The 72089-nt window shown below is 38.1% G+C and overlaps 2 pseudogenes; one reads left to right on the top strand and one right to left on the bottom strand.

The window, feature by feature from the left end:
* The first annotated feature begins 25011 nt into the window (after positions 1-25011).
* On the top strand, positions 25012-45408 carry LOC124527139 (phospholipid scramblase 4-like; annotated as a pseudogene).
* Positions 45409-45912: 504 nt separating this feature from the next.
* Positions 45913-54807, bottom strand: LOC124527138 (uncharacterized; annotated as a pseudogene).
* Between the last annotated feature and the right edge of the window lie 17282 nt (positions 54808-72089).

Here is a 72089-nt window from a genome sequence, read left to right as displayed (position 1 = left end):
CAAAAACCTAAAAGTTTTCCCCTTAAGATCAGGAACAAGACGAGGATGCCCACTCTTGTCACTTTTATTTAACAGAGTAGTGGAAGTCCTTGACAGAGCAATTATACAAGAACAAAAATAAATGTCATCCATATTAGAAAGAAGAAGCAAACTATCACTATTTGTGGATGAATGATCATATATACAGGGAACCCTAAAAACTCCACCAAAAAAAACCCTGAGCTAAAAAAACAAATTCAGAAAAATTGCAGGGTATAAAATCAATAAACAAAAATCTATCACATTTTTTAAAAATTTTTAACGTTTATTTATTATTGAGAGACAGAGCATGAGCATGGGAGGGGAAGAGAGAGACACACACACACACACAGAATCTGCAGCAGGGTCCAGGCTCCAGCCGTCACCACAGAGAGCCCGATGTGGGGCTCGAATTCGCAAACTGCGAGATCACGACGTGAGCTGAAGTCGGACGCTCAACCAACTGAGCAAACCAGGCACCCCAAAATCTATTGCATTTTTATACACTAACAACAAACTATCAGAAAGAGAAATTAAGGAAAGAATCCCATTTATAGTTGCATCAAAAAGAATAGAATATCTTATTATAAATCTAACCAAGAAGGTGAAAGATCTATAATCTGAAAACTATAAGATATTGATGAAAGAAACTGAAGACTCAAATCAATGAAAACATATACAGTACTCATGGATTGGAAGAATTAATACTGCTAAAATGTCCATACAACTATAAGCAGTATACAGGTTCAGTGCAATCCCTACCAAAATTCCAGTGTCATTTTTCATAGAAATAGAACAAACAATAGTAAAATGTGTTTGGAACCAAAAAAAATTCCAAACAGCCAAAGCAATTTTGAGAAAGAAGACCACAGCTGGAGGCACCACATTTGCTGATGTAAATTATATTACAAAGCTATCTGTATTGACACAGACCAATACACCAGAAGAGAAAGTCCAGAAATCAACCCAAGTATAAATGGTCAATTAATTTAAAACAAAGAGGCAAGAATATATAATGGGAGAAGAGACAGTCTCTTCAAAAAATGATGTACAGAAAGCTGGGCATCCACATGCAAAAGAATGAAACTGGATCACTATCTTACACCATACACAAAAATTAACCTAAAATGGATTAAAGGATATAAAACCAGAAACCATGAAACTCCTGGAAGAAAATATCTCTTGACATCTCTCTTGGTGATTTATATATTTTGGCTCTGACATCAAAGGCAATGACAACAAAAGCAAAATAAGCAAATGGGACTACATCAAACTCAAAAGCTTCTGCACAGCAAAGGAAACCATTGACAAATTTAAAAGGCAACTTACTAAACAGGAGAAGATATTTACAAATCATATAACTGTTAAGGTATTAATATCCAAAATATATAAAGAGCTTATACAACTCAGTAATAACAAAAACTCCAGTTAAAAAAAAAATGGGCAGAGGATGTAAATAGACATTTTCCCACCAAAGAGGTACATGAAAAGATGCTCATCACTAACCATCATGAAAATAGCAAATCAACACCACAATGTAGTATCACCTCACACCTGTCCGAATGGTGGTTATCAAAAAACAAAAAATGACAAATGTTGACAAGGATATAGAGAAAAGGGAACCCTTGCGCACTGCTGGTGGGAATGTAAATAGGTGCAGCCACTATGAAAAATAGTAACGAGGTTCCTCAAAAAATTAAAAATAGAACTACCATACAACCCAGCGATTCCACTTCTAGGCAACAATCTGAAGAAAGTGAAAACACTAATTTGAAAAGATATATGCACCCCATGTTCATTGCAGCATTACTTACAACCTAAGCATCCACTGATAGATGAACGGATAAAGATGTGGTCTATGTACACAATGGATTATTCAGTCACATAAAAAATGAATTTTTGCCATTTGTGACAACACGGATAGACCTTATGGGTATTATGCTAAATGAAATAGGTCAGAGAAAGACAAATACCACATGATTTCACTTATACGTGGAGTCTAAAGGAAGAAAACAAATGAACAAACAAAGCAAAGCAAAACATAGATACAAAAAAAAAATAGGCTGGTGTTTGCCAGAAGGGAAGGGGTTGAGGGGTAGGCCAAATGGTGGGAAGTGATCAAGAGGTATAAACTTCTAGTTATAAAATAAATGAGTCCTGCAGGTGTAATGTAAAGCATGGCAACTACAGTCAATCAAACTGTATTACAAATTTGGGGGAGAAAATGACCAAATAGAAATACCAGAACTAAAAAATATAACATCTGAAATGGAAAAACCATGGGGCAGGCTTAATAGCAGATTGATTTAAAGGTCAATAACTTGAAGACAGAACCATAGAAATTATCCAATTCTAACAAAAGAATAAAAGAATGAAAACATAAGCAAACCTCAGTGATCTGTTGGGCAATACCGAGAGTTCTAGCACACATACAGTCGGATTCCTTAGAAAGAAGGGAAAAAATGGAGAAGAAATTTAATAGAAAAACGGTTGAGATATAAACAAATCCATGAATCTCAGAGAACCCCAGTCTAGAAAAATACAAAGGGAACCAAATAATATAGACTGCACAAAACCAAACAGAAAAAGATACCTTAAGGCAGTGATACCCTACTGCCATCAGATAAAAATGGAGATAAAACGTATGATGTCTTTAAGCGTGGTAGGAATTAAAATATTGCCAATCTACAGTTCTATATTCAGTAAAGATGACCTTTAAAAATGAAGGCAGGGGCGCCTGGGTGGCTCAGTCGGTTAAGCGTCCGACTTCAGCTCAGGTCACGATCTCACGGTCCCTGAGTTCGAGCCCCGCGTCGGGCTCTGGGCTGACGGCTCAGAGCCTGGTACCTGCTTCCGATTCTGTGTCTCCCTCTCTCTCTGCCCCTCCCCTGTTCATGCTCTGTCTCTCTCTGTCTCAAAAATAAAATGAATGTTAAAAAAATTTTTTAAATAAATAAATAAATAAATAAATAAATAAATAAATAAAAATGAAGGCAAGGGGCACCTGGGTGGCTCGGTCAGTTAAGCTCTGATTTTTGGCTTCGGCCCAAGGAATTGATCTCATGGCTCCTGGGATTGAGCCCTAGTTCCTGCTCTGTGCTGGCAGCAAGGAGCCCGCTCAGGATTCTCTTTCCGGCCCTTCCCTGCTCATACTCACCCTCTCTCTCAAAATAAATAAATAAACATGTAAAAAAAAAAAAGAAAGAAAAGAAAAATGAAGGCAAAATAAATATATTTTCAGACTAATAAAAGCTGAATCTATTGCCAGCAGACCTGCACTCTACGATCTCCAAAAGGAAATTCTTCACCCCAAAGGGAAATGACACTATATAAAACTCAAATGTCCAAGAAAGAATGAAGCACACGTGGAATTGTGCACATAGGGGTAAATATATTTTATTATTTTTCTTTATTTTTTAATTTTAATTTATATCCAAATTGGTTAGCATATAGTGCAACAATGATTTCAGGAATAGATTCCTTAATGCCCCTTACCCATTTAGCCTATACCCCCTCCCACAACCCTGTTTGTTCTCTATTTTTTTTTTAATTTTAAAAATCATTTTATTTATTTTTGAGAGAGCGTGTGAGCAGGGACGGAGCAGAGAGAGACACACACAGAATGCGAAGCAGGCTCCAGGCTGTCAGCACAGAATCCTATTGGGGGCTTGAACCCACGAACTATATCATGACCTGAGCCAAAGTAGGATACCCAACCCACTATGCCACCCAGGTGCCCCTGTTTGTTCTCCATATTTAAGAGTCTCTTATGTTTTGTCCCCCTCCCTGTTTTTATATTATTTTTGTTTCCCTTCACATAGGGGTAAATATAAAAGCTATCCTTTTTTCCCCTTCCCTTAATATCTGTAAAGACTACTCACTCTGAAAGCCAAATTTTAACAATGTACATGGAGTTTATATCTTATGTATAAATAAAATATGTGAACAGTGACACAAAGGATTGAAGAAATGAAATGCACTGTTGCAAATCTCTATTTTTTTTACTAAGTGATATTAACTTTAAGTGGATTGTGGCAACATAAAAGCAACCAGTTAAAAATAACAACAAATATGAAAAGATGTACCTAAAAAGCATCAAGTAAAATAAAATAGTTTTTAAAAAGTAATGCAGTTATCACCTGACTTATTCAAGTAGGAACATCATCGTATCATGTCCTTAAGACTTGACGTTGGCTCGCCAAAGCTTTGGTGCTTATTTTTTAGTTTTATACATTAACATGCCATCTCTACATTTGAGAAATGTCCTGTGCTAACGACATATACAACAGGATTTTAAAAATTTATTCTCACACGCATACTAACAAATAGCATACATACAAAGGAAAATTCCAGAACTCCACTCCCATATATGCCTTCCCCTTTCCAAACTTCTCCCGTAGTGGAGCACCGCCAAGTACGCCTCAGTGCCTAATCTAATTTACTTCTGTCCAGTTCTGATTTTTTGTATAATGTCAGGGGCGTTAGACTCCTCTAGCTCCAATCGGTGGATTGTGCTCCTCCCCAATGACCACCACAGACCTGAAACCCAGGAGTTAGAAAAAAAGCATTTGTGCTGAAGGGTGGTAATTAACCAATGGCATTCCCCAATCCCCCCTCCACCCCAGTGTCAGGAAACACTGGCAACCCTACTTCTTCCTTTTTCACCCACGGAGTCCCTCCCTTCCTGCCTCTTAAATCAAGTTGGCCTCCTCCAACCCTTTGGGGGAAGAAAACAAAATGCCTGGGCCCGCGCCAAGGGTCTGGTGGTGGGAACAGAGGCAAATTAACAGGGCTCGGGCGAAGTGGGTGTTTTTTGTTTTTTTTTTTTTCTTTTCCTTTCCGTGCTCTGTAATCTCGGTCAGCAAAACTCTTCCTCACAGGCTGTGGAACCTGCGTCTCTGATTAGATGCAATCGTCGACTTGCCCTTACCTTTCTCTTCCCCTCACACTAGAGCTGCGACAACCTTTCTCCCCGGCTCCCCCTCCCGCTCCTTTCTCATTCGGAAGCCCACGCCTCCCGGGACCACCGACCCGAGGCGCCTGAGCGCGGAGCGCGGAGCGCGGAGCGCGGGGGGCGGGGTCGGAGGCCCGCGCGGCCGCGCGCCCCGGGGGAGGGTCCGGGCGAACCGGGACCACGCCCCCGAGCCCCGCACCGCCCCCTCCCCTCCAGGCTTTAGTTTGTTTTTAATTTGGAAAGCCCTCCTCTTCCTGCCCCCTTCCTCCGCTCCTCCTCTTTTCTCGGCTCCGCTAGGAAAGTTAGACCCCGGCCCGGCGTCGCGGGTGCCGAGCGGACGGCGGGCCCGGTGGTGAGTGGGCCTGCAGGGCGGGCGAAGAGCGGGGTCCCGGCGGTGGGCGCCGAGCTGCGTGGCGGGGGGTGGCGGGGCCTGCGGGGGTCCTGGGCTGGCCCTCGGCGGCCAGCTGCGCGGCGCGCTGCTCCCGCAGGTGGCGCGGGATTGCGAAGCGCGTCTTCCCCGAGAGGAGGCGGGACCGGCGGGGAGGTGTGCGCCCTGGGAGAACCGGTTGCGCTTCCCAGTGCTTTCGGCCCGGCTTTCTTGCGCCCCCAGTCGGAAGAAGTCGCGTGGCCGGGCTACTCTCGCCACCCCTGCGTCTCTGTCGCCTGGCAGGTTTCCACCTGACCGACTCCTCTTGCATGCCGTAATGAAAACTTAGCTCGATAGTTCTCATTCTTCAGGATGAGGGAACACGTGATAAGAACAAAAATACCTAAAATGTGACTGCATAAAATAAAAAAATGCGTGGCAGATTCCAATAATAAAGGCCAATGAGACATTTCAAAAATATTTCAACATATAGTAAAGTTCTCATAATCTTTCTATAAAGAACTCAAATCGAAAACAAGAAAAACTAAGATAAAAATGGACAAATGGCAGCTTGTAAAAAAGGAGATACAGATGACTTTCAAACAACAAAAATTAGTCAACCTCATTATTGTAAGAAACCGATCCAGCTATTCTGCTCCCAGGTATATGCCCAAAATTTCCATTAAATTATTAAATTTCCATTAAGTAGCCAGTTAATTGCAGTCATTAAGAACAAGGTTTGTATGAATTGAAATGTGATCAATATGAAGACTTTAGTAAGTTTAAAAACAAACACACAAGACTGTCATGTGTATTATAAGGTACTATAAATATTTGTGTCCCTTCAGAATTGCTATATTGAGTCCTAATACCCAGTGTGATAGTGTAGAACCTTTGGGAAATGCTGAGTTTACAAGGATGCCACCCTCATGAATGGCCTCTTACAAAAATATGAGGCAAGGAAAGATCTCTCTCCCTTCCACTTTGTGAGGTTACAGTAAGTCTGCATCTGGGAAGAGGGACTTCACCAAATCAGGCTGGCCCCCTGATCTTGGACTTCCAGCCTCCAGAACTGTGAAAAAAAAAAACATTTGTGGTTTATAAGCCTCCCAGTTTATGGTATTTTTGTTATAGCAGCACAGATGGACTAAGATGCAAGGTGTACATATTAGTTTGGTTCTTAGAATATCTCCCAAAAGACAAAGTATCTGGTATCTCTAAAGAGTAGCTTTAAAGATAAGAAATGGGGATTGGGGCAGAATGAATTTGTATTTTTCATGATATAAGTACTCCATGACTGCTTGAATTTTATGTTGTGTTTGTCTACAGATAACACCTATTCCAGAGAGTCTATTTTTAGATATTTATTTAAATGTATTTATTTAAATTCAAGTTAGTTGACATACCGGTTTCAGGAGTAGAGCCCAGTGATTCATCATTTGCATATAACACCCAGTGCTCATGCCAACAAGTGCCCTCCTTCATGCCCATCACCCCCCACCCACCTCCCCTCCAGCAACCCTCAATTTTCTCTCTGTCTTTAAGAGTCTCTTATGGTTTGCCTCCGTTTTTATTTTTCCTTCCCTTCCCCTAAATTCATCTTTTGAGTTTCTCAAATGAGTTTCCACATATGAGTGAAATCATTTCTCTTTCTCAGACTTATTTTTCTGAACATAATACACTCTAGTTCCATCCACATTGTTGCAGATGGCAAGATTTCATTCTTTTGATCGCCAAGTAATATTCCATTGTGTATGTGTGTGTATGTATATAGATAATACACACACATGCACACACACACATATCTTTATCCAGTCCATTAGTTGATGGACTTTTGGGCTCTTTCTACAATTTGGCCAGAAGGAATCCTTATTTTTCATGATATGAGTACTCCATGACTGCTTGAATTTTTTGTTATTGTTTGTCTGCAGATAACACCTATTCAAAACGAGTCCATTTTTATAAATGTAAGATTTCTTGTCAAAGTGATTCAGTCTCATAGGCCGCATGATCTCCTGCTTTGTTACAGTTTTCAATACTAGAAGACTAGATGGGTAATAATACAATAAGACATTATCTGTTAATCCAGATATAATTAACATGGTAAGTCTGTTATACATCTTATATAAACCTCGTGAGAACATTGTTCTTCCAATATTTTTATACTTCATAATGGCAAAAACTATTCCTTGAAAGCTAAGATTGAGAGAGACCTAATCGTCTCTAAAGCATTTAAACTAATTTAATATACTTAATAAAATTTATCCAGGAACTGTAGTTATAGGCTTGCTTCCATTCAGTCTCATGCTTTTATTTTAAAATAAAGCCACAAACTGACCTTTACAATCCTTAACATTTACCAAAAAGAAAAGAAGGAAATACTCTATCATACACCGTTTGTTTGGACAGTCATAGCATGAATAAAATAAGGAATATATTCATGTAGATTACAAAAATGGTAATATAAAATTGATTAGATTTTGCCAAATGTCATTTAGTCATAGTGAAAAGCATTCACTTCTCAAGTTTTTTTTTTAATGATCGATTCCATGATAATACGTAATTAAATGAATACATTACATTTACAGTTCTAATAATAAAAGATACCGTGAAATTACGGATATCTGTATATTTTTGTTATCTCATAGTAATAGATGTTTATTTATCTTATTAGTGCAAAGCCTGTATAGTGACTTTTAGGTTTTTCTATTCCCAGCATATGTGACAGGAAACTAGTAAGGTGCCAACACCCAACGTGCTGAATAGGAGTGACTGAATTCTTCATAGTCGTTGGATTTGACTTCTTATTGAGCCCACACAGCTATCTAGATCTTTCTCTTTTTTAACATTTATTTATTTTTTGAGAGAGTATGAGCGGTAGAGGGGCAGAGAGAGAGGGAGTGACAGATTTGGAAGCAAGCTCCAGGCTCTGAGCTGTCAGCACAGAGCCCGATGCAGGGCTCCAACTCAGGAACGTGAGATCATGACCTGAGCCAAAGTTGGATGCTTAACCAACTGAACCACCCAGGCGCCCCCCCCCCTTTTTTTTTTTAATTTTTGATTTTTAATTTTTGTTTTTTTTTAACAACAGCTATCTAGATCTTAAGTAACCAAGAAACTGATGAAACTCATCAACACAGTATACTGCAAGAGCCAAGATTAAAAACCTATTAAGAGAATTGAACTTGAAAGAGTGTGCATAAACTATGCCTCTGGTGAACTCAGAAGGTCTTTTTACTTACAGATTCACTACAGAGACTACTTTGTCAGTTCTGGGGTTTTCAATAGATTAACTTTTATTTAATTTTTCAAGGTCATCACAACAAATACATGTTACTTTTATATTTTTAATTTAGTGGTATTGGGCATTCTAAATGTAAATAGGCGTTTTTGCTGCTACTATAGATGACTTCAAATTACAGTGATTCTTGCCTTTTTTTCTTTGCTTTGCTATAAAATATACATATAAAATCTGTTATAAAATATAATATATACATATATAAAATATACCATTTTAACCATTTTTAAGTGTATGGTGCAGTGGCAGTTCTATTTTTATTATTTTTTCAACTTATTCAGATTATTACAATCTATTATACATTGCTTACATTTTATTTCCTCTAGGTTTTTCAGACTTTTTAAAAACAAAATTATCCACATTATAATTACTCATATTATAAACATTTTATGATTTTTGCAAAAGGAACCATACCTTTTATAGTTGGCAATAAGATTGTACCAGGGGGGTTCACTATAATTTATTTACTTAACCATTATGAAATATGTGCATTATTTTTCTTGAGTTTCAACATGATGAAAAATATGCAGTGTTTACACTGTCCAGAACAAATTCAAGTATAACTGTTTAAAAATATATTTGGGGCGCCTGGGTGGCTCAGTCGGTTAAGCATCTGACTTTGGCTTAGGTCATGATCTCATGGTTTGTGAGTTCAAGCCCTGCGTCAGTCTCTGTGGTGACAGCTCGGAGCCTGGAGCCTGCTTCGGATTCTCTGTCTCCGTCTCTCTCTGCCCCTCCCCCACTTGTGCTGTCTCTCTCTATCAAAAATAAATAAAATATTAAAAAAATATATATTTAGCCATTTTCTTTTTCTGAAGCATTTTGGATAATATTTAAATGCTTGAGAAGGTAGGAAGATGACTAAACGTTTTGGAGATATTTTCATTAAATTGACAAAAAGTTTGGGAGATAAGCCAGTTGTTTGTAGGAACAGTATATATCCTATTAATCATCCATTTTTAAAATATTTACTATTTTAGATACTCCAGAATAGTATTTTAACTGATTTAATAAATGATTAATGTTACAATATAAAAATATATATTTACTTAAAAAAATTTTCAGCAACTTGACCTAATACAAAAATCACAACAAAATGCCTCTTTTAAAGTTTGCTATAGAAGGTTTCAATTTGTATTTCAATTTTATTCTCAATTATTTTTGTATTATTTTAATATCAAAGGTTTATATAGTTGCAAGTTTTTCAGAAAGTACCCAAGAGAAAAGAAATAATCTGTAAATTTGATCATGTCTTAGGTTCTTGGGATCATTCCCCTAGGTCATAATTACTTACCTTTAGTAATTCTATAATTCTGTAATTGAATAAGTACATGCATACAATAAAAAAGACACTAATTCCTTTTTTAAAAAGCAGAAGTTATTTTTTTTTTTTTATCTTGGATTGGATTTTGGTAGCAGAGACAGACTGCTGTCCCAGGAATGAATAGTAATAGGTATGTTTGAACAAATGATGACTTGAGAGATGACAGAAGTGAAATCTGGGGTGCCCGCCATGGTTCATGACACAGTTTGTCATACCTGTGCACAGTCCTTCATTAAGACCCATCTATGTAGCGTTTTTTTTTGCAGCAAATTTCATCATCTTGAGATTGGATGCCAATATGACCTAATAGATGATCATTGCCCATAGCTAAGTTTTATCCCAGCTAGCGATTCAGTCTTGAATTCGATAAATTTACAGCGGTGTAATCACATTTTTAAGAAGAAAAGGAAAGCTTCTGTTTAAATTTTAAGGGTTCTCTAAATGTACATGAGAAATGTAAATCAGTCAGGTTGCAGGTAGAGAATAGAGTGTTATCAGTAAATATTTCAGTGGTACCAGGAAGTTATGCTTATTTGTAGACAATCCCAAGTTGTATTTGGGAGTAAACCCAGTATAATATGAGGTCAGTTTCAGGGATACTGCTGCATGATTGCCTTTGAGTTGAGCAGATCCTTGAAAAATAAACAGTCCCAGAGAGTTCACCATAGTTAAGACCTATTATTTTTATTAATTTAAAAACATTTTCTAATTTCCCATGGATTATTGAGAAATATTTCATTTCTAAGTTTTGTAGGTTTTTCTCTTATCCATGAGTTAGTGGTCCCTAGTTTAATTCCATTATGGTCAGATCAGAGAACAAACTTCATGTAATATAACATATATATTTAGTAATTAATATTCAAAAATTAAAACCCCATAAACATATTTCTGATCATTGGGGTCTTCAATTATCGGTATATAAATGCCGCATTTTTCTTTATACATCTAACCACTCCTTATAAACATACTTTAAACTTCTGAAAAAAAAAAATTTCAATCTTTCTCTTTAAAACATTCTAATTTCTTTGTTCTTGTCATTGAAGTTAGTTTTAACTTTACATTTAACAAGAGTTATCTGTTCAGGAATTTTGAAATATGGCTATTTAACCTATCTTTTCCAGCCTTGTGGTTTGATATTGTAAATAATTTAACATAATAATCCTAGAAGAAAACAAAGGTAGTAAGCTTTTTGACATTAGTCTTAGTGATACTTTTGCATCTGTCTCATCAAACAAGTACAGCAAAAGCTAAAATAAGCAAGTGGGACTAAATCAAACTGAAAAACTTTTGCATAGTTGCGGAAACCATCATCAAAATGAAAAGGCAAACTACTGAATGGGAGAAGATATTTATAATGATATATCTGATAAGGGATGAATGTCCAAAACATATAAAGAGCTCCTATAACTCAATATGAAAAAAAAAAGTTCGGCTAAAAATGGGCAGAGAATATGAACAGTCATTTTTCTAAAGAAGACATACAGACTTCCAACCAGCCCACGAAAAGATGTACCGCCTCATTAACCATCAGGAAAATGCAAATCAAAACCACAATGAGATATCACACTGTCAGAATGGCTGTTACCAAAAGACAAGAAATAACAAGTGTTGGTGAGGATGTGACAAAAAGGGAACCCTTGTGCACTGTTGGAAATATAAATTATTTCAGTCACTATTAAAATAGTATGGAGTTCTCAAAAAATTAAAAAATTACCGTACAATCCAGCAATCCCACTTCTAGGTAGGAGAATGGACTACATAGGTGAAGAGGATTAAGAAATACAGTTTTCCAGTTATAAAAAATAGATAAATATGATGGGGCTATAATGTACAACAAAGGGAACATAGTCAATGTTACAACTTTGTATGGTGACAAATGGGAACTAGACTTAATGTGACCTTTTAGCAATGTATGTAAATATTGAATAATTGTGCTGTATACCTGAAACCAATACAATATTATATGCCAAATATTCTTCAAGAAAAAAGAAATTAACCAAATACCATCACTTCAAAATAGCTCAAAGACCAGGCCTACCTGATTATGAAATGAACTTCAAATCCAAAGAAACGTATGTTTGAACGGGTCATTTCCACTTTTGATTCTACCAAATCTGTCACCAGAACTGCTAGGTTTTGTAGAGACACTAAAAAGTGGCTCATTAAAATATATTTACTTTTCTAGTCGGTTTTCCCTCCCCGCCCTACCTCCGAGGCAAGTACCAAAGGGATCTGGTGTGGCTGAAAGGCAAGCATCTGCAGCCTTTGAGGCACATGCGGAGCTGTGGCTTTGAGGGAGCTAGGTTGCCTGTGCTTGGGTCCTGGAGAGATGCCTTTGAGCTTCTCTGTGCTACTGTTTCCCTCTCTGTTATGCTACCTGTTCTCTAGAACTTTTTACAAAATGAAATGGATTGATATTTCTAAACTGTCTTCGAAGGTGCGGGGGAAGTGACAGTTTAAAGATAGAGATGGTCAATAATGATGGGATCAAATTCTGATTCAATAGATTGGCCATAAAAATAATAATCAGTTTTGGATATCTCAGGTATCTTAGCCTTCCCCATACGCTGATGTAAGCTTAAGAAGTTTCAGAAATGTTCAGAAAAGAAGGTAAGCAAAAGAATGCTTATTAAGTTTAGGGAATTCACCACAAGAATCTAGTTACACCCTCAATGTGTAAGCTTGGGAAGGAGCAGAGTCCATATTTCTGGGTCTCCCTGCCAAATCTGATTTGAATCATTCCTTATTAACAATTTCACTGTGCCTATACTGGAAAATATGTGTTAATTTTGGTTTATTCACTTACAGAATGCTAGCAACTCAACTATGTTGATGTTCAATACAGAATCCACAGGCAAGCTAAATGGAGATACGTTGCATTTGTTATTTTATTTTATTATTATTATTATTATTATTATTATTATTATTTTGCATTTGTTATTTTAAACTTCCTGTTGGGGAGGCTGCTTGCCTAAGTACCCATTACATTTGTATTTGTCCTTATCTTGCTTCATTTGAAGAAATTAATTATATAGTTTTGAACTAGCAATAGATGATTTGAAGTGTCTCTTACAAAAGGAGGAATCAGATCCTTTTGAATGTGAGGTTAAAACTGCATAACAGTACTGTATCTGCTATTCTGCACTATGTCTTGCATTTTTTAAAAATCTATTAAGCCAGTATAAGTTAAATTTTGTTTTGAGCAGTGCATTACTAGTATTTTCAAGTACTAGAAGGAATTAATTCTATTTAATGGTATTATAAAACAATAGCCATAATTTTCATGTAGTAATTTGACAACGATTAAAGGAAATGAATATTCAGTGCTAAGATGTTCATTCATATGTGATATGGGCTTAAACAGAAGGACCCTTACTAAAAAGAAAATATCTGGGCATAATGTTCCCAAATTCACCTATAGACCCAAAATCTTAACATAAATTATTTTATACCAAGGCAATAGACAATAACCATATGTACATAAAAACATTTATGTGAAAGGCTATTTTATAGTATTAATCATAATACCAAGAAAAATTAAAGCAATAACAAAATAATTTGAATGAGTTAAGGTAAAGCCATTAATAGATTGCTTTGTAGTTACTAAAGTTGTGGTTTGAGAAATATTTGTTACATCCAAAATATATTCATTAATGTATGACTATAATTATAGCCTAATTTTATTGTAAGATGTATTGTAACGCACTCTGCATGCATACACACAGAAATTCACATACACACAAATGGATTATGCCAACATTTTAGGGATGATTACTTTGGGAAGGTGAGAACAATGATGTAGCTCATTTCTTCTTTATGACTTTTTGCGTTTCTTGATTTTCTGTAGATACTTGTTACTTTGATAATAAAAACAATGTTTTATTGTATGTGTATGTTATTGTAATAATTTTCTAAAATTTCCAGCATGCTGGGGTGCCTGGGTAGCTCAGTCCGTTAAGCACCCGATTTTGGCTCAGGTAATGGTCTCACAGTTAGTGAGTTCAAGCCCCGCAACAGGCTCTGTGGTGACAGCTTGGAGCCTGGAGCCTGCTTTGGATTCTGTGTCTCCCTCACTCCCTGCCCCTCCCTCACTCACACTCTGTCTCTCTCTGTCTGTCTCTCTCAAAAATAAAAAAAATAAATAAACATTAAAAAAAAATTGAAATTTTCAGCATGCTAATGCTGGAGGAGGTCATCGAGAGGATGTGACCACCAATTGACCTGTGAGCTGGACCTGGGCATTTGTGACTCATCCCCTCTCCTGTCCTTGGAATGTGTACTCTACGTGCTTTCACCAGCTGCCTCAGGACACAGCATTGAGATAGTAATGTGGTGTTGAGACCTCGTGGATGGTGTACATGACAACCCAGGTAAGTCCTCCATATGAACTTATAGATTCTGGTGGTGGGTGTAAAGATCTACTCACAGCCTGCAGCCATCCAAGACCAGCCTTGTGTGTAAGGTCCCTTGTTTATTAAACTTGCTACCTGCCAATCTGGAGTGGTCTGCCTTTTTGTCCCCCCCCCCCAGCTGCCTGTGGAGACTGGTTTCAGATTACATTCCAGAAGCTACCAAGGTTGTGAACTAAGCTTTAATCTACCTGTAACAATTAAATTGGAACAGCCATCTATGGATATAGAAAAATAAATAACGTATTAACCTTTTACTGCAAAGACTACTAAATGATTCATTTTTAAGCACAGCATACTTACGTAGGATTATTGGCACATTAACATATATGAACCCAGCCTATATCCCTACTGTGAAATATGAGTTATGAAATTTGAACACTTTAAAAGTATTGTTCCTATTTACTAAGAGCTTTATCAAGGCTCTCACATAAACAAGCATAATTGTATAAATAGTCTCTCATTTTATATCGTAAAGCCTACTATAGTAACATAGAGTAAAAATACTCTATTTTTCGTATTGCAGGGTTGCAAAAAAAGACCTCTATGTTAAAGATTTAATGGATATTATATTTTCCTAATTTTCAGGTGTTTTTGACACTTTGTATCACCTGCTCTTTTAAGTCTATTGCTGTTGCTATCTAAATCCATTCATCTGAATGATACGACATGATGAAGCTATACTCAACTAACAGCAAACCCTGCAGACACTTAAAATGCACTCTCTTTTGTCTTCCAGTTAGCTAGGAATAGAAAAGACCCCTTCCACAATGTCTCCATTTTATTTTAGTCCATTCCAGTATTATGCTTCGTGTAAAACAATGCTCCTGAAACTTTACCTGCTAGAATTATAAACAGTGGAGGTGAGGAGGAAGCTAGTGGAGACAGCAGGAAGCCCAGCATAAAATCTTATGCATGGGTGCTCAATACTTGTTAAAAGGCTAACAGCTTTTTTATAGGCTATTCTTGAATATAGATATTTATTCTTGGTCTTTTCATTAGTTTATATATATTATCTATTGAAATAATAGTAATAATGAAACTTTACTGAGGGCTTGCCTGTGCCAGGCACCGTTTTAAATGCTTTCTACACAGGGTAGTTTTCATCTTTTTTTTTTTAAATTTTTTTTTCAACGTTTTTTATTTATTTTTGGGACAGAGAGAGACAGAGCATGAACAGGGGAGGGGCAGAGAGAGAGGGAGACACAGAACCGGAAACAGGCTCCAGGCTCTGAGCCATCAGCCCAGAGCCCGACGCGGGGCTCGAACCCACGGACCGCGAGATCGTGACCTGGCTGAAGTCGGACGCTTAACCGACTGCGCCACCCAGGCGCCCCTAGTTTTCATCTTTACAACAAGAGTTCTGTACGTGGATCTAGCTATGATCACACCGTGTTATATAGGATAACCCCACAACAAGGAGATTGCCTGATTCACCCCCCATTAAGGACATCTCTGGAACTTGAACCCACACTCTGGACCACTGTCCACACCATCTGAAGTGTGCCAGCAGTGGCTGTTGGTCAGCCACCAGCTCCTCTGTCCTCCTCCATGTATCCCATCTTCTTTTCAAAGGATATCCTCTTCTAACAGTTCTGTGTTAAACCCATAGAGGAAGATGGAGTGTAGTAGCTGCAGAAGATTTACAGAAACCATTTTCCCTGCTCCTGGGGAGTAAGAATCAGAAGGAATTGTCCAGACGGTGACCCCCTGGCTTTCTTTTCTCCCCACTCACAGTTGAAGGCACTGGAGACAGGCAGGACCCAGGGTTTTAGATTGCATGTGCAGGTTCCCACGTCTCATGCCTCAAGAATTGCAAGATGACGTATCCAGCAGCTCCTTTGCCTAGTGGATAGGACACCTTCCAATATATACACGGCTGCAAAGGGCTGACCATTCTGGTTTTGTGATTGAGGTTTCAGATGTCCATGGTGTGGGCTTGAGAGTTTGTGTTTTCATTGAGCTTTGTTAGCCCATCACTGTTGACAAAGTTGGAATTGAAAAGCAAGATACTGAGCAGCTGCAGTGTTGGATGCAGCAAGGGGTCCATGTTGATGCTCTCATAGAAGGGATGCCTTCTATGCCATCAGAGCTGCCTTGCAAAAGCAGCAAACCATAACTTCACCAACCTCGTCCTGTCCAGCCTCATGGCTCCTTCCTTCTTCCCTCCTGCTGTCACCACTAACTTCCTCCTCACCTCTGCTGTTTATAATTCTAGCAGGTAAATTTTCAGGAGCATTGTTTTACACTAAACATAATACTGGAATGGGCTAAAATAAAATGGAGACATTGTAGAAGTGGTCTTTACTATTACTAACCCAGCTCATATCCTTATGGTTGTTACTTTAAATTCTGATTCAGGCATATTACTTATGTCTGTTTCAGTTAGATTCCCAGCTGTGACCTCTTCTTGGTTTTTCTTTTGGCATCAATACCTCCTTCTTGGCATTTTCTCTAGCTCTCTTTTTCTATGTAGTAGGAAAGCCTTTTATATTTCCTGCTACTGAGAGTAATGGCTTTATGAAGCAGAGGTCATACACTGTCCAGGGCCCGGTGCCTTCAGAAAGTGTCTCCAGTGTATGCAGTGTGCACTCTGCTGCTGTGTTTTGGCTACTCTTTCCCTTAGGTCACTCCTCTCCAGAATTTCCCCTTGCCTGCAGTGGGGAGTGTTTGGACCTTGGCCAGAGTGTGGCAGGATTTAATTAAGTGTTCTCTGGTCCGCTTGCTCTTTCCACTAAAGCTGAAGCTTTGCAGCACTCTGTGGTCAGTGGACATGGTGCATGCAAGGGCTTGTATTGGTCTTCTGGGGGAGGGACCCGCTGCTCTGTTTGTCAGACACCTGAGAAAAGCAGCATGAGCAGAGCATAGGGGGCAGGGCTTGGTGTAGGTAGTTCAGACCACCATTGTTGGCACTGTGCTGCTTACTGAAGTTAGTTTATGCTAAGGGGCAGTGAGGAAAATGGCTCCAGCCAACTCTCTAGTCCGCACAGAGGGGAGTGCACACCTGCTGCTGCCTGGGAAGCCTTCCCAGAAGAGCTAATAATCTCCCCTGTTTGTGTCCCAGGCGTTTCCGTAGATCACTGCCTTCACCATGACTGTGTGGGCCATCTGCCGGCCTGGTAGCACAGTGCACCTGTGTTCTATCCCAGGCAGGCCGACTGAGTTTTAAAATTCCAAACTTTAGAGATTTGGCGTGGCAGGGACCCTCGCTTCGTTCTTGGTTCTTTGGGGGAGGGTCTCATTACTCTGGGACTGATGCAGGTTTGTCCCAGAAGGGCAGTCCCACCAAAGCACAGGGGCATGGAGTTTGGAGTAAAGCACAGCAAAGAGCCAGTGTCCCGGCTAGCTGCCCTTAGCAGGTGTCTCTGCACCTGTGCTGAGGGTAAGGGAGTGAAATGGCAATACCGCCTCTCCCAGATGTGCCCCAGATGTGTTTGTTCTGTTAGTCCTTAGATTGGTTTCTTGGGTATTCAGAATGATTTGATATTTATCTAGCTGTGCTTGAGGTGTGGGGCAAGTCTAGGGTCCTCCTGCTACTCTGCCATCTTAGCTCCCCCCCCCCCTTTCAACCTGTGGCACTTTTTGCTCTTGCTGAGAGATGGAGAAGTCTGAAAAAAATCCGCTGAATGTTAAGGAACAATTATGTTGACAATATGTATGCTTATGTCAACTGGAAATTATTCTGCCTCATGTAACATGCTAAGTAAATAGAGACATGTTGTTATAATAACAGGTAGTATGCAAATTCTGAGATTGTAAAAGAAAGAAATATTGTATAAGAAGGAATTGAGAACACTAGGTGGTGGGGAAAAATTGGCATCTCGAAGGAGAGGGAAGGTTAAACCATAAGCATTTGCAGCATACGAGGCAGTGTGCAGGTCTATTTTACTTTCTTTAAATTCATTGATACTAGTTGATTTTTAGAACATCTTTATAGATTGGTTTAGTTTTTACTTGAATCAGGTTTAAATTCTAATTTCTGACTGATTTAATTGAGAGCTGTTAATTTATGAGAACTGTTAAATTTCTTTATCAATTTCAGGCATGCTTGATTATAAGAACTACGTGCTGTCTCTTGATAAAAATACAGATTTTTACCTAAGACTTAGAGTACAGAATTCTGCATTTTTTCTCAATAATACTTATTTTTTAAAAAATTCAAATCTGTACTTTTATCTAGATTCATTGGTCATTAAAATTATGGTAAGTTACTGGATATATGAATGGATGGATGGATAGATAGAAATAGGCCCCTTAAAATCTATTCTAATAAATTTCATTATGAATCCCTAGAAGTTAGAAATTCCTAAACTTAACCTCGAAGGTAACAACAAACCTTTAGTTAGAAAAACATTACTCTCAACATGTAGCTGTCAAATGGTTCTTGTTTAATGTGAAGTAAAGTCATACATCTGAAAACATGTATTTAAACATATATGTATCTTTTACAGAATAACAACCCATCTTCCCTGTCCTTAAGAATGTGAACAATTCTTTTAATGTACTGTTGGATTCGATTTGCTAATATCTTGCTAAGAATTTTTGTGTTCTTACTCATCCGGGATATTGGTCTGTAATTCTCCTTTTTAATAGGGTCTTTGTCTAGTTTGTCTAGTTTTGGAATCAAAGTAATGCTGGCCTCATAGAAGGATTTGTAAGTTTTCCTTCCCTTTCTATTTTTTGGAACAGTTTTAGAAGAATAGGTATTAACTCTTCTGTAAATGTTCAGTAGAATTCCCCTGGGAAGCCATCTGGCCCTGGACTGTTACTTGTTTGGAGATTTTTGATTACTGATTCAATTTCTTGGGTGATTATGGGTCTATTCAATTTTCTATTTTTTCCTGGTTCAGTTTTCGTAGTTTATGTGTTTCTAGGAATTTATCCATTTCTTCCATATTGCCCAATTTGGTGGTATATCGTTGCTCATAATATTCTCTTATAATGATTTGTATTTCTGTGGTATTGGTTGTGAACTCTCTTCTTGCATTCTTGATTTTATTTATTTGGGTCCTTTCTCTTTTCTTTTTGGTAAGTCTGGCTAGGGGTTTATCAATTTTGTTACTTCTCTCAAAGATACAGCTCCTAGTTTCATTGATCTGTAATTTTTGGTTTCTGTATCATTTATTTCTGCTCTATATTATTTCCCTTCTGTGGATGGAACTACAGTGTATTATGCTAAGTGAAAAAAGTCAGTCAGAGAAAGACAAATATATGATTTCACTCACATGTGGAATTTAAGAAACAAAACAGATGAACATATGGGAAGGGAAGGAAAAATAAACTAAGATAAACACAGAGAGGGAGGCAAGCCATAAGAGACTGTTAACTAGAGAGAACAAACTGAGGATTTCTGGAAGGGAGGGAGGTGGGGGATGTGCTAAATGGGTGATGGGCATTAAGGAGGGCACTTGTTGGGATGAGTACTGGGTGTTATATGTAAGTGATGAATCACTAAATTCTTCTGAAACCAATACTACACTATATGCTATATGTTAACTAACTTTAAATAAAATCTTGGAAGAAAAAAAAGTTTTTAAAAAACCAGTGTGTCCAAAAAAAAAAAAAAAAAAAAAGATTTAGTACATTAGCAGGAAACTAGAGTCCCTTTTTCCTCATCACTCCCCCACAGGTAAACATTGACTGGTTATTGTGTTATGTCACTAGCTTTTCTTTATAAAGTTTTACCTTCATGTATATATCTGAAAAACATATTTAGTTTTCTGCCTTTAAACGTAAAAGTAAAATCATACATGCTGTTTAGTGCCTTACTTTTTTTGCTCAATGTTATATTTTTGAGATTCATCCATGATGATAGGTGTGGTTCTAATTTGTTTCCACTGCAGTGTAGTATTTACATGATTAGACTAAAATTTATTTAGTCTGTCATTGATGGACAATAAAAATGTTTTCAGTTTATCTTCATATGCACAGTGGTGTCAAGAACATTCTTATATATATCCTCTGTGTACCACATACAAGAGTTGCTCAAAAGTATGTACCTAGGGATGTCCAGGAATGAAGGTTCTAGAAGGATATGATTGTTTTTCTAAATCCCAGGGATTCCTATCATTGAAGGGTAGGACCAATGTCCTGAATTCCTTTGGCTGAATCCTTTTATACCTCTTGAGACACCGTATTAGTAACTTAGGCTTAAGGGACAGAGCGGAGATGGTCCAAGCCTAGTGGGTCTCTTTGTTCCATACTTAGGGGACAACATCGGGACTGAGAATCTGTATACTAGCTTACCTCATGACAACATTCTTGAGTCAACTCAGTGTTCATAATGATCACTCACATGCTCTTCCTTGACCTGTTCTACATTAGTGACTTTCCACTTTGCTTGAACAGCACAAATGACCACATTCTAAATTCTGATCCACAAGATGGCATAGTGGAAAGAATATAGGCTTTGGATTGAGAAGGAATTGACTTTAGTGAGCTTGATCACTTAATAAGCACATCGTTAATTTGTTTCATTGCTCTGAGTCTGTTTTGTCATCTATAAAACTGGGATAATAGTTTGTACCTTACAGACATGTTATAATTAGAGATAATATGCAAATTGCTTGGCCATTTACCTGACCCTTGCTGTGCATTCACTAAACTGTAGCCTTGGTTAGTATTGTTCTAGTTATTTGTCATCATCTTCAGAAATCTGGAAATACTATTAATTCATTTTTTTGATGATAACCTCACTTTCTTTCCTTGCCTGATTGAATTAACTAAATCTGCACACTCCCCCTCTTAAAAATTTCATCTCAACTTCTAGTTTCCTACCCTGAGTTATTCTCATAATGTTCACTTATAAATATGTTTTGTGCTTTGGTCTTAATTTTTTTTTGGAGAACAGGATTATATATAGGCATACTTCATTTTATTGGTTTGCAGATACTGTTTTTTTTCCCCTAACAAATTAAAGGTTTGTGGCAACCCTGTATTGTTGAGCAAGTTTATTTGTGCCATTTTCCCAACAGTATTTGCTCATTTTATGTCTCTGTGTCACATTTTGGTAATTCTCATAATGTTTCATTTTTTTAATTATTATATTTGAATTACATTCAAATAAATTATTAGATTTGAGTTAACATTCAAATAAATTATTGTATTTGAATTACATTATTATATTTGAATTTAAATTATTACTATAGTTGAATTAAAATTTTAACACATGAGTTACTTCTTATGAAAGAGCTTCTTTGCTTTTTTGCTTGAGAAGGAATCTACTGGTGAAGATGCCATGAAACTGCCGAAATGACAAAGGATTTAAAATATTACGTAGGGGTGCCTGGCTGGCTCAGTGGACCATACAGTGTTTGGTTTCGGGGTCGTGAGTTTGAGCCCCATGTTGGATTTTTTAGATTTTTAGATTACTAAAAAAAATAAATGGACTTAAAAAAATATATTACATAAACTTAGTTGGTAAAGCAGTGGCAGGATTTGAGAGGAATGACTAATTTTGAAAGAAGTTCTGCTGTGGGTAAAATGCTATCAAACAGCATCACATGTTGCAGAGAAATCATTCGTGAAAGAAAAAGTCAGTTGATGGGTCACACTTCATGATCTTAAGAAATTGCCACAGCCACCCCAACTTCAGCAGTGACCACCCTGATCAGTCAGCAGCCATCAACAGTGACACAAATGCTCCACGAGCAAAAAGATTATGTTCGTCTTAATTTATAAAGATGACTGACAACATAGGTTAATGCCTTTGAAAGAAAAGTAGTGGTGCAGTTTCCTTAGAAATGAGAGGCATGGGACACAATGCAGAGCCACAGAAGGAACACCACTTGTGATCAGGAAGAAGCAGAAGAAGCTAGAAGAGCCAGCCCTTAGATTATGGCCTTTATTGGTGTTTGGCAGGACCATGGTGGAGGGGTGAGGGCAAGGCAATGCAGGGCAAACAACTGAGGAATGGCTGGTTTGAATAATTCTGGCAAACTCTAAGCCAAAGAATAGCTTCTAGTTACCTGGTCCTGGCCCCGGGAAGATTAAAGTGAGGGAATGTTATCTCCTGGGGTGGACAGGCCGGATAAAGGAAGTAGGTAGAGCTCTGGGGCAGTTAGCTTGTATCAAAGGCATGTTCTGTCAGAGCCCTTTGCTATTTCTAAGAATTGGCTAGCCCTGAGAGGGTCAGTCTCTCCCCAGCCAGAACATTTATATTTTTAAGATGTAAAAACATCTTTCATAATAGAAAAATATGTACACTTGCAAACATACACAACATTTTCTGTTATTTATCTTCTTTTGGCCTTTTCTTAAGCATGTCTTAATTTAAACTTTTGATTCCTACCCTCCCCAGTCCCCGCCATTTTCCCTACCATCTTCCTCTCTAGTTCAGTTAATGGCATTGTCATCAACTCAGGTACCCTGGCCTGAACACTGACACCCAGTCTTGACTCCTCTTAGTGCGTCAGAAACTCCTGCAGGTTCTGCTTCTGACCACATTTCACCCTCTCCAGTGTTACCTGCCTGTCTAAGCCAGCATCGGGCTCACCTGGATTACTGCTGCCATCCCGTCTTCACTGCGTACTTCCACTCTTGCCCCCTCAAGATAAAGTGTAATCAGATCTCATCACTCCAGTGATAAAAGTCCTCCGAAGATTTCCCAGCTGCAGTTACAACAAATCACAAATGTTTTGCCTCAGCCTTCAGGTGTGATCAGGCTTGTCTCCATCTCTTCCCTCCATTCTCCTCATTCCTTGTGTCCCAGTCATACCTGACCTCTTTGTCACCCTTGAGTATTCCGAACTCAGTGCCACCTCAGGGCCTTTGCACATATTTCCTGTTGTCCTACAACTCTCTTCTTCCTACATTTTTAGTGTAATACCTCCTTTTGTAGTTCAAATAGTTCAAAGTTACCTCCTGGGAGAGGCTTTCCCTGAACTTCCTGGGACTGCCATCCATGTTTTTCTTAAACTGTTTACTTTGTTTCTTTATAATTGTGCTACCTGAACTGAAATATTTGTTAGTGTGTTTTTAATCTCATGGCACTAAATTAGAATCTCCAGCATGATGGGCAACTGTTTCTCTGGTTTATTACTGTATTTTCAACGTCTATAGTAGTGCCTACACAATAGGTACCCAGTAAATATTTGTTGGATTAATGAAAAAATGTATGAAATGTAACTGGAGACAAAAAAAAAATCATAAAACTTGTTACATGTATCATGAAATAATAGTAGTATATACATAATATATAAATTTGTATAAATATCTTAGAGCATTAAAGCATTTTATTTTTTTAGTATTCATTAGAATTCTTCAAAAATATCAGCATGTCTTTTGTGAACAAACTTTATTACGCCTTGTTAAAAACTATTTTTTGAATGCTTATTTATTTTTGAGAGACAGAGACAGAGCAGGAACCAGGGAGGACAGAGAGAGAGGGAGACACAGAATCCAAAGCAGGCTCCGGGCTCTGAGCTGTCAGCACAGAGCCTGACGCGGGGCTCAAACCCATGAACTGCGAGATCATGAGCCGCAGTCAGGCACTTGACAAACTGAGCCACCCAGGCACCCCTATTATGCCTTGTTTTAAATGTGAATTATAGGATTGTTTTCCTTAATAGCACTTTCAGTTTGTTTCATTTAGAAATTGCTTTTATTGTTTAACATTTGGATAATGTAAATATGTCCATTCATTTATAAATATGAACATTCCTATCTTCCTATATTTGGCATAGAAAGGACTAAAGGAGACTTATATTGGTTGTGTCTAAAGAAAGATACTTAAAATACTTGAGAAAAATGAGGTAGGAAAATTAAGGGTAGGGAAAAAAAGTCTAACACAAGAGGTGATAGTAATAAAAAGCTTTCCTTGATGGAAGAGGTCTGAAAAGTGGGCCCTGAGTTTTCTAGCAAATGATGTAAGGTGAGAAATATTACATTTATGGTACTTATGTTTTCTAGGAGTTAAAAGTCAACCAGTTCTTTCAGAGAAACTGAGCCGTTCCTCACACTGAGGTCAGGGAGCAGTGTCTCCAATCTCAATGAAAGGACAGGGTGTAACATGAAACGTGACCTCAACACCTTCCTTTCAGTAATTACAGTGACATAGGTTGTTTTAGGAAGAATAAGTCAAAATAGGAGTCACTGGGGAAGTGATCTAAATCACCTCTAAGTGAGTTATGAATGGCAAACCGCTTTTAAAACCGTTAAGTATTTGTGTTGTTTTGTTTTGGATTTACTCTGACACAGCCACTTTTCAAAGAGGATGTGGGGAAAAAATCAGATTCACTCCACATATGGCATGCTCTCAGTACTACATCATAGGACAACAATTTCTGCTATGTTGGAAGGAATTTGTCTATGTAAATAAAAGTCAGTATCAGGGCAGCCGAACTGCCAGCCTGAGAGTTCATTGCTTTAATCACAAGCACAGTATAATTACTCAGCCATAGTTTTTTACTCTGTGTTCAGCCTAACAATTTACCATATATGTGAATTCATGCCTAGTATATCATATGCATGTGTCGTGTATGTTGTAAGAAATAGAGTAGTATATTTAACAATGATCACGTACGCTGATGTTTTAGCAAACCAATAAGAAAAAAATAGTATTTTCAATAATACATCATTCCATTTCTCAGTTGGGCATGACCTCTTCCTCCAAGGCTGGTCTTCACAAACACTGATGAACCGATGGATGACATTGACAATAAAACAAAGTCCTTGGATCCAGTACCTCATGCTGCTCCTAACCACAGATGCCGTTTGAATTCACCAGTTATAATACCTGATGACCCTCCAGAATAGAATTCCCATTTTATACCTGGTAAGTTAAATCTCCAGAAAGAATCTCTTCACCCTGTAGAAAATGACACTAAGAGTTAAGTTGCTCATTTAGCTAATTACTTTATTGTTTCAATAAATAAATATTGAGTACCTACTGGATACCAAATACTTTACTAGATGTCAAGTAGAACATTCCTGCCTTTACATCGCTTGGAGTAGGAAGTTGTACAAACATTAATGGTATTCTGCATGCCGTTATGGAAATGTGAAGAGAATGTTGTAGGGACCCAGAAGACAGAGTAACTGACTGTGGGGTTAAAGGGAAGGCCTACCTGAGGAAGTCAAGTTTTATTGGCATGGTAGGGAGTTTCTCAATAAAAAAATAGGTGGGGAAGGGAGAATGTCTGGGAGAAAGAAAAAGGTCATGAAGCCCTAGTGGTGTGGTTGGGGCTTGAGGAAGGCCGACTGGATCAAAAGGCAGAAGTGCGCAGGTGGGGGTGACCGGTTTCCAGTGCTGATTAAGTAGTTTGGATCTTATCCTGGAGCCTTTGAGAGCCTGTAGATGCTTTTTAACAGGACATCAAGACTTTTTTTTTTTTTTTTTTTTTGGTGGGGAGAGAGGGCACAAGTGAGCGAGGGGCAGAGAGAGAAAGAGAATCCCACAAGGAGCAGAGAGAGAGGGAGAAGCAGAGCTCACCCGAAGTGGGGCTTGTGTTCACCCAATGTGGGACTCAAACTCAGGAACCGTGAAATCACAGCCTGAGCTGAAGTAGGTGCTTAACTGAGCCACCAAAGTGGGACATCAAGATTTTAGGGGCGCCTGGGTGGCTCAGTCAGTGAAGTGTTGGACTTCTGCTCAGGTCATGATCTCTTGGTTTGTGGGATCGAGCCCTGCATCAGGCTTCTGTGCTGACAGTGCGGAGCCTACTTGGGATGTGCTCTCTCTCCCTCTCTCTCTCTGCCCCTTCTGTGCGCACACACTCTCTCAAAATAAATAAATAGACTTTTAAAAGAAAGCTTTAAAGCAGATACTTGAGTTTGTTTTTTCATCATTTTCTTCCCACCTTCTGGCACATGGTCTGGTGCCTAAAGGGCACTCAATAAATGTCCAGTGAGTAAGTGATTGGATGTTTGATAAGATAGCTCTTGGGGCCAGTGTGAAGGAAACACTGGAACAGAGAGAAAGCAAGAAAAGGGAAACTAGTTGAGAAGTTACTACAGTAAACCCAACTGGATGAGGCTTCGTACCAGTAAGTATAAAGAAGAGGCAAAAGTTCACAGTTTGAAAAAAAAAAAAAAAAAAAAAAACGAGATGATTGCAGAGATGTTATTTCATTCTAGAAATAAGATCCTTGTCACTGCTGGGCAGGGGATCAGCCTCCTTACTAGGCCTGCACTGATCCATCCTGGCTGAGGGAGGGGTGTGGTATTATTGCTTCTTTTAAGAGACATTTAATAAAAGAAGCAAAATCTAAAGTCCTACCTTGATGGAACCCTCCTGCCAATTCATGATTTCGAGTGCTTCTCTTCTTAAGTATTGTGACTCTTCAAAGAAATCTGGTTTCCTTGACTGTGACCTTACTTACATTGACCAAGTTAGAATTTAACAGACCCCCCGTTGGGAGGAAATCAGTGTGAGAACCAGATGGTGAGGATATAAAGAAGTGACGGGGTCAGCAGCAATGTAGCATAGTCTTCAGATCACCATTTTGAAGTCAAGATGTGATTTCAAATCGCAGTGTTACCACTTGCTTTATCTATGTAAACTTAACAATAGTATGAAGAGTATAAAAATAGAACTTTGTGCAGAGCTCACTTTAAGCCACGTCCTGTGCTAACCCTGCAGCAGCCTTATGAGATGGGCCTAGAGAGGCTATCAAATTACCTCCTCTCTTCAACCTTAGTTTTTGCACTTGTGAAGTGAGCATGACTATCTCGTAAAGCTTAAGAGGATTCAATGAGTTAGTAATCTGGAAATCCCCTTACTACGTTTTTGGGATGTGGTATTCCTTTCCCTCAGAAAATAGAAGCTCTGACTCTTTCTAGGAAGCCTCCATGTGACCCATGTAACATCCGTGTAAAAATTTATGCTAAGTTCCAATATATTGTAGTTACAGTCATGTAATTTTTTCATTTGTTTTTGAACACAGGGCCCCCAGCACCTACCGTCCCTCCTCTCGCATACTACCCAGGAGGCTTGCTAATGGGATACTGCTGTCTACATCAGCGCAGTGCCTTCCCCTTGTACCAGCCAACTGGTGGCATCCATTCTATACAGCACCAGCCTGGCAGATGTCCAGTGTGAAATGAGTCTGCTCCAACAGCATGGATGCCAGAGCCAGTTCCTGTGCCAAACTGCCCTCCTGGTCTGGAAGACTTAGTAGCTCAGGTACTCCACACAAATCCCAAATATCTTCCTGTGAAATATGACCTTGAGGATCCAACAGAAAAGAGACACAAGGCCGGATAGAGTGGACAAAGGTGGTGGGTCAGTGATGACAGAGGCCCAGTTTGTGAGGCTGTAGGAGCAGTGGTCCTGATTTCAGATTTGTGAAGGGGAAGCGTAAGTATAGGAATATTTTTCGTGGGAAGACTGTGTATGGTTTTCATAAGGGATTAATGTTGAGTGGTAAGATATTTCAGATGTCTTCTTGAAGGAAATTAGAAAAGTAGGAATAGAAAAAGTCGACATAGATCCTAACTGGAGTGTCATTTAATTGGAAGACTAAACATCAAGAAAGGCAACATGAAGGAACAGAACATTTAGTGACAAACTCATCAGGTGCCTTGGCCCCTTGCTTTCCCTCACCACCCATAATTTTATCACCTGCTCTAGCCCTCATAAAAATCTATTATTACCAAGTAAACATAAGGTGCCTACCAAGCATACATAGCTTCAAGCCAAGTCCATGAGGCCCTCTACCGTAAAGTGGTGATCCCCTACACTCTGTTTAAAAATTGTGAACCCACTCTGAAACCCAGGTCCTAAAGTCAAGGGATAAGCAGATTTGGTTATAAACTCAAATAGCATAAACTCAAAAAATGTATCTAGTGAAACTGAGATACAGCTAGTATTGGAAACTCTTCTGTTATCCTGGCTCTTTTTGTTTTGGAAACAGGAGGTATTGAAGTTCATTATAAGCAAGGAACTCTAATTCAATGCTTCTCTTCCCATGTGATCAATAAAATATTCCTTGAGGTTGACAAGTTCCTCTTTGCAGTTCTATATATTTAATCTTGTACACTGAAAACTATTGATACAGTGCTATGGAGATGATGTGCGAAATGCAGTAAAATTGGATCGAGAAATTGGAATTTGTAGGAGCCAAGAATTTTATTAAACTATCCCTTTATAAAATAGCTATAAAATATACATGAAGTCATTAAAGTGCTAGAGTAAACCCCTTAACTATGTTAGAAGCTTATTGGATGCCTATAGTTAATAAATTTTAGAAAATCTTTTTTATGCTTGTACAATAATATAAGAATTTGACCTTGTAAGTCTGTGGTCTCCTAGACCATTTCCCCTTTTTTTAAAATTGCACAGCATTAAAATTGTTTATTAAAGTTAAAAAAAGGTGTTCAGCTTCTTCCATTACCCTCACAAAGGTTAAATGATAGATATGATGGATTCACTTATCCCTTTCAGAAATGCGTGAGTTAAAAAACAAAACCAGAAACAAATAAAAAAGAAAACAAGGTTTAGGGCCAGATAATGTAGTGTTTGATTCTGTAGTTTTATCACCTCCTAGTTCTATAAACTTGAACAAATTTCATAACTAGGTGATGTTTCAGTTTCTTCTACAAAATACTACTAATTCTCCCTACTCTATTGGGTGGTTCTGGGAACTGTTAATGTGTGACAGAGTTCCTGGAACCGCTGAATGGATGAGGCAGTAATGATGCTATTTAGTTGAAATACCTCCTTGGGTGTGAATGCAAGGTACATACCCAGTCATTTTGCTCTATTTTCCCTAGACTCTCGAGATCTCATGAAATTACCAGGACTCCTCACAGGAATTCTGTCTAACACAGCAGGATTACATGGTTTCTGAGCCTGGAATTTGCCAGTGACTCCACTAGCTCCTAAAAGAATGGATCCTTAATAGCCACAGTGTTTTATTAGTAAACTTCTCCCATGTTAAAGGGCTTCATTTCATTAGGCTTTTTTGCCTACCAGTGGACATTTTATTAAAGAGTGAATATTTTTTATCTTTTAGCCCTAGATTTTAAGATCCTGGAGTTTTTTTAAATAGGACTGTAAATCATTTTGGTGGCCACTGTTGAAAAATCATGAGACATGTTTGGATCCCCTCACCTGGCTATGCTTTCATACAGGAAAAGTCTTGAATGAAAAATAGATTATTTACTCTCTTGTAATTAAGTATACTATTAAACATTTATGTCCAGTTAAGTCACTTTCAATTTTGTTCATTTCAAAACCATTCATAACTCATTCAAAAAATATTTAAGGCAATAGGGCATTTCAGTCCACGTCCTGTGCCCAGAAGTTAGGAATGACAGAAAATTGTGTAAGATAGGATCAGTCTGTCCTCAAGGAGATTTCTTCCGCTAGAAGGATTCAAGAATCTTGGGAGTAATCCCTAAGTAAGACTAAGGTGAGAAATCTGTCTAATGATAGTCTGAATTTCCCTTTTCAGGAGAACACAGTCCAGAAAGTTTCTTGTCCTGTCCTCTCATCCTGTTTATAAGCCTCTTGCCCTCCTGGACCCTCCTCTTATTACAAGGGAACACGTAGGGAAGAGCTTGGTGTGTAGTAACTCAAGAGAACAGAAAAATCAGAATGTTAATCTATCAGAGGCACCTTGAAAATTTGATACTCCTGTGTGAGGTTCACCCTGGCTGATTCCTCTCCCTAAGCCACTGAGAAAATAGCATCGTATGTGGCTGGTCCGTGTTAAACCATCCTGAACTTCCTGAGCAACTCATCTGTAGGTGACATGTTAATGAGACCAGTGAATAGGAACTGAGCTAGATACAATCTGTGTAAACACAGCTTTTTCTAGATGCTGTTAGTGTAGCAGGAAGATGATTTTCTGAAATTTTATTAGAAACATTATTAAATATTTTAGTCTTCTAGAGTAGAAGAAGTAGTAGAGTGGAAGAAAGCACCTTTCCTATCTAGACAGCTCTCCTTATATGTGGTCAGGTGCAAATAGGCTAATTTCACTTGACAAAATATATTTGTAAGTAATTAACATTGAAGATATGTTAAAAATTGATTGCTACGTTGTAATATATCATCAGTTTTTTCTCTAAGCCTAATTGTTTTAATGCTATTGTTTCTAACTTTCCTAATTAACTTTTTTCTATCACATTAGTTGACAACATACCCATTCTTCCACATTTTGAACACCTGGAAAATATGTATACTTCAGTGGTGATCAGCAATATTTGAATCAGCATTATTGAATATCCAGTTAGTTCTTCATATTGGCCATTTCTTAGTGGTTCAAAGAGAAAAGACTGTCCTAGAAACTAAAAAAGGGAATTTTTGTGTATAATTTTATTTATTTATAAATCATTTATTATTAGATCTAGATTGAAAAAGATCTTACATATTATCTGGTCACCCCCACTACACTTTTTCCCTCTTTCTGCCCCCATCATAGATATTATAGACAAGGGGGGAAAAGAATAGAGAAACTAAGGAACTTAGTGAGGGACAAGTGAATCTAGATTCACTGGAAGGGGGAAGAAATGAGCACAATAAACATGAAATCTGTCCTCTATTCATCAGTAAAGTGTTCCTGACCCTTAAAGCAACAACTTTACACATTCATTTGGCTATGACATAAGGCCTTCTTGGTTCTTTTTTCTATCTGCAGTTTGTGATGACCTTGATCATCTTACCACATTTCATGTGCTGAATGATTTGTGATGCAGTGTATAATTTTATTAAAATATTTTTAAAATTTATTTATTTAAATTCAAGTTAGTTGACATACAGGGTAGTAATAGTGGTTCATCACTTATTATTATAACAACCATTGCTCATCCCAACAAGTGCCTAATACCCATCAACCCATTTAGCCCATCCCTCCCATCTCTCCTCCAGCAAACCCCAGTATGTTCATTGTATTTAAGAGGCTGTTATGGTCTGCCTCTCACTCTGTTTTGATCTTAGTTTTTCCCTTACCCTATGTTCATCTATTTTGTTTCTTAAATTCCACATATGAGCGAAATCATTTGATATTTGTCTTTCTCTGCCTGACTTATTTCGCTTAGCATAATATACTCTAGTTCCATCCAGGTGGTTGCAAATGGCAAGATTTCATTCTTTTTGATCACCAAGTAACGTTCCAGTGTGTGTGTGTGTGTGTGTGTGTGTGTGTGTAACATATCATCTTTATCCACTCATCAGTTGATAGACACTTGGGCTCTTTCCATACTTTGGCTATCGTTGATAGTGCTGCTATAAAAACATTCAGGTGCATGTGCCCCTTCGAATCAGCACTCCTGTATCCTTTGCATAAATACCTGGCAGTACATTTGCTGGGTCATAGCATAGTTCTATTTTTAACTTTTGAGGAACCTCCATACTGTTTTCCAGAGTTTGCATTGCTACCAACAGTGCAAAAGGGTTCTCCTTTCTCTGCATCTTTGCCAACATCTGTTGTTTCCTGAGGTGTTAATTTTAGCCATTCTGACAGGGGTGAGGTGGTATCTCATTGTAGTTTTGATTTGTATTTCCTGATGATGAATGATAGGGAGCATCTTTTTGTGTGTCTGTTAGCCATCCAGATGTCTTCTTTGGAAAGTGTCTATCATGTCTTTTGTCTATTTCTTTATTAGGTTATTATTTTTTGGGTGTTGAGTTTGATAAGTTCTTTATAGATTTTGGATACTAACCCATTATAAGATATGTCATTTGCAAATATCTTCTTCCATTCATTCAGTTGCCTTTTAGTTTTGCTGATTGTTTCCTTTGCTGTGCAGAAGGCGTTTATCTTGAAGAGGTCCTAATAGTTCATTTTTGCTTTTATTTCCCTTGCCTCCAGAGATGTGTCAAGTAAGAAGTTGCTGTGGCCAAGGTCAAAGAGGTTGTTGTCTGTTTTCTCCTCTAGGATTTTGATGGCTTCCTGACTTACATTTAAGTCCTGTATCCATTTTGAATTTATTTTTGTGAATGGTATGGGAAAGTTTTATTCTCCTGCATGTCTCTGTCCAGTTTTCCCAGCACAATTTACTAAAGAGATTGTCTTTATTCCATTAGATACTCTTTCCTGCTTTGTCGAAGATTAGTTGGCTATACATTTGCGAGTCCATTTCTGGGTTCTCTGTTCTGTTCCATTGATCTATGTGTCTGTTTTTGTGCCTGTATCATACTCTCTTGATTACAGCTTTGTAATACAGCTTACGGTCCAGATTTATGAAGCCTCTGTCTTTGCCTCTCTTTTTCTCATTACATTGACTATTAGGGGTCTTTTCTTTTTCTATACAAATTTCAGGATTGTTTGTTCTAGCTCTGTGAAGAATGCTGGTGTTATTTTGATAGGGATGGCTTTGAATGTATAGATTGTTTTGGGTAGTATCAACATTTTAACAATATTTTGTTCTTCCAATGTAGGAGCATGAAATGTTTTTCCATTTCTTTGTGTCTTCTTAGTTTTCAACACACAGATATTTTACCTCTTTGGTTAGGTTTATTCCTGGGTATCTTATGGGTTTTGGTGCAGTTGTAAATGGGATTGATTCCTTGATTTCTCCTTCTGCTGCTTCATTATTGGTGTATAGAAATGCAACTGATATCTGTACATTGATTTTATATTCTATAACTTCGCTGAATTCAGGTATCAGCAATAGCAATTTTTTGGTGGAGTTTCTTGGGTTTTCCATGTAGAGTACCATGTCACCTGCAAAGAGTAAAAGTTTGACTTCTTTGTCAATTTGTATGCCTTTTATTTCTTTTTGCTGTCTGATTGCTGAGGATAGGACTTTTAATACTATGTTGAACAACAGTGGTGACTATGGACATCTCTGTCATATTCCTGACCTTACAGAGAAGCTCTCGGTTTTTCCCCATTGAGGATGATATTAGCTGTGGGCCTTTCATTTATGGCTTTTATGATGCTGAGGTATGTTTCTTCTATTCCTACTTTCTTCAGGATTTTTATCAAGGAAGGATGCTCTATTTTGTCAAATGCTTTTTCTGTATCGAGAGGATCCTATGGTTCTTATCCTTTCTTTTATTAATGTAGTGTATCACATTGATTGATTTGCAAATATTGAACCAGGAATAAATCCCACTTGATCACGATGAATAATTCTTTTAATGTGCTTTTGTATTAAATTTGCTAGTATCTTGTTGAGAATTTTTGCATCCAGGTTCATCAGGGATATTGACCTGTAATTCTTTTAATGGAGTCTCTGGCTTTGGAATCAAGGTAATGCTGGCTTCATAGAATGAGTATGGAAGCTTTCCTTCCATTTCTATTTTTTTGCAACAGTTTGAGAAGAAGAGGTATTAATTCTTCTTTAAATGTCTGGTAGAATTCCCCTGGGAAGCCGTCTGGCCTAGGACTCTTACTTGTTGGAAGATTTTTGATAACTGATTCAATTTCTTTGCTGGTTATGAGTCTGTTCAATTTTTTCTTTTCTTCCTGGTTCAGTTTTGGTAGTAGGTGAGTGTCTAGGAATTTGTCCATTTCTTCCAGATTGCCCAGTTTGTTGGCATATAATTTTTCGTAGTATTATCTTTGAATTGTTTGTATTTCTGTGGTATTGGTTGTGATCTCTTCTCTTTCATTCGTGATTTTATCTATTTGGGTCCTGTCTTCTTGTTGATAAGTCTGGCTAGGGGGTTATCAATTTTGTTTATTCCTTCAAAGAACCAGCTTTTAGTTTCATTGATCTGTTCTACTGTTTCTTAAAATTTTTTTTTTTTTCTTTTTTTTTTCCAACGTTTTTTTTTTTTTTATTTATTTATTTTTGGGACAGAGAGAGACAGAGCATGAACGGGGGAGGGGCAGAGAGAGAGGGAGACACAGAATCAGAAACAGGCTCCAGGCTCTGAGCCATCAACCCAGAGCCCGACGCGGGGCTCGAACTCACGGACCGCGAGATCGTGACCTGGCTGAAGTCGGACGCTTAACCGACTGCGCCACCCAGGCGCCCCTGTTCTACTGTTTCTTTGTTTGTTTCTGTATTGTTTATTTCTGCTCTAATCTTTATTATTTCCCTTCTTCTGGCATTGGGCTTTATTTGCTTCTCCTTTTCTAGCTCCTTTAGGTGTAAGGTTAGGTTGAATATTTGGGACCTTTCTTAAAAGCTTCTTTAAATTTTTTTTTTCAACGTTTTATTTATTTTTGGGACAGAGAGAGACAGAGCATGAACGGGGGAGGGGCAGAGAGAGAGGGAGACACAGAATCCGAAACAGGCTCCAGGCTCTGAGCCATCAGCCCAGAGCCCGACGCGGGGCTCGAACTCACGGACCGCGAGATCGTGACCTGGCTGAAGTCGGACGCTTAACCGACTGCGCCACCCAGGCGCCCCTAAAAGCTTCTTGATTAGGCCTGAACTGCAGTGTACTTTCCTCTTAGGACTGCCTTTGCTGCATCCCAAAAAGTTTGGACTGTCGTATTTTCATTTTCATTTGTGTCCATGTGTTTTTTTTATTGCTTCTTTAATTTCCTGGTTAACCATTCATTCTTTACTAGGATGTCCAAATATTTTCATGTGGCCGAATTCAAGTTTCATAGCGTTGTGAGCTGAAAATATGCATGGTATGATTTCAGTCATTTTTTACCTATTGAGGGCTGACTTGTGACCCAGTTTGTGATCAGTTTTGGAGAATGTTCCATGTGCACTTGAGAAGAATATTATTCTGCTGCTTTAAGGTGAATGTTCTGAATAGATCTGTTAAGTCCATCCAGTCCAGTGAGTCATTAAGAGCTGTTGTTTCCTTTTTTATTTTCTGCTTAGATGATCTGTTCATTGTTGTAAGTGGAATATTAAATCTCCTACTATTATGGTATTATTACCACTGAGTCTCTTTATGTTTGTGATTAATTGCTTTATATATTTGGGTGCTTTCAAGTTGGGGGCATAAATATTTACAATTGTTGGATCTTCTTGATGGATAGATCCCTTAATTATGATAATGCCCTTCCTCATCTCTTGGTACAGTCTTTGTTTTAAAATCTAGTTTGTCTGATATAAATATGGCTAGTCTGGCTTTCCTTTGGCCTCCTTTAGCATGATAGATGGTTCTCCATCTAGATAGATAGATAGATAGATAGATAGATAGATAGATAGATAGAGGTTCTCCATCCCCCTACTTTCAATCTGCAGGTGTTCTTAGGTCTAAAATGAGTCTCTTGTATACAGCGTATGGATCGATCTTGTTTTTTTAATCCATTCTGCTACCCTGTGTATTTTGATTGGAGCCTTTTGTCTGTTTGCATCAGATTGATTATTGAAAGATAGGAATTTAGTGTCATTCTGTTATCTGTAGATCTGATGTTTCTGGTGATGTTCTCTGATCCTTTTTAGTCTTTGCTGCTTTGGTCTTTTTTTTTTTTTTTCTCCACTCAGAAAGTCCCCCTTAAACTTTCTTGTGGGACTGGTTTAGTGGTCATGAACTCCTTTAGTTTTTGCTTCTGTGGGAAAGTCTTTATCTCTCCTTCTATTTTGAATGACAGCCATGCTGGATAAAGGATTCTTGGCTTCATATTTTTCCTATTCAGTACATTGAATATTTCCTGCCATTCCCTTCTGGGCTGCCAAGTTTCAGCGGATAGGTCTGCTACTACCCTTATGTGTCTGTCCTTGTTAGTTAAGGATCCTTTGTCCCTAGATACTTTGAGAAATCTCCCTTTTTCCTTGTATTTTGTGAGTTTCATTATGATATGCTATGGTATTGACCTGTTTTTGTTGATTTTAAGGGAGTTTTCTGTGCCTCTTGTACTTGGATGTCTGTTTCCTTCCCCAGATTAGGGATGTTCTCAGCTATAATTTGTTCAAATAAACCTTCTGCTCCTTTCCCCACTCTTCCTCTTCTAGTACTCCTATGATATGGACATTATTTCATTTCATGCAATTGCTTAGTTCTCTAAGTCTCCCCTCATGATTTGGTAACTTCCTTTCCCTCTTTTTTTCAGCTTCATTATTTTCCATAATTTTATCTTCTGTTTCACCTATTCCCTCCTCTGCTTCTTCATTTCATGCTGTCACTATATCTAGTTTATTTTGTATCTCAGTTACAACATTTTAAATTCATCCTGACATTAAAATATTTTTAATTTTTTTTTTTCAACGTTTATTTATTTTTGGGACAGAGAGAGACAGAGCATGAACGGGGGAGGGGCAGAGAGAGAGGGAGACACAGAATCAGAAACAGGCTCCAGGCTCCGAGCCATCAGCCCAGAGCCTGACGCGGGGCTCGAACTCACGGACCGCGAGATCGTGACCTGGCTGAAGTCGGACGCTTAACCGACTGCGCCACCCAGGCGCCCCTAAAATATTTTTAAAACTAAAGTTTTCTGAATGCAAGTATTATAGAAAACATGAATATCTTATAAAAAATGATTTCAGTCTTTCCTGTTATGTGAATAAACATTTTAAAATGATCGTGCTCTGAGCTTAAATATTTTAAATCCCAAAGGATTTATTTTTTAATTTGTATTTATTTATGTAATCCTTTATCCAATGTGGGACTTGAACTCATGACCCTGAGATCAAGAGTCACATGCTCCTCTAACTGAGCCAGCCAGATGCCCCTAAATCCCAAAGGATTTAAATTCTTACAAGGGTTATAAGATATTTTGATGTTCTGATGAATTGCATATGCTTCAATGAAATTTTGAAAAAGCTGTTTTTCTTTATACACTAAGAAATGCTAGACAAATACTTGAAGACCATTTTAACTGCTTCTAAGTTAAAAGTGGCTTTCTTGGGCACCTTGGTGGCTTAGTCGGTTAAGCGTCTGACTTTGGCACAGGTCCTGATCTCGCAGTTTGCAAGTTTGAGTCTCTCTTTGGGTTCTATGCTGACAGCCCAGAGTTTGGAGCCTGCTTCAGATTCTGTGTCTCCCTCTCTATCTGCCCTTCCCCCCCCACACACATACATACATACACACACGCTTTCTTTCTCTCAAAAAACGAATAAACATTAAAAAAATTTTTTTAAATAAAGTGGCTTTCTCATTTTATTTTTTAGTGATGACATCTTTTAAAACTAATAATAGATACAATATTAAAAACAATCTGGGCCAGATTATTCACATCATAACTGAAAACACAGAAGACTTTACCAAAACTGTGTATCAGACACTAAGGCCCTTTATCCTGCAGGTCATTGACTATATGGGGCAAGAAATCATGACCATGCAGAGGCCTTTCCGATATACCTGCTGTTATTTCTGTTGTCCCTTCACTAGGCAAGAGGTCAGAGAACACAAGTCTAATTCCTTGTTTCTTTCTGATCTGACTCTTCACAGCATCGTTTTGCTCCTTCCAGAATGACACACGAGGGTGTTTTCACTGGCTCTTCTGGTCAGAATGAAAGAAGAGAGCAGGAGGGGGTGGGGGGGAGATGTCAAATTGTGTCACCTGAAGAAAATCACAGAGGGTTTTTTCTTGTGGCTTTTGTCTTCTGGTGCTAGTTGGAGGGTCAGACTCAGATAAGGGTTGTTTACTTGGTGACCAATTCTGTTGGTTGTGTCTACTGAATTAGAAATGTGTCTGTTACCCAGAACAGAAGTCACACACATTTGTCTAAATGCACCAACATAACCCCAGATAAGGTGTCCCTAGACATAATTGTATACTTTCAGAATTGGAAGAGACTTAAAAACTTCTTTTTTTAATGTTTATTTTTGAGAGAGAGACTGAGTGTGAGCAGGGGTGGGCAGAGAGAAAGGGAGACACAGAATCCAAAGCAGGCTCCAGGCTCTGAGCTGTCAGCACAGAGCCCGATGAGAGGCTCACACTCATGAACCACGAGAACATGAACTGAGCTGAAGACTGACGCTTAACCGACTGAACCACCCAGGCGCCCCTAGAACTGGAAGAGACTTCAGATAACTGTATACTGTCCATCCCAATCCACACCTTGCCACAGGTAAAGAAAGGGTGGCTCAGAAAATTAAGCACCTGATGAGCATGTCACACTCCAAGCACTGGAACTGGAAAGCAGATGTTCTGAGTTACAGCTGGGTTCCTCTTCTACAACCTGTGAGGCTCTAGGAAGGTTGTTTGCTGCAGGGAAAAGACGCAGCTTTAGACAGAGGTCAACCAGAATTTTGAATTCTAGATATGCCTTCTATTTATGTTGGTATAATTTATTTAACTTCTTTGGGCCTCAGTACTTCCGTACATAACTATGCATAATATCCCATGGGATTACTGGGATATATAAAGACAGATTATGTTCAGTATCAGCACTTCCTGAATGTTAGTTTATTTACAAGCCTTTCTGTGTTTTGATGTCCTATAACATGGAGATAATAATGGTACCATAATGTAGGATTGCTTTGAGGATTAAATAGTAAATGAATATTAACTGTCATTACAGTACCTGGCAGGTAGTACAGCACTCAGAGAATATTAGTTGTTGTTCCCAGGTATCTTCTCTCTCTACTGTGTTTGTAATAACAGCCTTAATTTTTTTTTTTAACGTTTATTTATTTATTTATTTATTATTATTATTTTTTTTAACATTTATTTATTTTTGAGACAGAGAGAGACAGAGCATGAACGGGGGAGGGGCAGAGAGAGAGGGAGACACAGAATCTGAAACAGGCTCCAGGCTCTGAGCAGTCAGCACAGAGCCCGACGCGGGGCTCGAACTCACATACCGCGAGATCGTGACCTGAGCTGAAGTCGGACGCTTAACCGACTGAGCCACCCAGGCGCCCCAACGTTTATTTATTTTTGAGAGAGAGAGAGAGAGACAGAGCATGAACAGGGGAGGGTCAGAGAGAGGGAGACACAGAATCTGAAACAGGCTCCAGGCGCTGAGCTGTCAGCACAGAGCCCGACGCAGGGCTTGAACTCATGGACTGCGAGATCATGACCTGAGCCGAAGTCGACCGCTTAACCGACTGAGCCACCCAGGCGCCCTGTAATAACAGCCTTAAATTTGAGATGAATCTTCACCTTTAACCCTCAGTCCTTTTGAAGATACAAGGAATTCTTCATATTTATGACTTTTTTCCTCAAATCCTATAATGCAGCCTTCCAAGATTACAGTAAGCCATGATGTGGCAAAGCTCATCAAAATTAGAAAATACTCAATTTATGGAACATTTATCCAATGATAGATTTGTTTTTTCTCATTTCTCCAGTTGTACTTGTATTCGTGTGTGTGTGTGTGTGTGTGTGCGCGCGCGCGCGCGTGCGTTTTTAGTCCTGGGAGTTTTGGTCACCTGTGTAGATTCCTTTTTCTACCGCCAAGATACAGATACCTGACAGTTCCTTCACCACAAAAATCCTCTTCATAACCACACCCACCATAGAATTAGAGAAGGAACTTTAGTCCTCCTCTGTGTCCTGAAGGAAGGTGTGACCTCATCCCTTAAGGTTGCTCCCTGCAAAGTCAACCCTGACAAATGGCCAAGGGAAAGAGTGGTCAAGGCCTTGCGTTGCTGGCACGCACAGTGAGAAGGGGAGGAGTACGAGAGGCCCACGGAGGAGTATCTTGCCCAGCAGTAATTTCCCTAGTCCTTGAAGGGCTTAGAGCACATCTAGGTGGTGTGTACATGAGTACATGTCTGTGTCGTTTCCTCCCCTCTGCCCATTTGCAGCTGGAAATGCAGTGGCCTCCTGGTGTCACCGCTGGCTTTGCTCTGGAGCACTGGAACCCGTGCAGGACGCTTTATAGCATCCAAAGCAAGAAGAAGGAAAAAGTGATGGGAGTGCGTGGGCCGCGTTCAACCCATGGCTGGGGTTCAGATTCTGCTTTTGAGGTAACCTAATATTAAAATGTTTTCAGAGTGTTTTCTACATGGACTAAGCAACCTCAGAATGATCTTGTTTCAGTACACTTTTCCATGTAAGTGAAATGAGGTTTGCAAAATCACGTATAAATACAGCAGTATGAAATATTTAAAATACTATGCTAGGTATTTAAGGAGACTCGAAGGTATACAGCATAGTACTCTGTCCCAAATGTAAAATAAGCAAATACAGAATTAGAGTGTGAAACTCAAAAAGCATTGATACAAAATAATTGCAAATTCATCATTTTGCACATATGCACCACATCATGAGACAGGTATCTACTAATCTCATTTTTCAGAGACGAAGCTGAAATTTATCAGGAGTTAATAGGAAGGGGATTGGGTGCTGAGGAATTTCTTCCCTCTGATGTAATTGCAATGCAGGGAGTCAGAAAGAAAGAGACATGAGAGCTCCTGGAAGAGGGAAGCAGAGCAGTTGGAATTAGCTGACACGAGAGCTGTCGAGCTAATGAGTCTCACAAGTCCCCAACAGAAGTCTGGTGAGGCAGCCTGCTGTCCTATCCATGTTCTCCCAGTTTCCCGAGTAGTCTGGTGGTCAGTGGCCACTGGTGTGTGTGGTGGGGGCAGGAGACGGTGCTGGGTCTGGGATGACCTCGATGCATCCACTCTTGAGGTAAACACTACCTCCAATGCACTCAACCATGTGTATATCTTAGAGGATTTTTGCGTGTAACGTTTTCTGGATTCTAAGGAACCAAAATGCGTGTACGTTAATAGAATACACTTACAACGCAAATGATTTGCACTGGAAATCTATATACAAGTATAGCTTAAAACAGAAACAACAGATAAATAGCAAGTTCTAAACACATGTTCTGTAATTAGCTAGCTTCATGGTAGTCCCTTACATTTTCTTGCAGTTCTTAGTTCTGTTGCTTCTCAACAAAGGAGCCAGTCGCGCAAAGGCATATCATTTTGATATGTGTAGTTGCTAGGTTTACCTCAAGATTTAATTCCAGGCCAGAAGGATATGCATCTGGGCAAATTTAGAGAAGAAACATCCTAATCATGGAATAGTTGGAATAATGTAACCAGTGACCTATAGCAGCAGTGATGACTGAGGTGATGCTAATGATGATAAGAGCAGCTGTCCTTTCCAGTGATCCTACCTTCTAGGCATGGTTCTGGTCCTAACTACTTTCCACATGTTAACTCATTTAATTCATATAACAAACCCATTAGATAGATACTATGATAATACCCCTTTTAGGGGTGGCTGGGTGGCTCAGTTGGTTAATCGTCCGACTCTTAATTTTGGCTCTGTGCTCACAGTGCTTGGTGTATTCTGTCTCTCTCTCTCTCTCTCTCTCTCTCTCTTTTTCTTTCTCTTTCTCTCAAAATAAATAAATGAATATTTAAAAAATATAATTCCCCTTTTAGAGATGAGAAAACTGAGGTTAGATATCTCGTGCAAAGTCACTCACAAAACAATTATGTGAAAGTGTCTCCAGAGGCTGCACCCTAAACCACTATGCCTTGTGTCGTCTTTCATCTGTGGGGTATTTAGTTTCTTTCTGTGTAAACACAGGAGATCAGAAATGGAGTAAAATGGTGGCAGGTTACTTCACGCACTCTCAAGTTTAGAACCATGAGGCTGAGCCCATGAGGCTCCGAGGACGGCTTGTCTGCGGGTGTGCTCTCTCTGACAGGCTTGCTCTTGCTTCTGCTGGTGTCCCATGATGTAACCAATGGAAGACCATGTGTTATATTATTCTTCCAATTTGGAGATTCCCAAGTCATGTGTGTGTTTTGAATATAAACCCCTAAATGATGAGTGCACATCTTGATGTATGAGTTCTCAGTGATCAAATTTTCCCTGCCAAAATCTCTAAGTATTGAAATCTCTATGTAAGCTTGGAAAAGAAATAAAAAATAAATAGCAAGTTCTAAACACGTGTTCTGTAATTAGACAGTGTAATGGTTGCCCATTAAATTTCCTGCGGTTCTTAGATTTGGCCCTGCAGGCCAAAACAGTCGAGGTTTTTTTTAATCCTTGTTGTCTAGTCTACCCTTTATACTGGGTTGTCTCCCTTTGAGGGTTCCCACCTTATTGGAGATCAATGATAGAGTACACAACACCCGCTGCTCAGGCCCAAGGCCCCACCACTGCCCTGCCATGATTGGAGAAATCAAATCCCCTGGCTAAAGGAGGATTGGCACCTCTCAGAAGCCAAAGATGTGTCAGCCTCTGTGTAATACGCAGGATTTTCAGATTTTTCCCTTTAGCTCCACAGATTACTAGAACTTTTCTAGGAGCTTGACTTTGCATGTCAATAGGTTTTAATTATATTTTCATTAGCACTTTTAGGTTTGCACATTATCTACTTTGCAACCTTGCCAGAACTGGAAGTGATAAAATTGTTAAAAAGGTGCACAGATTTTAGTGTCAAGAACATAAGACAGAATGTTCAAACACCAGTGTAACAGTTAAAATAATTTTCTTCATGTGAATTATTAACGGCTGGCAATAGCTAAAAAGACACTTCCTCGTTTTCTATTTGAGATGACATATGTGATGTTTCTGCCCTGGGGAATTCGTATGGAATTCCGATCCTCTGGAGATGTTTGTTTCCGTTAATGTTTGATTAGGTAAAACCTCATTCAATAAATGTTACGGTAACTGTTTTACATTCCGAGGCACAGAAAAATTTATTTTGGAAAAAATGCTGAAACCATGTTTTTCCTGAAAGTTTCAAGAGTGTGTTTGCTAAGTTGTCGTAGCTAACACTCATTGAACGCTGTTTCTGTTTTGTTAAAAATAAAACAGATTTAGAAAATAAACAATGTTAGAGACTCTTATTTGTGCAAGGATAGGGAGATGAGGGATGCCATAGAGAATAATTAAAATGATAAAATATACTTACATAGTTTTATAAATTTATTGCTGCTAGCTGCCTTTTGCCTTCCTCACCATAAAACTAAAACAAGCCTTAAAAGGGACAGTACTAGCTTATAGCTTCTTTATTAAAAAATACTTTTATTAAAATATACTCATTTTGATATATATCTGTATCTATATATCTATTCTCATGAATGTTACTGTGACCCTAAACTGCTCTGAAAAATAGTCTATTAAAAACAAAATTCCTAGAGGCCTCATAAGGGAAATAAATGAGCGAGGAAGAATTACCAGGAACTGCTGCAAACTGGAGACTACAGATGGTATTTAAAGAGGGACCCAGATATTTAGCATAAGCAAATTGACTCACCCAGAGTGAGGTTTACATGGACAGACTGCCTTTCTGGGTAGGCTAGGTTATGCTGTGATGACAAACAACACCGAAGTCTTAGTGACTTATAAGAAAACAAAAAGTTCTCTTCTTTTTTTCAACTTTTTCTTTCAATATTTACTTTAGAGAGAGAGAGAGAGAGAGAACACGCATGTGCGTGTGAGTGGGGGAGGGGCAGAGAGAGAGGGCAACACAGAATCTGAACAGGCTCCGGGCTCTGAGCTGTCAGCACAGAGCCCAACGCGGGGCTGGAACTCACGGACCAGGAGATCATGACCTGAGCCAAAGTAAGCACTTAACCGACTGAGCCACTCAGGCGTCCCTGTTTGTACCTTTCTTACCCTGTGTGTCCAAGTGCAAGTTATCAGAACACCTCTGCTCATCACAGTCTCTCAAGGACTTGTGCTAGTACAGATTCTATCTTGACCTAATCTTATGTAAGTGCTAAGAAGACATGGGGAAGTGCACATGGCAACTTGCACACTGGTTCTTAAGTTTTCTGCCTGAAAGTGGAACATCTCACTTGGAGTCACAGTTCATTGGTCAGTGCAAGCCATGTAGAAACAACCAACTTCAAATGAGCAGAAAGATGCAATCTTAGAATATTTTTGGAAGGAAAGAAAAGAGTTTGTAAATAGCACTAATGACGACTTGGCAAATGTCCTGGTTTTTAATTTTTGTTTTATTTTTCTTCAAAACAACCTGCAATACAGAATGTTATGTGAAATTGATATATTAATGTGGGCAACTAGTTACATTTTTAAGACAGCATCTTCAGGGGCGCCTGGGTGGCTTGGTCAGTTGAGAGACTGACCTCGGCTCAGGTCATGATCTCACAGTTGGTGAGTTCGAGCTCCATGTCAGGCTCTGTGTTTACAGCTCGGAGCCTGGAGCCTGCTTCAGATTCTGTGTCTCCCTCTCTCTCTGCCCCTCCGTGCTCACACTCTGTCTCTCTCAAAAATAAATAAACATTAAAAAAATTAAAAAAAGAAACAGCATCTTTACATTAATGATGCTTGCTGGCTTCTAATTTGTCATTTTTATCAACTAACATCTTAAGTAGAAATTAGGGTAAATCTACCAGCTGCATAAAGGCAGTGGAAGGCCCTAGGGATAAGGGAAATGGAAGACATACAGTGGAGTTGCTTAGTTGAACATAGGCAGGGGTATCAAAAATATATTTTTACTTACTTCACAATTTGCCCGCCCTGAATGGTTAAAATTAAAAAGACTGAAAAAACCAAGTGTTAGTGAAAGTGTGGAGCAACTGGAACTCTCACAAATTGTTTCAACCACTTTGGAAAGTCATTTGTAAGTATCTAATAAAACCAGATATATAAGTACTCTGTGATTCAGCTACTTAACTTTTAGATAGATGCTTAAGAAAAATAAGTACAAATGTTTACCAAAGGTTATATTCAGTGTTTCTAGCAACTGTATTCATAGCCCCAAATGCAGAGATCCCAAAATGTGCATCAATAGGAGAATAGATTTAAAAAAACATTTTTTTTAATGTTTATTCAGTTTTGAGAGACAGAGAGCAAGCAGGGGTGGGGCAGAGAGAGAGGGAGACACAGAATCCAAAGCAGGCTCCAGGCTCCAAGCTGTCAGCACAGAGCCCGACTTGGAGCTCGAACTCACAAGCTATGAGATCATGACCTGAGCCGAAGTCAGACGCCTAACCGACTGAGCCACCCAGGCGCCCCTAGGAGAATAGATTTTTTTAAAAAGTGTATTCCCAGAATGAAATGCCATGCAGTGACAAAAAGGAGAAAGTACTGATATACAGTACAACCTGGATGATGGATAAATCTCAGAAATTATCTTTATTGGGGTTCTCCAGAGAGACAAAATAAATACATGGAATTGGCTCACATGCTTATGAAGACAGAGAAGTCCCACAATCTGCAGTTGGCAAACTAGAGACCCAGAGGAGCTGATGGTACAGTCCAGTTCAAGTCCAAGTCTGACTGCAGTAGAGGACTGGTGTCCCAGCTCAGAGAAGCAGACAGAGAAAATTTCCCCCTAACCTACCTTTTTTTTTTTTCTATTCAGACATCCAGCAGATTGGATGAAGACCAACCACATTGAGAAGGGCAACACTCTGCTTTCCTCAGTCTGTCAATTCGAATATTAATCTCATCCAGAAACACCCTCACAGACACACGCAGAATGTGTATCCAAATATCTGGGCATCCCGTGGCCCTGTCAAGTTGACACATAAAATTAACCATCACAAGTCCACTCTTTGTCAACTTAACACCCATACACATCTTAAACCATACGTAATTTCCAAATATAGACAATAACAAGGTCATGTCACCTAACATGATACAACTATACTACCTACCATTGAAAATGCACTAACCCATTCCAGAAGAAAAGGTAAAGTCCTTAAGTGATGTTTACTTTTGCCCTGATATCCTGTAACTTAAATACCATGATATAAAATTAATAATATTTAAATATCATGGTAATAAGTCAATGCCTGTTACAGTATAAGGGAACAAATATATTTCCTATTCACATACACATAACTTATAACAAAGTAAGAAGGAACTCTCATAACAATTACAGTTCTTGTCTCTTCTGTGGTCATAGCTGACATCTGTAATTACCTTCTTCTACTACCTATTCTGTATTACTTTTGCCTTCGGCAAGCACCTCAGTTGGTCGTGGTTCTTTACCTAGTAGAATTACACAAACATTCATTCCTAAAAGATGTGGGACATTAGTAGTCATGTCTGGATTGGGTCATTTTAGTTTTCCATTGACTTTAATATACAGCCACAGCAGTACGAAGAGATGCCCTAACGGATCTTCTGTATTACAGAGATACTCTTCCTTCCCTCCGTTGTTGAATATCAGTCCAATTTCCCCTAGGTAGCCAGGATTATTCACTTCAACTGACACACTAATTCCTTTCTTTGCCTGTTGATTTAAAGGCATGAAGAGTCCAAATGCCAGAGTGGCAGTCTTAACTTTTAGTTCAATTGAATCATTACTTTGTTTCCTGGTATAACCATTCCTCATTCTGGTACTAAGGCTTCTAGGCCAGCAGAGCATAAGGTTGCAAAACCGAAGTAGAAATTTTGCTAATGGGACACTGTGGGTAATAGTGAGTGGTGCCATTCCCATTTGCACCCCTTGATTCCTGGACTCAAGAATCCTGATGGTAGGAAAAACAGAATCATATATTAGATGCTGATTCTAAGTATATACAGCCTCCTGGAGAAGCTTACCCTAGAGTTGCAGGGCATTGCCACTTAGTTAGTGCTATAACCAAGTATTCAAAAGGCCACTCCATCATTTGATCAAGCCAGCTGCTTCAGGATGGTGAGGAACATGGCAGTGGTGGTGAACGGGCCCACTGCATATACTACTTCCATTTGATGATAGTGTGCTGCAGGGCACATCCAACTTTATGGCTTGGTAAGTCAGGTGACATCTAATTCATGATGGGTAGTTTATGTCCCATGGTGACTGGGTGCCTCTACTCAATCTCATAGCAAGCCAAGAGCTATTTTTCAAAAGGAGAGTATTTCTCTGCAAGGGATGGCAGGATTCTAAGGGCCTGCAGAGAAATTCACTTATAGGTGAATTCTGCCAGTGATTCCAAACAGCATTCCTATCTACCACTGACAGTTCAAGTTCCAATGGATGTGCTGGATCATATGACCCAAGTGGCAGAGTAACTTTGATAGCAGCCTGGACCTGTTGCAGAGCGTTCTCTTGTTCCGGGTCCTCCTCAAAACTAGCAGCCTTTCAGGTCACTCAATAAATGGACTGGAGTAACACTTCCAAATAAGGAATATGTTGCCTCTAAAATCCCGAGTCCCATTAGGCATTGTGCATGTATTTTGTTGTTGTAGGAGGGGCCAGATGCGACAGGTTATTCTTCACCTTTGAGTGGATATCTCAATATGCCCTATAGCACTGACCCACTAGAAATTTCATTGAGGTAAAAGACCCAATTTTTGTTGGATTTATTTCCTATCCTCTGATAAGCAAATGTCTTACTAGTAAGTCTAGAATAGTTGCTACTTCTTGCTTACTAGGTCCAATCAGCATGATGTCCTCAATGTAATGGACTGGTGTGATATCTTATGGAAGGAAAGAGTTTAGATAAAGATCCCTGTAAATTCAATTATGACACAGGGCTAGAAAGTTGATATACCCCTGAGGTAGTACAGTGAAGGTGTATTGCTGGCCTTGCCAACTGAAAGCAAACTGCTTTTCTGGTGGACCTTATGGACAGGGATAGAGAAAAAGACATTTGCCATATCAATAGCTGCATCCCAGGTACCCAAAGATGGGTTGATTTGCTCAAGCAATGAAACCATATCTGGTACAGCAGCTGCAATTGGAGTCAGCATCTGGTTAAAGTTATGATAATCCGCTGAACTTCTCCAAGATCCATCTGTCTTCTACACAGGCCACATAGGTGAGTCGAATGGAGATGTGGTGGGAATCACCACTCTTACTCTTTTTCAAGTCCTTGATGGTGGCACTAATCTCTGTGATACCTCCAGGAATGGAATAATGCTTTTGGCTTACTATTTTGCTGAGTAGAGGAGGCCATAGTAGCTCCAACTTGGCTTTTTCCACCATAGTAGCCTTCGTTCCACATGTCAGGGAACCAATTTGGAAATTGTGCCAGCTGCTGAATATATCTTCCAACTGTGCTTTCTGGAGCTGGGGAATAACCACAGGATGGGCTCCCATTGAGAGACAGACTGAGTTAAAACTCTATCGACTACCTGACCTTTTAAGCCTCTGCTCTGACTGATGGCCACAGTGACGTTTTGGGTCTTGTGGAATTAGTTCAGAGGCAGTGACAAGTAGTCCCCAAATGGTCGGATTATTTCCTTTTCCTCAATGCACACAGTTAGTTATGCTGGTAAAAGGCCATAGGTCCCTTTGGGGAAGTCTGAAAGAAATATTAACAGTAAGACAAAAAAAACCTCTTTCTTTTTTTGAGAGAGAGAGAGAGAGAGTGCACATACGAGCAGGAGAGGGGCAGAGAGAGAGGGAGAGAGAGAATCTGAGGCAGTCTCCAAGCTCAGTGTGGAGCCCAGTGCAGAGGCCTGATCTTATGACCTTGACATCATGACCTGAGCTGATACCAAGAGTCAGCCGCTTAATGAACCGAGGCACCCAGCACCCCTAATAGTAAATATTTTTAGTAATATCTCAGGGTCTTTCCTCAACAGGACCTGGTCCCCCCTTCACTCATGGGGTTTTGAGTATATAAACTGGCTTAAGTCTGGCAGTTGATTGAGGGGCTGTGACCATTCTTATGATTCAGATTTGGCTTTTGTTTACTTGAACCAGAATTTTTTGTGCTGCAAATATAGGACATCAGAGACGGAGGGAGGGAGTGCAGCCCAATCTAATGCCTCAAATACAAATAAATAAGCAAACTACTTTGCTGGCCAAATCCTAACAGTTGGATTGTTCTGATTAGGCCCAAAATTCTCCATTTTCACTCATCTACAAATAGTATTTTTATACCTATGCACTACTTTTCAGAAACAAAGAAACAAATGGTCTATTAATAAAAATTAAGTACTTAAAATAATTTTTTATAAGCTTATAATAAATTTCCTCATAATTAAGATTAGGGACGACGGAAATATCCAATTAGAATTAGCATCCCAGAGGTGCGTGTGTGGTCCAGTCGGTTAAGGGTCTGCCTTCGACTAAGGTCATGATCTCACGGTTCGTGAGTTTGAGCCCCATATTGGACTGTCTCCTGTCAGCACAGAGCCTGCTTCAGATCCTCTGTCCCCTTCTCTCTCTGCCCCTTCGCTGTGCCTGCACTCTCTCTCTCTCAAAAATAAATAAACATTAAAAAAATAGAATTAGCATCCCAGCTCTGCCACTTGTTACTCTGTGCCTCACTTTTCCTCTTACCAGGTGCATGCTTTGGACAGTCACAGCGAACCTCTCCATGCCTTAGTTTTCCCATCTGTAAAATGAGCAGGATAACAGTACGAAGCTATATGAGTTGTTTTGAGGATTAAATATCTTATAAATAAAGTGCTTAGGACCATGTCTGGCACCCAGACAGCAAACAATGCGAAGGCATTAGCTCTTATTATGTTTCTTTTACTTTTGAAAGGATACTCTATATTATTAGCCTGATATCTGAGATTTCTATCACACCTGCATAGTTCAGTTTTTTAGCTTATTTAATTGCTATCCCATTCTAAAAAATACTTAAAAATATTTTTTTCTATTCAATTTCGGATCACCAGAAGAAATGCTTTCATTACAACTAACCCTTAAGCTAAAGATGTCTTAGAGCAGTGGTTCTCCACCTCAACAGCACCTCAGAATCACCTGGAGGCCTTGATAAATTACAGAGTGCTGGGCCCATCTCCACAGTTTCTCATTCAGTAGGTTTAGAGGAGAGTCTGAGGTTGTGCACATCTAAATATTTTCAATGTAATGCTGATACTGCTGGTCTGGGGACCACACTTGAGAACTGTTGTCTTAGTGAACAAAATCTAATGATTGTTGGAAAAAGAATTTTGAAAATTTAAGTAGTAAATTTATTTTCTTTCTGTGTGTGTATATATGCATATGTGAATATAAATATAGTAATTATGTAAAAGATGGATGAAATTGTTAATGTGCCATTTTCTATATAATTAAAAAGGTAAGTCTTATCAAACAAAAATCATGTAAGTACAAGTACTTAGGAAGTTTATGTAACATTTCTTTTGTTTTTTGTTTTAAGTTTATGTAACATTGATAATTAAGTTGACATTATTTGGAATATTTTCTTGAATTCCATAACAACGGCATTTTTCTTGATAAGAATTCATGTTTTTCAAAATAACTAGTTAACTAATCCTTTTATTGTCTAAGAAATTTCTGTAGGATTACTGCTTATTTAAGGCAAAAAGACTTCTTGCATGTTCTTTATGCCACCAACCTCAAGGTAAAGCTCTGCTAAAAAAGAAGCAAACAGATCTTTTCTTGCATCTGATTTGTGTATGTGTGTGTGTATGTATGTATGGGATTACTTTGATGAGATGTAATCATTTTGCAAAAGTATTATTATGAAGTTATTTAAAAGCTATGTAGTATTGAATTTGTAGTAAGCATTAGTTGCCCAATACTGGGAAATAATTTAAAGATGAGGAAGGCCAATCCAAACAGTAGTGAGCTTATATTTTGTATTTTGAGTTTTTCTAAGTTGTGCATACATGAAATTGCAGGACAATATACACCAGATTCCTTTGTTCTTTGCTGTGTTATAAAATTGCTACTCATATCCAGGGACTGACTCTCTAGTTTTACCATACGTGGCATTTTTATGAGCAATATTTAACACATGTTTAAGAATGTAGGAAGGAACTAGGATTGGCAGAATGAAAAAGTGTGAGCTTCATGCAATGGAAACACAGATTTGAACTAATAATAATTTACTACATTTTCTTATTGAAAATGTGGTTGAGTAATAGTTAAGCACTTCCTTAAGAGAACGAATTGACTTTTCATACTCCTCATTAATGTGTATAGTATCCCAGAACTTCTCATTTAGTCAAATTGTGGAAAAAATCTTCTAGAATTCTGCCAAGTGTTCCAGTACAGGTGAGTGAGACACCTGAATGTTGATAACATGTGAGACCACAGGGTCTCTGGCTTCAAGGAACATAGATCCATGAAACCAATTTATCAACGGGTAGGTCCGTTTTTGTTTCTTGGTTTCTAGCATTGTCCTGTTTTATTGTACAGTGCACATACTGCCACATGTGAAGTATGGAACTGATGTGTCTTTTTCAACTGAAGAAAGAAGTGCAAAGTTTATGTTCATGCCCCAATGCGTTATGGGAATCAGTATTTTGAGAATCAACAGCAAAATCTCTCTTCTAGTAGTGGTTTGATTTCATCCATTCTTTGGGAATTAGGAATAAATATAAATAGTTGAATATAATCATATTATTATATGTAAGAAATATGTAAAATGATACTATTTTTGCTTCAGAAATCCAAATATGACCTGGGTTTGATAATCTGGCACTGTCCTTTTGGTACAAAACCCTTAATGAAGCCTCCCTAAGCATTGGTGAGTAAGGGTAATAATTCCCTCTCTTTAGGGTTTTCATAATGATTAAATAAATATGTTTTACTGTTATTACTGTTATTTATATTATTAATGTATCTGTGATTCTCAACTCTATTTAGATAAATGACACTACACTATAAACATTGTTTACAGCTTTCAGATAATGCATAAGTGCTCTAAGTGGGAAATAAATGTCTTAGAAAAATAATGAGAAAGTAAAGTTTTATTACTTCTGGATATTGGGTATATATCTAATCTAGCATTTTCCATACTGAGCAAATAGATGCTGTCCTACAGTACTGGTGAATATTTGTGATGTATTTCTAGTTGTCAATATTTAATTCAAATAATAACTATAATTCTTTCTGTGGGTACTTACGTAAACAAACCGCATATTCTTCAGGTTAATTTTCCAACATTATTTTCCCCAATATTAGTTTTCTTGAGGACTTGTTCTAAGTTGAAAGTCCATAATTCAGTTTTTTCTACATCTCAAACATGTGACAAACTTTCTTCAGAGTACAATAAGGATATTTGAGAGCATTTACACAATCAGAGAATTTGACCATTAGGAGAAACTTTTGTATTACTTCATAGATAAAATATTGTTTACAGATAATAATATTTTATTTATTTTGTACATAAGAAAACTGAAGTTCCAGTATTAGGTAATGTTTGTTAACATGATGGACAGGTATGACATTCTCTTTTTTATACCCACAGTCTTCCACAGGATTCCCTGGTCATTTCCCTTCGTTCAGGGGGACTTAAAAATATTCAGGAATATTGTGTTATTCGTAGGCCCGTGCGTGAAGTTGGCAGAGGGCTTCCGCATGAGGGCAGCTCATCCGTGGAATCCTTACCTCTTGTGTATTCATGGTTTCTCTGTCTCTTTTATATTTTCATATCATTTTCACTCCTGTTTTGAATCACTACAGTCTTTCTTTTTCTTTTACCCAAAGCCTGGCACAAAATAGGATGCTCTGGTTCACGTTCCAGGTAGTTTGAGTCTCTCTCTCTCATATATATGCTTCAGGCTGATACCTCTCAATAACTTGCCCTCACACAAAGAGCAAACAAGTACAGCAGACAAGAGCATACAAGGTTCTTATGGGCCATGATGTGATGTCTAATACATAATCTTGCCATTAACCTAGGTAATTGCATAATTTTACTGAATAATTTCCAGCACATTGCAATTACATCAGTTTATGACACCACTTATCACAGCTTGGAAGTAGGCAGGGCCCAAGACTTGCTCTAAAACAATAGGATGTTAAAATGAGATGGGGTATCTCCTTCTTCATTAGGTTACAGTATAGAACAAAGGTATGGGATGTCATTCTTACCTTAGCTGAAAAGTCTTAGAGAAAGATTTTTCTCTGTTGTTGACCTGAAGAAGTAAGCTACCACACCGTACATGAACCTAGGGAGAGGTCCAGGTGGCAAAGAACTGCAGATAGCCTTCAGCTGACAGCAAGCAATCCGACACCTCAGTCACACAGCAGCCAAGAAGTGAATTATGCCAACAAACCGAAAAGGCTTGTGTACACATTCACCCAGTCCAGCCTCCAGAGGATAATGCAGCCTAACACCTTAATTGTAGCCTTGTAAGACCCTAAGCAAGGGCCCCAGCTAGGCTGTGCCCAGACTCCTGACTCACAGAAATTATGAGATAATAACTGTATGTTGTTTTAAGCTGTTATATTTGCAATAATGAATTACATAGTAACGGAAAAGTTATAAAATCAGCCAAGTCAAGTTGCAATCATTTGAGCTGCTTTACCATTTTCTATGTTACTTGTTCATAAACAGTTGCAATTTGATTTTTGAATTTTGTAATGAATAAAAATATTTCTGGATTGGAGGATGATTGTGGCATTCGTCAGGTTTTTTTAATTTTCAATTTGTAAAATTTGTGATTTATTTTATAAATCTAAAGCAATACTCACTTTCACACATAATTCTGTAGTATGTTTCTTAATGAGGGCTTGCAAAATTTTATCTGCTTTGGCCCTTCAAATTTTAGATTCACTCCAAAACAGTAGTCACACTTTCTGGTTCTCGAACAGTTTTATACAGTGGACTGTGAGGTCCTTGAGCATCTGATCAAACCCAAAACCTAGCAGCATTGAGTTCAGGGCCATGCACAGAAATGTCAGGACTGTTTGTTAACGTGGTCTAGCCCATAGTTTGTAACCATTTCTGTGAGAGGGAATCGCCTATGGTACTTTTCTAGAAACAGCTTTATTGAGATTTTATTTCTATATAATAAGTTTCACCCATTTAAAGTATACAATTCAGTGGTATTTAGTATCTTTTCAGAGTTGTGCAACTGGTATAGTTTGCTAGGGCTCCCATAACAAAATACCTCAGACTGGGTGGCCTTAACAATAAAAATGTAATTCGTCACAATTCTGGAAGCTAGAGGTTCAAGGTCAGCTGTTGGCAGGTTTGGTTTCTTCTGAGGCCTTTCCCCTTGGCTTACAGATGGCTGCCACCTTGTCACTGTGTTCACATGGTCATCTGTGCAGGCGTGAATCTGGTGTCTCTATGTCCTAATCTCCTTTTCTTGGTGTTCACAAGAACACCATGTGAATTTTGTTACCGTTTTTCCCATTTCCCTGTTGACTGCCTTCCTTCCCTTATCTCTCATGGATCTTCCTCACATAAGCTTTCCACTGAGCTCTTTGTTATTTTTTTAGGCCTCCAACTTCCTGCCTATCTTCTTCCTCTGACTTTTTTTTTTTCTCCTTCACCTCCTTGTCTCATCTTCTTTCCTTTTTCTTTCTCCTTAACCTCAGTTCAGAGTATCTTCCAAAGAAATGATGAAATGTTGGACTACAGAAGTTAGAAGACCTTTAAATTTTCTGTGTAACTCAAATATAACACATGCTTCATAAAAGTCTGGCTCCTCGTTGATAAAAAGCACATTATTTTTGAAGTGCTCTTGGAATTGAAAATATGTTTTCTTTGAATGCAACCCTGTTCAAAGATAGGATACATCAAGACTTCACTTTATGTGTTAATTGCGTATCTTTATAATTTAGTACTATGCAGTCATAAAAATGATGCTAGAAAAGTTAAATGTAACTTCTGGTCTGTACAGGATGGCATAGATTTGTCTCCTCATGCTCTTCCCTACTACATACCATTATAAACTCTGGAGGAAACTGAAGAGACAGCAAACGATAACTGAAAGTTGGTAAAGAATGGGGAACTTGTTTGGGACCCCAGCATGGGCGTGGGGGGGAACAATACAGCAGCCGGTATCTTACAGTCCCCACCCAATATAAGAAGATTTCCAGCTCTGGCATTTCTTGATGGCAGCCTAGAACAGAGTGTGGCCCAGGTAGGGAAACTTCTCTTCCTGACTGATCAGGAGTCCCATCCGCTGTGCCGGGGGACATTGATTGAATCACAAGGGACAGATTGGGAAGAGCCCCTGACTTTAAATAGCCAGAGGAAGTGCTCTTCTTCCCTCTCAGGCCTGAGACTGTGCTCTTCCTCCCAGAGACATCAGGTAGTTATAGGATGTCAACCAGGGGGATCCCACCACACGTGTCTAGACCATGAAGTGCTCTTATCTCCCACAGGGCATGAGACTCTTCTCCCGAGCCCGGAAACGTCATTTAGCTGGCAACACTGGCAAAAGGTATCATAATAAGACAAACACCCAACCTGGGAAATGTTCACTGTCCCATGTGCTAGAGCATCTCTTCTCTATAGGCAAGAGGCACTCAGCCTGGGGAAGCTCCTTCAACTTCTTGAAACAGCTACAGCTGGGACCAGTGACGACTGCAGGTCACAAATTAAGACAAGCAGCAGATAGCAAAATAGCACTGTATTGGTTCTGAAAATAATAGGGTTATTGGAACCATGGCCTATAGAATTAGGCCAAAGATAGACAGGGGACTGCCTCCTAAAACAAAAAAATTAAAAAGAACCCAGGGCCTCCTTATAAAGAAGCCAAAATGCCCAGGATACAATTTTTTAAAAGTCACTCATTACAGGAAAATCACAACTTGAATGAGGATAGAAAATTAATTGATAACTAACACCAAGATGAATCATATATTGGAATGATCTCACAAAGATGTCAAAACAATCATCATAAAAATTATTCCTTAAACAATTACAAATTCTCTTCAAGGAGATGGAAAAATAGAAAATCTCAGCACAGAAACAGAAGGACCAAAATGGAAATGGTAGAGCTGAATACAGTAACAGAAATTTAAAAACAAACAAACAAAAAACATGCTACATGGGTTCAGTAGTAGAGTGGAAATGAGAGAGGATAGAATCTATGAACTTTATGTAACTGACCCAATCCAAACAACAAAGAGGAAATTGATGAAAAGAAAATGAACAGAACCTCAAGGACCCATGGGACCATAACAAAGAACCCAAAATATTTGTTATCAGAGAGGAGAAAGGGATAGAGATTGAAAGAGTATTAAAAAAAAAAAAAAACAATGACTAAAAACTTCCCAAGTTTTGACAAAATATGTAAATCCACAGTTTCAAGAAGCTGGCATGTGTGTCTGCAAGAAAAATCCCAATATAAGTCTACATACCAATTAAACAAAACTCCTAGGACTAATGAATGAGTTCAGAAAGGTCACGGGACGCAGATCAAGCTATAGAAATCAATAGCATTTGTATGTACTAAGAATGAGCATGTAGGAAACAAAATTAGAAATATGATACCATTTACAATGACTCCAAGGAGGATAAGACTTAGGTAGTCTTTTCCAGGCCTTGATTTTAGGCAGAATGATAACTCACAGTTTATTCATAAATTTCATAAACATGCACAAGATCTGTATGCTGAAAGTTACCAAAGATATAAATAAAGAGATGGGTATACTGTTACATTGTATTGGAAGAGTCAACATAGTAAAGGCATTCTCCCCATATAGATGTGTAATTTTATTTTATTTTATTTTTTTTTTAATTTTTTTTTTCAACGTTTATTTATTTTTGGGACAGAGAGAGGCAGAGCATGAACGGGGGAGGGGCAGAGAGAGAGGGAGACACAGAATCGGAAACAGGCTCCAGGCTCCGAGCCATCAGCCCAGAGCCCGACGCGGGGCTCGAACTCCCAGACCGTGAGATCGTGACCTGGCTGAAGTCGGACGCTTAACCGACTGCGCCACCCAGGCGCCCCTAGATGTGTAATTTTAATGTAATGCCTCTTAAGTTTCCAAAAAACTTGTTTTGTAGACAGGCTTATTCTAAAATTTGTATATAAAGGCAGAGGTCCTAGAAGAGCTAAGAAAAGAAAATTACGAAAAAGAACAAAGAGGTAGAACTCCCTCTACCCAGTGTTAAGGCCTAATATGTGGCTATACTAATGAGGACTGTGTGGTATTGGTGGAGGCAGTCACATAGATGAATGGAACAGAATATGCAATCCAAAAATAGATCCACACAAATTTATTCAACTGATTTTTTTACAAAGGTTAAAAAAAAAGTTCAATTGAGGAAGGATAGCTTTTTTTTTTTAATATTTATTTTTGAGACAGAGAGTGTGAGCAGGGGAGAGGCAGAAAGAGAGGGAGGCACAGAATCTGAAACAGGCTCCAGGTTCTGAGCTGTTAGCACAGGGCCCGACATGGGGCTCAGACTCACGGACTGTGAGATCATGACCTGAGCCAAAGTTAGATGCTTAACCGACTGAGCCACCCAGGCGCCCCTAGCTTTTTCAATAAATGTTGCTGGAGCAGTTGGACATCCACAGACAAAAATATAAATCTCAGCATAAACCTCATACTTTGCACAAAAATACCTCAAAATGCATGAGATATTTTAATGTAAAAATGTAAAACTATAAAATTTTTAGGAAAATGGAGAAAGTTTTTAAGATCTAGGACTAGGCAAAGAGTTCTTAGACTTGACAACAATATCACAATACATGTAGAAAAAATTGATAAATTGGACCTCATCAAAACTGAAACATACTGGTTTGCAAAAGTGTCTGTAAAGAAAGTAAGAAGATAAGATAAGATTGGGAGAAAAATTTGCTAATTACATATCCCAAAACGGGCAACTATCTAGAACAGATAAAGAACTCACAAAACTCAGTAGTGAAGGATAAACTGTTGTCTAGTATTCTATGTTGAGTGAAAATATGCTTTAGAAATAAAGATGGCATTAAGATATTTCAAGGTAAAGTGGAAATTGTCACTACTATTCCCGGACTACAAGAAATGCTAAGGAAAGTCTTTCAGGCTGAAGGGAAATTATGCCAGCTGAAAACTTGTATATCCATGAGGAATAAAGATCATTGAAATGGCACATGGAAAGACCTTTTTCTCTTAAGTCCTTTAAATTTTTATGAATAATTACACCAAAAATTATAACCCCAGAGGAATTTGTAACATATAGAAGAGATTCTACATATGACAATTGTCACAAAAATGATTAAATGGACCCACATATTTTTAGTGTTTCTACATTAATATGAAGTACTATAATATTAGCTTTAATAGGCTGTGAAAAGTTAAGGATATGTACTGTTATCCCAGAAAAAAAAAACACTAAAAATTAGATATGAATATAACTAAACATTCGATAGATTGATTAAAAGCCAGAAATTTTCAGTATGGATAAAAAAAAAAGAACTGACTATATACTACGTATAGATGTTACACTTTAAAACAAAGATACAAGGGCCTCCTGGGTGGTTCCGTTGGTTAAGCGTCCAACTTCAGCTCAAATCATGATCTCATGGCACCTGGGTTTGATCCCCATGTCAGTCTCTGTGCCGACAGCTTGGAGCCTGGAAGCTGCTTTGGATTCTGTTGTCTCCCCCTCTCTCTGCTCCTCCCCACACACTCTCTGTCTCTGTCTTTCTAAAAAATAAATAAACGTTTAAAAATTTTTTTTAATTCCTTATAAAAAAATAAAGATACAAAAACCACCAAAGACCTTGAATAGCCAATGCAACCTTGAAAAAGCAAAGCAAAGCTGGAGTCATCACAATTCCAGATTTCAAGTTATATTACAAAGCTGTAGTAATCAAAATATTATGGTACTGTCACATAAATAGACACATAGATCAATGGAACAGAATAGAAAACCCCAAATGAACCCACAACTATATGGTTCATTGATCTTCAACAAGGCAAGGAAGAACATCCAACGGGAAAAAGAATGTCTCTTCAACAAATGTTGGGTGTTGGGAAAACTGGGCACCAACATGCAAAAGAAACTGGAGCACTTTCTTACACCACAAACAAAAATAAATTTAAAATGGATTGAAGACCTAAATTTGAGACCTGAAACCATAAAAATCCTAGAAGAGAACGTGGGCAATAACTTCTTTGCCATCGACCATAGCAACTTCCTTCTGGATATGTCTCCTGAGGCAAGGGAAACAAAAGCAAAAATAAACTGTTGGAACTTCATCAAAATAAAACCTTCTGCACAGTGAAGGAAACAATCAATAAAACTAAAGGGCAACCTATGGAATCAGAGAAAAGATTTGCAAATGACATATCTGATAAAGAGTATCCAAAATATATAAAGAACTTATAACAACACCCAAAAAATGAATAATCCAATTAAAACATGAGCAGACGACATAAACAGACATTTTTTCTAAAGAAGACATCCAGATGGCCAACAGACACATGAAAAGATGCTCAGCATCACTGATCATCAGGATCATGCAAGTCATGCAAGTCAAAACCACAATGATATATCACCTCACACCTGTCAGAATGGCTAACATCAACAACAAAGGAAACAGTAGGTTTTGTCAAGGATGTGAAGAAAGGGGAACCTTCCTGCACTGCTGGTGGGAATGCAAACTGGTACAGCCATGCTGAAAAACAATATGGAGGTTCCTCAAAAAGTTAGAAATACCGTAGGATCCAGCAATTGCAGTACTAGGTATTTACCCAAAGAATACAAAAAGTCAGAGGGATACATGCACCCTGGTGTTTATAGCAGCATAATCTACAATTGCCAAATTATGAAGCCAGCCTAAATGTTTATTAATGGATGAGTGGATAAAGAAGATATGGTGTAAATATACAATGGAATATTACTCAGCCATAAAAAGAACGAAATCTTGCCATTTGCAGCAACAAGGATGGAGCTAGAGAGTATTATGCTAAGTGAAATAAGTCAAAGAAAGGCAAATACCATATGATTTCACTCCTGTATGGAATTTAATAAAACAAATGAGCAAAGGGGAAAAACAGAGAGGCAAGCCAAGAAACAGACTCTTAATTACAGTGAACAAACTGATGGTTACCAGAAGGGAGGTTAGTGGGGGGATGGGTCAAATAGTTGATGAGTATTAAGGAGTGCACTTGTGATCAGTACTGGTTGTTGTATGGAAGTGTTGAATCACTATATTGTGCACCTGAAACTAACATTGCACTATATGTTAACTGTAATTTAAATAAAAATTTAAAGATACAGAAAGACTGAAATTTATGAATGGAAAAATGTACCAAGAAAACAGTAAGCATAAGAAGGCTGGAGAAATGAAATCAATATCACAAAAAGTTGTATTTAAGTAAAAGATATTATCAAAGATAAATAAGGGCATGTCATAATAATAAAATATTCTATATCTTGAATAAAGATATAACATAGAAAGATACAGCAATCTTCAGTATACCTGAAAACAGCCTTATGATTCAGGAAAAAATTTGAAAGAATTAAAAGAAGAAATGGACATTTCCACAATCATAGTTGGAGATTAAAAAACCTCTCTCTCAGTAATTGATAGAACAATGAGAACGATAGATAGATAGATAGATAGATAGATAGATAGATAGATAACCAAGATCTGAATAGCACTATTAACTAACTTAGCCTAATTGATATTTCCCAAGAACTACAGAATACATGTTCTTTTCAATTATAAATGATATATTCACTATGATATATCGTATGCAGAGCTATAAAACAAGTCTCAGTAAACCTAAAAGAATTGAAATCCTAGAGTATACCCTCTGGCATTATTGGATTAAAGTATAAATTACTAATAAAATATCTTTAAACTGGCAATATTTGAAAATTTAAACACCATATTTCTAATCTATGGAAGAAAAAAGAAATCAAAAGAGAAAGGATAATGAATTATAATAATACAACATATCAAAATTTGTGTGGTACAGCTAAAATAGTACTTTCAGGAAAATTTGTATCTTAAACTATTTATATTAGAAAAATTTCTTTAGAGGGAACCATTTAAGACCCCACCTAAGGAAGTAAAAACTCAAAGTACACATAACGAAGAAAATAAATATATCCGAACTCAATGAAATTTAAATATAAATGGAAAACCTCAACAAAATAAACCTACCTAGACTTACCATGAAGCAAAAGAAATTATGATTATCAGTAATTGAATAAACAAGATAAAGTATATAAATATCTTGAAAATATAACTATGCAACTTCACAAAACTAATGCAGGATATAGTAGAAAATGTATATGGCCTGTGTCTAATACTGGAATTGAATTTCTTATTGAAATCTTTCCACAAGGAAATCTCCAGGTTAAGATGGTTCGCTGATTAATTCTATCAAATACTTAAGAAATAATACCAATATTACAAAATTCTTTGAGAAAATACAGAGAAGAGAAACACTTTACAATTGGTTTTATAAAGCCAGTATAACTTTAGATTTGAAACCTGACAAAAATATTACCAAAAAAGGAACACTCTAAACCAATATCTCTCATAAACTAAGTCACAAAAGATTTTTAACAAGATACTAAGAAATCAAGTCGAGTGATTTAGAGAGCAGAAGAATACATCTTGATCAGAGAAGTTCATTCTAAGAAGGCAGGGCTGGTTTGACATTCATAAGTCAACCAATGTAATTCACCATATTAACAATAAAAGACAAAGTCACTATGATCATTTCAATAGATTGAAAAAAGCATTTGACAAAATTCAAAGTTTATTCATGATAACTCTCAGCAAAGTAGGAATAGTAAAACTTTCTCAACCTGACAAGTGGCATCAAAGAAGCTACTTAATGCTGAAATATTTAGTGCTTTTCCACCATGATCTGTAAAAAGCCAGGATGCCCACTCCCACCATTTCTACTGAGCCTTATGCTGGAGGTCCTAACTGATTGCTCTAAGGCAATAAAATATTTAAAAGGCCTAAAACTCAAAAACAAATAAACTTGTCTCTATCTGTATATGACATAATTTTTAACATAGAAAAAACTTAGGAAAATACAATTAAGATACCAAAAATAATAAATGAGCTAGCAAGGTCACAGTATACAACTAAAAGTCAATTGCATTTATATATACTAATAACAAAAAAAAAAGTTGGAAAATAAAATTAAAGAAATAATTCTATTATGTTGGCATCAAAAATCATAAAATATTTGGAAATAATCTCTCAAAAGATATAAAGGACATTTGCACTGAAAACTGTAATACAATGATGAAAGTTGATAAAGGAGACCTAAATAATTAGAGTCCACATAATGAAGTTTATTGATTTTGAAGACCTAAGGTCATTAAGATATCAATTCGCTCCAAATTGGTCTATAGATTGAGTTCAATTCCAACACAATCCCAGCAGGTGCTTTGGTAGAAATTGATTCTAATGTTTATGCAGGAGCACAAATGGCCTAGAATATCTAAAGTGATCTTTATAAAGAACAAATCTGGAGGGCTTACATTTGCTAACCTCAAGACTTACTGTAAAGCTATGGTAAACAAGACAACATGGAACTAGCATAGGGCTGATACACAGATCAGTCCAACAGAATAGAGAATCAAGAAATACAGTCATGTATTGGTAGTAAATTAAGTTTTGACAAGGTGCCAAACGAATCCAAAGAGGATAGAAAAATCTTTTCAGCAAATGGCTGGAACAACTACATATCCATATGGGAATAATTAACCTCAACGACTAATACCAAACACAAAAATTAACTCAAGCTAAAATATATTAGCTAAATCTATAAAGCCTAAAACCTAAGCATAGTTTAGTATCTTTGTAATTTTGACCTAAGTAAAGATTTTGCAGCAATAACTGTAAAAGCAAGAAAGTAAATTAGACTTCATGAAAAACAAAAACTTCTATCATTAAAAGACATTTTTAAAAATGTATAGGTTACTCAGAGAGAAAAAAATATTAACAAACATGTATCTGATAGAAGACTGGTAGTCACGATATATTTTAAAAAGCTCTTAAAACTTAATAATTAAATGACAAAAAATGGATCAAAGTAAGCAAAATATTTCAGCAGACATTTGGCCAAGAAGTACAAGTGTCCAATAAGCACATAAAAATGCTCAGTATTGCTTATGGCAGGAAAATGTCAATTAAAATCATGAAAAGATACCCAGACATCTCATCAGAATGGTTAAAACAAAAAAGAATGGGTTAACTAATGACCTAACTGTTGGAGAGAATGTAGAGTAGTTATGCCTCTCATACATTATTGATGGGAATATAATATGATACAACCACACTGGAAAAAGCTCTGGCAATTTTTTTATGAAACTAAACATATGTTTATTTTTTGACACAGTAATTCAATTCTTAAGAGAAATGAAAACATATGTCTGCAAAAACACTTGTACAAAAATGTTTAGAGAGTTTTATTCATAACAGCTAAAGCCTGGAAAGAGCTTGAGTTTCCGTGAGAAGACAATGGATAAAGAATTGTACTGTATTCAAACAATGAAACACTTCATAGTAATAAAAAGAACGAACTATTGGTACATACAACAGCATGGACTAATCTCGAAAATACTCTGCTGAATGAAAGAAAAAAAGCTCCATATCTAGAGTCCATACTGTATGATTCCATGTATAGAATCAATAATTTGATAGACAACAAATTTCTATGGTAAGAAAAAAATCAAAACAGTTGTTGCCAGTAAAGGGTGGGGCAGGACTCTACTTGGAAGGAGCATGAGGAAGCTTTCAGTGCCGAGGCTAACATTCAGTATCTTGATAACGGTGTAGGTTACGCAAGTGAATATATTTGTAAGAACTCAACATGTGGTACACTTAAGATTTATACATTTTACCATATAGAAATTTTACCTTTCAAGAAAAAAAGGAACCCAATACAAATATTGGATAATAGTTAATCACAGGTATGCTGCAGTATCTAGTAGAAGTGTATTGGTGTTTTCAACTTACTGTGATATACATAAAAAAAATTAAGCTTTAATTGATGGATGAAGGAATAGATGGATGATGAAGCAACTATAGTAAAATGATCATTGTAAAATCCAGATCATGGATATATGAGTGTTTGATGTAATGTATTTCAACTTTTCTGTGTATTTGAAAATTTTTACAATTAAATATTGGGAAAAACCAATGAATCTGTTGTTTTATTAATAAAATCCATTTCATTAGTCAAGTGGAACACAATACTCAAAGTAAATTTAGTCAGAGAGAATGCATATAAGATTTTATTTGTTTTGCAATTTCCAAATGTTTAGTGTTTCGCTAATACGTATACCTGCAATGCTTGTTGGCATTATTATTTAGTTTTGTTGTTATACAATGGTGATTGTTATATATGATTATGCATTCAGTGATAATGTATCTTAAATGATGTTGAATGGTAGTGGTTGATGGTTTTGATAGTGTCAATACTCCTACTTAAGCAGATTTTAAGTCACTGAGTGCAGAGTTAGGAAGAGATGCTCACAGTTGGTTCTTGTGAGCCTGTGCAAGCTGACCCCAACCTACCTCTGTTCTGACTTCATCAAACCAGTTAGGGATTGTTATGGACCAAACTGTGCCCCTGCAAAATTCATATGTTGAAGTTCTAACCCCCCGTGTGACTGTATTTGAGAAAGGGTCTTTATTTTTTTTTTATTTTTTTAACGTTTATTTATCTATTTTGAGAGAGAGCTTGTGTGCACATGGGGGAGAGGCAGAGAGCGAAGGAGAGAGAATACCTAGCAGGCTCTGCGCTAACAGCACATGGGGCTTGTTCTTAGGAACCATGAGGTCATGACCTGAGCCAATATCAAGAGTTGGACACCTAACCTAACAACAGCCACCCAGGTGCCCCAGAGATAGGGCCTTTAGAGAGGTAATTATGGTTAATGAGGTTATAAGGGTGGAGCCCTAATCCAATAGGACTGGTGTGTTATAAAAAGAAAGAGATACATGAGAGTTCTTTCTCTCCACATGTGCACAGAAGAAAACCCAGGTGAGGACACAGAGAGAAGGCAGCCATCTGTAAGCCAGGAAGAAAGTTCTCATCAGAAACCAACTTTGATGGGGGAGCCTGAGTGGCTCAGTCGGTTAAGTGTCCGACTGCTCAGGTCATGATCTCACCATTCCCAAGTTCAAGCCCCATGTCAGGCCCTATGCTGACAACTCAGAGCCTGGAGCCTGTTTCAGATTCTCTGCCTTCCTCTGTATCTCTGCCCCATCCCCATTCATGCTCTGCCTCCTCAAAAACAAATAAACATTAAAAAATAATAACAAGGGGGGGGGGAGAAACCAACTCTGAGGACACCTTGATCTTGAAACTTGAGCTTCCAGAGCTATAAGAAAATGAGTTTCTGTTGCTTAAACCATCCAGTCTGTGGCATTTTATTATGGCAGCCCTAGCAGAGCAGTATGCTAATCATGCTTTATTTCCTGAAAGAACACTGTCAGATTAGCATTGCTATTTCCTCTTAATTTTTTTTAAAGATTCACAGGATTTTGATTGGTGAGTTTGGACCCTGATCCTATCAATTTTGAAAATTACGTGTTGTGATGCACAAAAATCTTCCTCTTCTACAAGAAAGATGACCTCAACCACACTGTCTTTCAAAAGATACTCTTGTTTAATGTGAGTGCCATATTCCAACTCTGGTTGGAATATGTCTTTATCTAGCATTGGCTAGATAACTAGCAGTACTTTTTGTCAAATGCTGTTGAAGAAGGATTTATGCTAATAGTAATTCACTTTGTCTTATGATAAGACATTAATTTAATCAGTGGCTCATTTTTCTCTTAAGCTAAAGCTTTAGGTAAATCATGTTGGGAAAATAAAACCCAGAGGCAGCAGAGGCAGAAACTAATTGTAAACATTGCTTTTAGGTAATGAAGCACTTACACATCAATTTTGGGGATTCATTAAGTTTTTGGAGGGGACACGTAAGTTTTTTCACGTAAACTCATATGAAAAACAAATAATTGGGATTGAAATATGTAATTGCCAAAGTCATGAAATATGGGGAGAAATTTGGCAATTCATTTAATTTCACCAAACACTTCACTAAAATATTGTTAAATATTGGTGCTCCAAAGATTTAAAAAATGAACAAAAATATGTTCTACTACTTAAAGTAGTCTACTAGAGGAGAAACACATTTAAACCTGTCCCAGGTGATAAAGGCGATTAACAAGGTATATATCAGGTGCTGTAGGAACACAATGAGAGATTAATACACTCTTTCTAGGTAGAAGACAGTCCAGAAACAGTGTTATAGTTTCTCTCTCTTCCTATCTCTCAGCTTTTGTATTTTGAAGATAACTGCTGAGAAGGGTCAACATATCCCTTCAGGAAACTAGAGGAAGTTACATTTGTCTCAAGTCCTGTGGTTTGCTCAAGCCAAAAGACCATTCTAGATAACTATAGAAAAAACCAGTGGGGTGCCTTTCTTTGGAGAATTCCAGAAAAGAAAAAGAGAAAACTGATGTCTGAGAGGTGAAGCTGTTTTACCAAAATGAAAAGAAATGAGTCACTCCCAAAGATGTTCAGGAACAATTATGCTAGTTGATACGTCTAGATTTTGTGACACTCATTGCAAACATGAAGACTCTTTAAAAAGCTGTGCAGGACTTTTCCAGAAGCAGGACCAGCTACATAATTCTGGGCCCAGGGCAAACTGAAAGTGCTAGGTCCCTTGATTAAAATTATTAAGAATTTCAAGGAGGCAACAGTAGGCTTCAAATCACATGTGGTGCCCTGGGCATTTGCACTTGCTCTGGGGTCCTGGAAGCCAGTCCTGGCCAGAGGACAGTATCACTCTAAATATTGAAGCAAGCGAGGTATTCCCCATTTCTGTCTGGTGTAGGCAATTACAGGCTTCGGAATGTAATAAATGTAGATCTGAGTCCTGGCTCCATCACTTATCAGCTCCTGGGTTTGGGGCAAGTTATTTTCAGTTTCCTCACTGAAGTGTAGTTCTGCAAATTAAGCTTCTATTGCAAGTTCCAGCATCACGTAAATTACACGTGTGAATTTTATTCTGGTGACTCTACAAATAACTACGTGTATTACTAAATAAGAATTATGAAAATTAATGATTTAGAAATCTTGCTATTAGTTTCAGAACAAGAATTACACTAACTGAAACACTTTTTTTTTCTCTTCTTTATTTTTCCCCTCTTGGCCATCAGTTTCATTCCTCATCTCAGTTGTAACCTGCCAAGCACAAGTTTGATTAACCGTAAAAATCATTTCAAGATCAGAAATATTTCTTGTTTAAACAAAAGTTATGTATTTGGGATTAAAGAACATAATGTCATGGACATTATATATTCCACATATTGTATTCTTCATGGTAATCTTTCACCATTACTTTTTGATATTCATAGATACATTTAACGTACATAGTGCTTAACAGTTGTAAAAATCTATCTACGTTTTATCTGTCACTGCTGTACAGAAAAATAGGAGTACTGGTTCCTGCCTGTGGACCTCTCTCTCTGGGTAATATGGCAACTTCCTTCACTGTCTCCAGGTCCTAGAAAGCTGGATTTTCTGGTACATCATTAAAAAACTGGCACCAAGGTCCAAGGTATCTATTCCCTGAGCAAGATCACTGTTATGTTCTCTCCATTAAAAAGAGACAGCAGCAAAGGGCGAGTACTTCTGCCAGTACCCAGCCCCGCTGTCCAAGCACACTCCTCTAGGAAATTGCAAAAACAGGAGACTCATGCTCCTGCTGACACTCTGAGTTCCCATGTGCATTATGCGATGCTTGCTGCTGTGTGCCCCCAGCCTTTACAAGATAGACCTTAAGTCATTGTTGGATAACAGGGGCATGAATTATTCATCTCGTTTTACCAATGAGAAACACAAAGTCAGATGGCTGAAATGAAATGCCCAAAGTCACAAATCTAATGATGAGAATTGACGTGGCATTTGACCTTCCTATTCCAGGATAATTCATCAGTGATGTAGGTTCCTGAATAACAATAGTTGACATACTACTTTGTACTAGATGCTCTCACAGGCAGTTTATATTTACTGACATTTAATCCTGCAACACACCTCTAGAACAGGTACCAATATTGCCTATTCTTTACAGAGAAAGCAACTGAGGAAAGGGGAAGTTTTGTGATTTCCTCAAGGTCTGTTTGTAAGTTGCAAAGCTGGAGTTCAAAAGTAGCTGATCTGGGTCCAGAGTCCCTGCTCCCACTCTCTAGCTGTACTTAAACTCACTTGCTAGCTCAGGAGGTGCTGGGACAACTGTCTGACCATAGCTCTTCCTGGGCCACATAACCAGTTTATTCTGAGGGAAAGGTAAAGAGGGATCTCTCCATCAGGACTCAGGCTGATGTTCAGGGCATTGCCAGGAGGGGAGGGCAGGGCAGGGTTTGTGACCGAAGTCACTTGTTAGTGCAGGTTGTAAGGCCAAAGGTAGTAGAACTGCAGACAGTTAATGGTTTAAGTCTGTAGTCTTCAACCTATCAGACTGATGAAATACTTGATACACTCGATAATTAAACACATATTGTTTTCATGCCCCCCACTAGGCATTCAAAGTCATTCAGGATGCCAACAAACATTCTTTGTGCACGATTGTCCTATGCATTGCAGGAGGTCTAGCATCTCTGGCCCCTGTCCTTTGAATATCAGCAATGTGCCTGTGAAAGTGACAACTACAAGGGCTCCCTAAAGACCCCCTCTCATCTCCAATATGAACTCTGAGATATGATTCATTCTGTGCTAAGAATCAGCAGTATATATCCATGCAAAGCCTTGAGGGGTAATCTAGAATTAGGATCCACAGGCAATTCATCTGTGCCTCACCGGGTTGTACCTCATATCTTTATGTGCCTGGTTTTGAAGCAATTCCCAGTTTCTGAAGGAATGCCCTAAATTTCTCCTAAACAAGATCCCTATTTTCTTTCAGCTCTTGATTCACAAGCCATATGAGAGATTCTGAGCTCATTCATGTTGCTATAGCTTCATCAAGAGCTGAGTCCCAAGAAACAAAACTTGGAAGCAAAATGTTTGAATGACCCTCTTCTGGGAAACAGCTAACTGGCTGGAGTGGTTGGGGTGGGTTATATGCATGGATAGATTTGTAAAGAACAGCTAAAGCAAGAGAAGTCCCAGAAGTAACTGGTGAGAGAGAGCTGGCGAGCGATTCTAAGTCAAAGTCCTTAATGACTGTCAGAAATCAGAGACAAAATACAAATGCCAGGTCTCCAGGGTAGAAGCAAGTGTTAAATGAGAAAAAGGATCAAAGGTCAGGAAACAGATGGAGATGGAATTTAAGAGTTAGCTGTCCAGGAACATAAGAGTAGGGATGGGCTGGGATGACAGCCAGAATGTTGTGTGTTTGGGGCTTATTATCTCTGCTCAGTGGTGATGGTTGCACAACTCTCTGAATATACCAAAAACCACCGAACAGCACACTTTGAAAGAGTGGCTTTCATGGTATGAAAAATCTACCGAAATAAGTCTTTTAAAAAGTATTTGTTGGGCCAGATAGAAAATCAAAGAGAAAGAACGTGACAGGAATCTGTGTACCTAGTAATCCTAAGATCTTTAGTGGTAACACAAAATTTTTGTGGATATACAGAACTAAAAGTGAAATTGCATCTCTCAGCTATGGCATCCAGCATTATCATCCAGTTATTATTAAGACATCGTAGATCTAAGAGAGCAGCAGAGGGATTACACCGGTTTTCTTGATCTGGAAAACATGATGATGTTAGCACCCACCCGCTGGTATGAGAAAGTGAAGAGTTTATTTTCCAGTCCGGGGTATTCAGAGTCCTCAGGAATATCAAAAGCATATCCCCCCAAATCATATTTTTCTGAATTTAATGATATGATTCATATAAAAATGTTTTCTTTAAATCATTACCTAAACTAATTTTTTGTTCTACAATTATTTTGAAAGACATATGAAATGTAGTTGTTAATACATCTCCTTTTTTTTTTTTTTTCTTGACCAGTATGAAGCTCAGGCATGACTCAATTTACTCAAGCCAATCATTTAAGCAGATTATTTAAGACTTGGCTCAGGTCTGGCAGAACACAAATAAATATTACAATGTAAAATAAACATATAATGGATATTATTAGATCATGTCCAGCCATGGCTAATTTTGTGGTAGATTGTATCATAGTTGCTCCTATGCCCAAGAACGTTCTGAGTTTGTTGAAAACTTCTACAAGGTAAAGGAACAGGAATGTGTAAACGTGGTTAAATAAAACAATGGTTTTAACCTCCTCTTTGGATGTGTACCAAAGTAATGGAGGAAGCAATTACCACACCAGCTGACACACAAACATTGTTTAACAAATATGTACTCAGTGGATCGTTAATTAGTTTTCAGTGTATTGTTAATTCATTTTCAAAACATTTTCAAATGTTCTTGGATCTTAATCAAAAAGAGGTGAAAATTAGAAAAACGGAACAAACAGTATGTCCTTGGTGACGATAATGCCTGTGATAACTTTCCATTTAGTTGGCACTCACTAAGTGACTATTCAAGAAATCTAGTAAAAGATACCATACATCTGTCCAACCATGTGCTAAGAACTGGGATTACACAGGTGCCACCTTGGACACAGTCTACCCATGAGCCCACAAAGCTAATTGTAACATACGGTGTGAGGATGATGATAGGGAGAGGTGCCGGAGGATCCATAAAAAGAGGATTTAACCCAATGGGATGAAGGAAGAATAGCAGAGAGGAGTTGGAAAGGTTTGGGGAGTAAGGCCTGAGCCAAGATTTGTATAGCAGTTACCCAGGTAAAGGGCAGAAATAGAAGAGGGATGGAAGTAGAAGAAGATTCCAAAATAAGGGGATGATATGAAAAGAGGAACAGTCTGTTCAGTCTGGCTCAGTCTGTTAAACGTCCGACTTTGTTTCAGGTCATCATGATCTCATGGTTCATGGGTTCGAGCCCCGCATCAGGCTCTGTGCTGACAGCTCCGAGCCTGGAGCCTGCTTCAGATTCTGTATCTCCCTCTCTCTCTGCCCCTCCCCCACTCACGCTCTGTGTGTGTGTCTCTCTCTTTCTCAAAAATAAATAAAAAAGAAAGAAAGAAAGAAAGAAAGAAAGAAAGAAAGAAAAAGAAAAAAAGTCAGAAGCTCAACTGACTGAGTCACCCAGGTGCCCCAAGGCAATGAAGGATTTAAACAGGGGACTAATGTGGTTTGAATTGTATTTTGGTGACATCATTAAGACAATGATTAAGACAATCATTAAGACAGTTTGCATACCTTTGTGGTATTAAAGAAGGAAAAGAGGACAATTATTTGAGAGGCAAGATCTACACACATATAGCAATTGATTAGATGTTAGTTAGTGGAAGGTGAGTTTCAAGGAAAACTCCTGATTTCTAGCTAAGTGCATTATAGTACCACCAATCAAAACAGGAAACATAGAAAAACATGCCTGGGATAAAATCAATTTTATTTTGAATCCGTTGAATTTGGGATGCCATTGCCAGGCCCCGATGGGAATGTCTAGTAAGCAATTGGATATATGAGTCTATAGCTGAGGACGCACTCTCTGTGGAATCAAGAGGTTTGGGAATTTCAATACAAGGGTAGTCACTGAAAACATTTGAAAAGGTGAGATTACCCAACAAAGATTTGTCAAGTAATGTATCCTAGGGAACATGGACATTTAGAGGTTATGTGGTGGGGGGGGAGTTGTGAAAGAGGCAAAGAACTGCAAAAGTATGAGAACCAGGAGGGTGTGATGTCAAGGAGCAGAGAGCCATGAAGGGTCAGTAAATAAAGACTTAATTGTTTCCATTGAATTTGGAAATACAGAGGTCATTCGTGAACTATGCCAGAATCATTTCCATGGAGAATTAAGAAAGCAAGCCAGATTGCAAGCAGTTGAGAAATGAATGGAAAATAAGATAGAAATGCTTTTCAGTCGAGAAGAAGAGAAAAGTCTCCATGGTGTATAGGGAGAAATGGAGACAACAGGGTACTTTTTTTCAGATCAGGGGCAAAGCCTAAATTTTGCCTAAGCAGAAGAAAGAAAAAAGAAAGAGTTGAAGATATTGGAGGTGGACATTTCAAAAGGCTAGGTGGTTTCTGGTGCATGTTCTCAATCCAGAAAGAAATATCTATATATCTGGAAATAGCTGTCTGTCTGTATCTATCTGTATCTATCTATCTATCTATCTATCTATATGGCCTAAGGTCCAAAGGTTGGCACAGTATATTGGCACATGTCGGCTAATTGAGATCGAGTCAATGGGACCAGGCTACCACATCTGAATTTCACATGTCTCCAGACTGGACTTGTTTGTTTTGTATGTGGTAAATATATTCTTGAAATTAAGAATGCCTTGGGCCCTTTCTTCTATCCTGCATTTGTGTGTGTTTGAGTGTGTTTCCATCTGACACATTAGCTCCCTCTCTTCTGTGTTGTTTCAATCTTTATAATATGTCTGGATCATTTTCACAACCAGAAAAATATTGAAAATATTTCCATTACGAACCTAACAA

The sequence above is a fragment of the Lynx rufus genome, unplaced genomic scaffold (assembly GCF_022079265.1).
Source record: "Lynx rufus isolate CCGP_SWC_20201006 ecotype Redwood Valley unplaced genomic scaffold, mLynRuf1.p SCAF_5, whole genome shotgun sequence".
NCBI classification, from domain to species: Eukaryota; Metazoa; Chordata; class Mammalia; order Carnivora; family Felidae; genus Lynx; species Lynx rufus.
This window is presented reverse-complemented; position numbering and strand designations above follow the sequence as displayed.